This window comes from Phoenix dactylifera, unplaced genomic scaffold (genome assembly GCF_009389715.1).
Source record: "Phoenix dactylifera cultivar Barhee BC4 unplaced genomic scaffold, palm_55x_up_171113_PBpolish2nd_filt_p 000314F, whole genome shotgun sequence".
Classification (NCBI taxonomy): Eukaryota; Viridiplantae; Streptophyta; class Magnoliopsida; order Arecales; family Arecaceae; genus Phoenix; species Phoenix dactylifera.
The window spans coordinates 216,637-288,725 of record NW_024067784.1 but is presented as its reverse complement, the minus strand read 5'-3'; positions in this window follow the sequence as shown (position 1 = coordinate 288,725).

Below are 72,089 nucleotides of genomic sequence, written 5' to 3'. Positions count from 1 at the left end.
GATAAGCTCAGGTTCTGTTTTGCTGTACCAGGAGATCTGGTGAAGATGAGTTAGCTGGGAGCTTATCCATCGAGAAGAACTGTGATTCACCGATCCGTGAAGCTTGGGATGCACGCGATGGTGCGGAGAATGGGGAGGATCTTGGCTGGGAGGAGCTGGATGGGATAATGTCTGAGATGAAGATGCGTGAAATAGGGGTTGTTTGGATGCCGTGATGCTCGGGAGAATAGCTGAGACGTTGTTGAGAGCTTATCCGGAAGATGCTGGGATGAATCCGGATGGGAAATCTAGGAGGTGGGTCGAACGGCTGGGAGTATGAATAGAGGAGTTTGTTCGTGGACGTGGGATTCAACACGGAGCAAGGAGAAAATGCATGAATTCGGGACAAGATGAGAGCTGGGAAGGAGTGGTTTTGAAACAGGGGAAGAGGATGAGAAGATAAACACGGGTGTGAGAGAGAATCTAGGAAGGATTTGGAAGAGGAAATGATAAACCGTGAGCTACTCTGTTCTTTTTCTGTGAAGGCTGAAACTTGGAATTTGGTTGGCAGTTTAGATGAAGCTTGCTTGGAAGCTTGGGACCGGCTGACCATGGGATAAGGATGCATTTGTTGGCTTGACCCGTGATGAAGGGATGATGGACTTGGTTCATGGTTGAAAAGATGAACTCGGAACAGGGGAACTGGGAGCTGATCCTTGGATCGCGGACGGAACGGCATTAGCTTCGTTTGTGGGACACGGGAGGAAGCTCGGAGAGCTTGGGACGATGGGATCAATCAGGAAGAAGCTGGAATTTGAGTTTATCCCACGGGCGAAGAGGAGGGGAGATGAGCTGTGACAAGGTGATATGAGCTGGGAGCAGGGTTGGATTGGGATGAAGATAGATCACAAACATGGTGAGCTGGGTTGGTTCGGAAGATGCTGGGAAGGATGAGGATGAATACGGAGACGTGGGAGAAGGAAGATGATGAGAGGATCCCAGCTGGCTTGGTTTGGTTTGTGGAAGACTTGAGAGGATAAACGTGGGAAGTTTGCTGGGATTAAACTGGAAGGCGTTATGGCTATCCTCTCCTATCTCCCACGGTTGGAACGGAAGATCTAATGCAGTCGGCCGAACGTGGGATATGGGAGGATAGGATGATAGGAGAGGATAAGAAAAATGTGGAAGGGAAGGTCATGCACGAGATGTAAAGCAGGGGAATTAATTCGTGGATGATGGAATGACTGGAATGGCTGGTTTCAATCAGGATAAAGTCTAATGAATGTGTTACGGGTTTAAACAGTGCAACGTGGGAAGTTTTGGGACAAAATGTTAGAACATGAAAAGTCGAGTTCAGTTAGATGTGAAAGAAACAATAGAGTTGGGATGAACGGCTGAATCGAAAATCTGAGAGGATTTGAATCGCAGGGTGCATGCGATTTGGGTTCAGGGATCATCCCAAATGAGTTTGACTCGACCTGCATACATTAGACTCAATCAGTAAATAAATAAGTATAACTCGAATTACCTTTAATAATTTATTAAAATGCAATGATGAAGGTAACACATTTTTTTTTAGTTAAATTCACAAAATATATGAATTAAAATAATGATAAGTGCTATGAATAAGATATTAATTTTTGCATTATTTAGCACTTATCACACCCCCTAACCTATATTCTGCTAGTCCTCGAGTAAAATAAAAACTAACTCACTTTCGCAGGAATCGTGATTGCATTTACCGTATGCAATAAGGCTTTAAACCCCTAGGTGGCCCTAGTGGACGAGTTTTGTCTCGTGAGGATTTCCGGCGCAGATACCCACAAACTGTTGTCTCTACTCAAAGAGTTTATTATTTTATAAAATCTAATTTTAAATGCATAAATACCAAGAATTTCAAAAGCACACAAAGTTTTAATTACTAAGTCAGCCCAAATCCCAAGTCAAGATGCAATTTAAGTTGAGGTCATTAAATTTCCGTTAGGGAGTTGTAAGGCTCATTTATACTTGGGTGCTCGGTGATATCTGGACCATACACAAGCTAAGACTTTAGATCCCCCAAAATACTGCTAAAGCTAGTAGTTTCCAAGAATTGGTCAGATAAGACCTAATCACTGATTCAAAATCATTCTATTTTTGCAGGATTTCGAGAGTTGTGGATGTTTACTTTAATACCTCATGGGCTTTATCTGTAATATTCCAGTTTACTCGAATTTTTACAACGACGGCTTTCACACTATCGTCTTTTTCAAAGTCAATAATATTTTCTCTTTCTTTTTTCTTTTTTTTTATTCATAAATAAATTATGCACTTTTACTCTTGTAATGATTCCTCCGTGTAGCGAGCATTCAGTCCACACTCCCACACCAGATGGCATAAGATGTTGGGCATTAAGACTCCCCTACGGACCTATGCTCGGGTTCCTCATCACAAGCCCGCTGACCTTTGACAATAGGTAGCCCTTTTCGATGTACCTGACTAAATTTATTTTTTTTTAAACATGGGATAATAGTGAATTAGATAGGAATGATTCATCAGGACTCAAGGTTGCTACCAGACTTAACAACATAATGTTGAACCTAACACTCAGAAGTGCAGGCCATGTATGTTGTGAAATTTCAAAGTAAAAATTATCTTACAACTTGCTAAAAGAACTTTTAATAAAAAGAATTCAAATTGTCTTGCTCCTGACTAGTCATTGGGCTTTTTAGATTTTATATACTTTGTGTGTTTATCATTTCAGCACTAAAGCATAGAAATTAGGTTTTTTTTTCTTTTTTTTTGAGATAAACTTATTTAAAAATACGAAAATTTTCTTCAAAAATTCGAATCCTATACCCCACAACCTAGATCAGACATTGTCCTCAATGTTTTTATTTTTTATTTTTTTTATTTTTTTATTTTTTAATAATATTATATTATTATATTTTTATTTTTATTTATTTTTATTTTTATTTTTATTTTGGACGAAAATATGATGCTTATGGAGGATAGAAGCATTGTACCTTAATTGCGTCAGTATATGTGGACTTCTAAAAAAAAATATGATAAAAAAATGTGCAAAAATAATATATGGAAATTGGGTTGCCTCCCAACAAGCGCTAAGTTTAACGTCTTCAGCCAGACGCAGCGCATCCTTATCAAATCATACCGGGTTCATGCCGAGTTCTCCAAGGAAGAAAATTTGTGGGAGACTGATTGTTGGGCAGAAAGTTGACTGCTTCTATGGCCTTATCTATATCAAAGTCAAAATGGGCCAAGCATATTTTCAGAAGGTCATCTGCCAAAATATAGGGAAGGTTTTCTTCTACAAGATCGTTCATTTTATCTATTAGGAAGCACTGAACTTTCTTTGTGGGTTGATCAAAGGCACGAAATATATTTAACTTGACCTTCATATTCCCAAAGGATATATTCATCACCCCAGTTCTACAATTTATACTCGCATTGGCTGTAGCTAAAAAGGGGCGCCCAAGGATCATGGGAATTTGTTTCTTAGGATTAGGCTCATGTTCCATATCAAAGACGATAAAATCTACTGAAAAATAGAATTTGTCTACCTTGACAAGAATATCTTCAATTATCCCACGTGGTGTTTTTACAGATTGATCAGCCAATTGAAGGGATACCGAGGTTGGTTTTAACTCACCTAACCCAAGTTTCTCATAAATTGAGTAAGGTAAAAGGTTGACACTTGCCCCTAGATCTAAGAGTGCTCGATCAATGAAATTATTTCCTAAGATACAGGAGATGGTGGGGGCACCAGGATCTTTGAATTTTGGAGGGGTGTTGTGTTGGAGAATAGAACTCACTTGCTCAGTTAGGAAGACCTTTTTAGGTACATCTGTCCTAGATTTTTGCTTTTGGGTACAAAGGTCTTTGAGAAATTTGGCATAGGAGGGAACTTGTCTAATAACATAAAGGAGTGGGAGGTTGATTTTAACTTGTTTGAAAACCTCCATCATCTCCTCTAGTGAAGTTTCCTTTTTGCCAAAGGGAGAGGGTGAATTAAGAGCTTCAGGAAATGGAACTTTTGGAATGTGAGTTTTGGCAGAAGGTGGACTAGCTGAAGAAGAAGAGGGTTTTGAATTTTTATGTGATACATTTCTATTCTCTTCTTCACCTTCCTTATTGTTATCCTCCCCAATCTTATTGTCTAACACGTCCACTCCTTAGGGTAGTCAAAGCATTGGCTTGTTCAGGATGAATTGTATTCAGTTGATTTTCTTGAGCCATGTATTGTCCCCTAGGATTACTCACTGGTTGGCTTGGAAGTTTTCCTTCCTCTCGTTTGTTCAGTGCATTAGCTAGTTGCCCCATTTGGGATTCTAGCTTGGCGATGGATTGCGTGTGAGAGTGCACCAATTGTGTAATGGTTTCCAAACCTTGAAGGGAAGTCAACACTTTCTCCTCAAAGGCTGTGTTTCTATAGGGTGGAGGAGGAGTGTGTTGAAAATGAGTCGAAGGACGGTAGGGATGAATATTTTGTGGAGTTTGAAAATTCTGAGGGTTTTGAAAATTTTGAGAGTAGGGTTGGGCAGTATTCGAAGCTTGCTGCTTCCAAGAAAAATTTGGATGGTTCCGCCATCTCGAGTTATATGTATTGGAAAATGGGTCATTACCCGATCTAGGCTGTGTTTGAGCAGCATTAACTTGTTCTTGCACAAATTCAGAAAATTGAGCTGCCAAAGGGCACTCAAAAACAGGATGAGACTGGCTAGAACAGAGAGCACACACTTGTGCTTGGGGAAAGTTTGGGAGATGGTCTCTAGACATTAGCTGGTCCAACTTGCGGGATAGTGCATCTACTTTGTCAGATAGACCTATAGACCGGCTAACTTCATATATGGTTCCTTTTCTTTGAGAACTCGGGGGTGCTTGACGAGCGGAGGAGGCATGGTGGAGGAAATTTTCATGAAGATTCTCAAACAATTGCCATGCCTCATGTTCATGTTAGGTTTCCCAATGCCCTAGGGCGCAGCGAAAGATACGGGATTATAAAATTTTCTTATAAAACCCATTATATGAAACCCTAATAAGCCAAGATCACCTTAATAGTATAACTAAATAATGTAGAAAATATAATCTTGGTATAGAAGAATACCTATCACGCTATATCCAATATGTCTGAAGATGTCCTAAGGTGCCCAAATGTTCACCCTCCGATGTTGATCCACACAGGAATGGGTTCAAGGCTCTAGCTCCACCAAAACTTGATTCTAATTGTTCAATCCTTCCAAAGGATTTAATTGGCTGATTTTCCTTCACTTTCTTCTTCCTTTCCACCTCTAAAACACTCACTAGCCTTTTTGTCCTAAAGAAGACCCTCTTGTCTTGGGTTAGGACAAAAGAGAGAGGCTTGTAAGAAAGAAGGGATAAGGGAGAGAGAAGGAGAGACTTTTTCTTTGATGATCTTTAGAACCCTAGGGCACCTCCTTATTTATAAGAGATGGAGGGATGCATCATAAAGGGATGCATCCCATCCACACACCTCATCATGATGAGGCATGTGCCAAGAGAGGCATCCCATCATGATGGGGTGCTAAGGAGAAGGGTGTATCAACTTCTTTCTCATGTCTCCCTCTTAAATCCTGATGATCCAAGGGCCCAAATGCAGTGAACCAAAGCCAATGGTCCAGATCTAGGCGCCATCTAATGGTCCAAATCAAGGCATCATCATCCAGGGTGCCATCCAATGGTCCAGAAGCAAGGTGCCATCATCGATGGTCCAGATTCAGGTGCTGAGCAACAGTCCAGATCTTTCATCCAGAGTGCCATCCAGTGGTCCAGATTCAGGCGCTGACCAATGGTCCAGATCCTTCATCCAGGAATCCATCCAGTGGTCCAGATGAAGGCGCCAACTAGTGGACCAGATCCTTCATCCAGGAAGCCATCCAATGGTCCAGATGAAGGCGCCAACCAGTGGATCAGATCCTTCATCCAGGGAGCGATCCAATGGTCCAGAAGTGAAGGCCCTATCAAACCCAATCCAATTGGGTTTAACCAACTTAAAGAAAACATTAAACCTAATCAAATCAGGTCTAATTAAAGCCAAATGGGTTCCAACTCTTGGCTAACCCATATTAGGTCATGATCTAATCATATTAGCTCAACCTAACCTAAGAATCAGATTCGAATTTAATTTGAATCAGGAGCTATGGTTTGCAACACGTGCTAGCATGTTCATCTTGCAAACATGATCTAATCCAATTAGACCCTTGATCAATTTTCTTGTGTGTGACCCATTGGGTTCCTTATCTTAGCCAGCAGTAGGTGCAGGTGCAAGTTGACCTAACCTGATTAGAATACCTCTAATCCAATTTAGGTTCAATTTAGTGCTAAACCTGACTTAGCAATCAGAATTTTTCTGATGCTTTGATCTAATCAAACTCTTTGATCCGATCAACCCACAAGACATGATTGACGTCTAGCAACGTATCATGTCTACTCGAAAGATGAGGAATTTATTAGACAAATCCAAACATACCCTTCGGTGGCAAGTTACCGTGCAATTCAATCCCTCAGTCATACTACATCCTGAATAAGTGCATGAGTATGCATCAATATCAAACTCAATCACTTATTCATGTCTCTCACAATCTTTTATATGATAATTCAAACAATGAAACATTAGAAACTCTTTCTAATATTTATTTTGCTTTGATCAAAGGCTTCTTGAATCATCATAAGATTAGAGTAAGTAGGATGTTACCTTCTCTTACTAGAAGTGATTGATTCCTTGTTGACCTACTCACAACCTTCGTACAAAATCCACCATATCCAGAATACCCCGTACACAACGCAATGTCGTGAATGAGGGTAAACCAAAACATAGCTTCAAGTGCACAAGGTACCATGGTGATCTCAGGTCTAAGGATCACTTGCACAACTCCCATTATGAGAACCATCTTTTGATAATTAAGTAAGAATCCATAAGATGTTCTCATGGCTGGTCATTTCAGTGAACTCATTCCTCTAATGAGCACCCACATCTTTGTATTAGTGTCTTACACAAGTGATTGTGAGATCAATCACCCTCTACATCGAGCATACATAAGATGTGCCAGTCTTTCCGGTAATATTGATCCCCGACTCAATATACTAATTTGACTGGGAATATTCTAAATTAGGATTTTAGAATTTTTGGTCTCACTGGTATGATCTCATCATAACCCTAAAACCAATGTCCTAATTTATGAGGTTCATCATCCAATAATAAAATAGATAAGCAGCAAATGATGAAACACAATGCCTTTATTGATATATATCGAGTGTCATAGTACATGATTTGGAGGATTACAAAGAGAAACCCATCAAATGATTGGCTTATAGGGCATCTACTCTTTCAATCTCCCACTTGCACTAAAGCCAATCGCCCTTATATTTTAACCCCATACAATCGAGGTGATGATTGAATTGCTGCTGTGGTAGAGCTTTAGTAAATGGGTCTGCTATATTGTTCTTTGTGTCTACTCGTTCAATCTTGACGTCTTGTCTTTCGATTATCTCTCGAACAAGGTGGAAGCGTCTCAAAATGTGCTTGGATCTATGATGAGACTTTGGTTCCTTAGCCTGTGCAACAGCTCTAGTGTTATCGCAATAAACTGGGACTGGTCCGGCAATCTCAAGAACTACACCCAGCTCTGTGATGAACTTCTTCATCCAGACTGCTTCCTTAGCAGCTTCACTAACAGCTATGTATTCTGCCTTAGTAGTTGAGTCAGCTACAGTTTGCTGTTTGGAACTCTTCCAACTCACAGCTCCACCATTCAAAGTGAAGATATATCCAGAGATTGACTTGCTATCATCTGGATCAGATTGAAAGCTAGAATCTGAATAGCCTTCTAGTTTCAATTCTGATCCTCCATAAATCAGAAAAACATCTCTAGTCCTTCTCAAGTATTTGAGAATGCTTTTCACAATTTTCTAATGATCCTTCCCAGGATCTGCCTGAAATCTACTTACCATACCCAAGGCATAAGCTACATCAGGCCTCGTACATAACATAGCATACATGATCGACCCTACTGCCGAAGTATAGGGAATAGAACTCATTCTATTCCTCTCTTCAGATGTCTTAGGAGACATCTTCCTAGAGAGTTGTATGCCATGTCCTATGGGTAAGAAACCTTTCTTACTTCCATCCATGCTGAACCTCTTCAGCACATTATCAATGTACCTAGACTGGGACAAACCTAGCATCCTTTTAGATCTATCTCTATAGATCCTTATACCAAGTATATAGGATGCTTCACCCAAATCTTTCATGGAAAATTTCTTTGATAACCAAGTCTTGACCGATTGCATCATTGGAACATCATTTCCAATGACCAATATATCGTCCACATATAATATCAAGAAGACAATAGCACTCCCACTAGTCTTCTTGTACACACAAGGTTCATCTATATTTTTAATGAAGCCAAACTCTTTGACTATCATATCAAAATGGATGTTCCAACTCCTAGATGCCTGCTTTAATCCATAAATGGATTTTTTAAGCCTACATACTTGATTTGCTCTCCCTCTTGAGACAAATCCCTCTGGCTGTGTCATATAAACCTCTTCCTCAAGGTGACCATTAAGGAGGCGATTTTTGAAGGAAAAATATCCCGCAAAATCCGATAAAATCGGATGTCAGGTCAGAAAATCAGTTTTAAAATTTTATCTATTTATTTATAACAGGTATAAATAAATAACATAACTATATTATGTTTACCATACCTCGATCCCGCAGCAGAAGATGGTCAAGGTACTCAGGAACAGAATCTGGTACAGGGCCAAGTGCTGGATCAGATACTGGATCAGATGCTAGATCTGGTACTGGATCGGGAACTGGATCTGGAACTGGATCTGGTGCCGGATCTGGTATTGATGGATCTGGTGCTATGCGAGGCCCGGATGTACGGACCCTCTACTTCACACGCACGCCAAGAAATGCAGAAAGGTAGGATGATGTCTGTATAGTGCAAAAACCCTTTTGCAAATAAACCCCTGGAAGAAAAGAATTTCAAAAATTCTTTCTTCCCTTTTTTTTTTCTTTCTTTTCCTCTTTCTTCCCATTTCCTTTTTCTCTCTTTTACAGGCTACTCAAAAGATCATGAATCTCCCCTCTCCCGAGATAAAATCTCTAGCTCTGAATGAAGAGAAAGCTAGCCTATTTATAGGCAAAGACAAGGCTGAACCAGGGAAGAGAAAACGCCAAAAGGGAAGAGTGAACGCCAAACGTTTCATGATTTTATTGAATTTTTTTGAACTGTTTGATTTCAATTAAATCAGTCCTATATTAAAGAGGTTTCAAAACCGAAGAGACACGTCTCTTCGGATCTTCAAATGGTTGCAAGATGAGGAAGATCAAGCGGTCAATTTATGTGTTCGGAAGAAGGGAAAAAACGTGGTTCACGGGAGAATGTTTCAGCAGAAAAAGTGGTTCACAGGCTTATGTGGACCGAAGAAGAAACACAGAAACGGGTCAATTAATTCAGGAGGGCATCTAAGTAAATTCCCAATTCAAAATGACTTTTCTTAAATGGGTTAATTCAAATGGGCTGAATTAAAATGGGCTTGGGTCCATTATTGGTTCTAAACCAAATTGAAGACCAATTTGAAAGATTTTGGATCCGAAAAAATTCCACATGAATCTGATTCATGTTAACTCCAATTAGTTCAATTTTCAGATCAATCCGAGTCACACTTGGACTAGAATAAATATGGAATAAATTCTAATAAAATCATCATTAAGCCCAATTACATTTATTTGAATCCAATTCAAAACCATACTCAACAAATGAGCCCAAATCAATTTCAATTACATTAATTGAAACTTGATTAAGCCAGAATACAGACATAATCAAATACACATCCATGAAATTCAGTATGTACCTCATGTTCAGTGCTAGCTGAACATAGACAAAACCAAATCTCACATGACCCACAATTTAATTCTCAATTAAATTGGATCAAGTCCTTCCTACTTAACTTGACTTATGTGCGTGACTCCGATAGGTTCGAACACTAAGCCGGTAGTACATGAACCACTTCATGCACTAATCGAGGTAACCATCTAGCAATGATACCCGACGTCCGGATAGGTCGAATATGCAAAGCAACATTCAAGAACCCATTCATATGGTTACCGCATAATTCATCCTTTTGACCAACGATGCTCAAGATGACCTAAAGTGAACTGTCACACTTTGGTCCGGTCATCCATATTGTATTTCAATTAATTAAATTCAAGTGACCAATCACTTGGTTTACCCTGGCCAAGGTTTTACTAAATTGAAACACAGCGAAACATCAACTCCTATAATTTGGAGCGGTCAATCCCTTCTTGATTCATACACAGACTTCGCGAGTACTTGACTGCACCCAGCAACTTTTCAATATCTGAATTAGAAATTCAGATCGTTCAGTGCCAAAGTACAGTGAGTTGCTTGCAAGTCACCGTGATAGTCTCAGGTCTAATGGATACTTATGCCCATATGCTTTGTGAGCTAACTCCTGACAGTGGAGTGCTCAACAGGTGAGTCACTGTTCAGCGACGATGTACTCCTACATCTCACCTATATGCCATACCAGTGTCTCCACACTCCTTGGTTAAGAGGACAACCAACTAAATGGCATACAACGACCTATACTTGACATAGCTATTGTCCAATTAATAGCTTGTCAATCGGTCGCGAACCAATTTAAGGACTAAATGATAAAACCTCCTTTATCCACTAAATTAGTCCTAAGGACTTCATCACAATACACAGGAGTTCCTATTTGAAGATGCAACACTTGTGATGAAAAGAATGCCAGAATAGATTTTATTATTCATTAAATAAAACATATACATTATTCTTACAATAAAAATTGGCTTTGGGACACAATTCCCAATAACTTCCACTTGAACTAAAGCCAATTTGTACAGTATCTAATACCCATCTTCGATTTGTGATAATCGAACTCCTTTACAGAAAGGGCTTTAGTGAATGGGTCAGCTAGGTTCTTCTTTCCATCGATCTTTTGAAGATTGACGTCACCTCGTTCCACGATTTCTCGTACAAGGTGGTAGCGACGCAGAATGTGCTTGGTTCTATGGTGGGACTTTGGCTCCTTTGCTTGTGCAATGGCTCCAGTATTGTCACAATACAAAAGAACTGGACCGTTGATTGAGGGAGCAACACCAAGTTGATTTACAAACTTCTTGATCCAAACAGCTTCTTTTGCCGCATCTGATGCAGCAACATACTCTGCTTCGCATACAGAATCGGCTACTGAATGCTGCTTGGAACTTTTCCAGCAGACTGCTCCTCCATTCAGGATAAACACAAATCCTGACATACTCTTACTGTCATCATGGTCTGACTGAAAACTAGAGTCTGTAAACCCCACAAGTTTTAAGTCAGATTCTCCATAGATTAACCATGGGTCCTTAGTATTTCTTAAATACTTAAGGATGGTTTTCACCACCTTCCAATGGTTCTCACCCGGATCAGACTGATACCTACTCGCTACTGCTAGTGAGTAAGCAACATCCGGTCTTGTACATGTCATGGCGTACATAATAGAACCTACTGCAGAAGCATATGGGATTCTACTCATACGCTCTCTTTCTTTGGAAGTTATCGGACAATCTTTCTTAGAGAGAGAAATTCCTTGGCCTATCGGAAGATAGCCCTTCTTGGAATGCTCCATGTTGAACCGCTTCAACATAGTGTCGATGTACGTGGATTGGGACAATCCAAGCAACCTCTTAGATCTATCTCTATAGATTTTCATCCCTAGGATGTAGGATGCTTCTCCCAGATCCTTCATGGAGAACTGTGATGACAGCCAGAGTTTCACATTTTGTAATGCAGGAATGTCATTCCCAATTAAGAGAATGTCATCCACATATAACACAAGAAATGTGATCACTGAACCGTTAACCCACTTGTAGACACAAGGTTCTTCTTCGTTCTTAACGAAGCCATATGTTTTGATAGTTTTATCGAAACGTATGTTCCAACTTCGAGAAGCTTGCTTAAGTCCATAAATGGACTTTTGTAGCTTGCATACTTTGGACTCGTCTATGGATGTGAAACCCTCAGGTTGTATCATATACACCTCTTCTTCCAGCTCTCCATTTAGAAAAGCTGTTTTCACATCCATTTGCCAGATTTCATAATCCATATATGCTGCTATAGCTAGCATGATCCGAATAGATTTTAGCATTGCCACAGGGGAAAAAGTTTCGTCATAATCGATACCATAACGTTGACGATATCCCTTGGCAACCAGACGGGCTTTATAGGTCTCCACCTTTTCGTCTGCGCCTCTCTTTCTTTTGAAGATCCATTTGCACCCTATGGGTTTTATCCCTTCGGGTGGATCAACTAGTGTCCATACACTATTGATTTCCATGGACTCCATTTCGGATTTCATGGCATTAAGCCACAACTCAGAGTCGGACCTCTGCATAGCATCCATATAGGTGATCGGATCCTCATTGTTCTCATCGAGCTCAATAGGATCCGCGTCATGGACCAAGAAACCGTAGTATCTATCCACTTGATGCGGTACTCTACCGGATCGCCTTAATGGTGCTTCTACATTGGGCTCCGGGTTTTATCTAATCAAAACCGATTCTGTGGGTTCAGTAGATTGTATTAAATCTTCCACCTGCTGAACTTCACTAAGTTCAACCTTAGAGGCAACAATTCCTTCACCAAGGAATTCCTTTTCCAAAAATGTTGCCTTAAGTCCTACGAACACCTTTTGTTCATTAGGAAGGTAAAAGTAATAACCCCTAGTTTGCTTGGGGTACCCTACAAAATAACACTTATCGGACCTAGGACCCAGTTTGTCAGTTTGAGAACGTTTAACATAAGCCGGACATCCCCAAACCCTAAGGTATGAAAGTGTCGGCTTACGCCCAGTCCATATCTCATATGGAGTCTTCTCAACAGACTTACTTGGAACCTTATTTAGTATTATACACGCAGACTCTAAAGCATAACCCCAAAAAGATAGAGGCAGACTAATTAACCCCATCATGGATCGAACCATGTCTAACAGAGTTCGATTCCTCCTTTCAGATACACCATTGTGCTGAGGTGTTCCTGGAGGGGTCCATTGTGAGAGAATCCCATTCTCCTCTAGATAAGTCAAGAAATCACCGGAAAGGTATTCTCCTCCTCGGTCTGACCGAAGGATCTTAATACTCTTTCCAGTCTGTTTTTCTACTTCATTACGAAATCGTTTGAACATTTCAAATGATTCCGACTTATGCTTCATCAGATAGACATACCCAAACCTGGATAGGTCATCTGTGAAGGTTATGAAGTAGGCATAACCACCTTTGGCACTTACGTTCATAGGTCCACATACATCAGTATGTATGAGGCCAAGAACATCGCTGGCTCGTTCACCCTTTCCTGAAAAAGGTGACTTGGTCATTTTACCCAGAAGACAGGATTCACAAGTTGGCAATGATTCACAATCATTGATTTCTAAAATGCCTTGTTGGGCTAACCTGTTTATCCTGTTTTTGTTTATATGACCAAGCCGGCAATGCCATAAATAGGTTTCATTGACTTTATCTAATTTAGGGTGTTTATTAGATGTGTACATTACATTCACAGGCAATGATAGAGTATAAATGCCATATTTCATTTGTCCACTGAAAATTTTAGTATCATTCAAAATGATATCACAAAATCTTTCATTTATATAAAAGGTATAACCATTCTTGGCCAAAAAGCCTACAGAGATGACATTCATCAAGAATGCTGGACAAAAGTGACAATCATCTAACATAACTACTCTAGACTCAAAAAACAACTCAATGACTCCTAAAGCTAGGACTGGAACAGATCTTCCATCACCAACATTTAGGAATCGATCGCCGTTCTTGAATCTTCTACTTACTTGAAGTCCCTGCAAAGAATTGCAAATATTAATTGGACTTCCGGTATCCAATACCCAGGTAGTAGAATCATAAACAGAAAAATTACAAGGTGTTATCATATAATTACCTTGTGCAGCAACTGTTTGCTGCATTTTCTTCTTTGGCCTATTTGGATCAAGGGACGCTAAATAAGCCGGACAGTTCCGCTTCCAGTGACCCTGCTTCTTGCAGAAGAAGCATTCTGCCTTACTCTGATCAGATTTCTGCTTCATAGTCTGTTTGGGCTTAGAAGCCCCAGCACGAACTTTATTTACCTTCTTTTTCTTTCCTTTCTTAAAGGAAGAACGACCTGCAGAAGTTCCACCCACCACATTCACCGACCCCTTAAAGAGTTGGTGATCCTTCTCATAGGTCTGCAGTAAACCTAGCAATCCATGATAGGATACTGCAGGTTTAGTCATTCTATAATGACTAAGGAAGGTCAGGTAGGATTTGGGAAGTGAGTTCAAAATAGCATCCTTGCCCAATTGCTCGTGCAAAGGAAAACCAAGTTTACTCAGGAGATCAATTTTCTCGACCATGTACAATACATGTTCTGTGATTGATTCCCCTTCCCTCATGCGGGCATTGAAAATCGCACAGGAGGTCTTATGTCGTTCGACATCATCAGGTGTCCCGAAAGACTCTTTCAACATTTGAAATATTTCCACAGGCTGTGCTTCTTCGAATTTACGACTAAATTCGTCATTCATCGAAGCCCTCATGATGCAGCGTACGGTAGTGCGATCATTAAGCCACTTCTGATAAGCGTCTCTGATTGCACGTGGTGCATTTGCTGCAGGTTCCTCAGGTGCTGGATCCAATATCACATATAGGATCCGCTCGTGCTCTAATACAATTTTCAACTTCCGATACCAGCTATCGAAGTTAGGTCCATTAAGTTTATCATTGTCTAAGAGTGTTCGGAGGGACAAAGAGTTAGCCATATCTGAAAGGAAAAAACCAGAGCTAATTAGTATATGATTTATTTTAATTCTAAAGACTTGGACTTCAATCTAAAGATTTCTCCCACTATTTTAGTCAAATTTTTAGCCTCTACCTTTAATTCGAGGAATTACTTTAATTCCTTAGCGGGTACTAGAATCCACATGGACTGTATACAGGCCCGAGGAAAGCTCGGCCAACCCATATGCATCTAAGGGTAGGTACATTACCAATTATTTCTCTAAATAATTTCTAGTATTTTATTTTGCCCCAGGTGGTAATTAGTAGGCGGAGGCCTCCACTGAAAATCCTGGTCAGATCCAACCATTAATGAACTAACTCGATGACACTACCTAATGTACGATCAGGCCCGAGGAAAGCTCGGCCAACCTAATCACAATCAGATAGCTCAAAGAGCTATCATATAATGAAGGATAATTCCAATATTCAGATGAATACCAGACGGAAGCGTCCTGCATGTCGAACTGAAATACTGGACCAATTATCATCCATTTTAATGGGAGGCTATGACCTAGTTATCTATATAACTATATCATTTTAAGGACCTAATAATTTAGAGGATTTTAGAGAGACCGATAATTCTATATCCTCCCACTGACTGCACTGAGTCATATAGAGGACATAGAATTTCATTGGTCTATGGACATCTAAATCAGTCATACTGATTTCCTTATTGACATGGGTGAGTACCAAGTCTCAAGATATCTAAATCAAAACTTGAACGACCACATTGGCCAGGTAAGAGAGATCACGGGAGGGTTCCGCCATTAACCGTCTTTCCTAGACACCAACAGAGTTGGCCAGGAAAGAGGTAGCCCCAATTAATAACCGTAGATCCAACTTGCCTTAGACACCAAATGGTATGTCAAGTTGATTTAGATAGTCATTGAGAACTCAGGCTCGACCACTGAGCCACAATCAGATCCAATTGAAGTGTTTGGACATGATCAACTAAACTATTGAGTTTGATCAAATTAGAAAAATGAATTTAGTCTAATACAACTATTGATTCCAATTCAATTCTAACATTAGGTCTAACCTAATCAACTAATCTGATTGTGCTAACCCATGCCCCAAAACCCATGTTCAAATTTAAATTTTAATTCGAATTTCAAATTTTGAATTTTAAATCTTTATTTGAAATTCAAATTTCAAATTTTAAATTCAACATTTAATTCTTTATTAAATGTATTATGATCATGGATTCAAGGTGTCAATTTATTCCAAATATAAACAATTTATATTTAAACTTTGTGGTCATAATAAATTTAAAACTAAAATTTCATAAACATCAATTATGCATAATTTCACAAAAATAAACTATTTATTTTATGATACAAATTAATCTCAATTTTGTGCTAGGACAACCTTTTCACTATAAGGGGTTAACCTTATAGCAGGACAACCTTATAATTCAGCACAAGATTGATATTTTATCAATAAATCTAGATCTAATCAAAATTTAAAAATTAAATCATGCATAATTCTAGATATTATAGGCCAATTCCATCGGCCAACCTGGCTCTGATACCAATTAAAGGAAAAATATCCCGCAAAATCCGATAAAATCGGATGTCAGGTCAGAAAATCAGTTTTAAAATTTTATCTATTTATTTATAACAGGTATAAATAAATAATATAACTATATTATGTTTACCATACCTCGATCCCGCAGCAGAAGATGGTCAAGGTACTCAGGAACAGAATCTGGTACAGGGCCAAGTGCTGGATCAGATACTGGATCAGATGCTAGATCTGGTACTGGATCGGGAACTGGATCTGGAACTGGATCTAGTGCCGGATCTGGTACTGATGGATCTGGTGCTATGCGAGGTCCGGATGTACAGACCCTCTACTTCACACGCACGCCAAGAAATGCAGGAAGGTAGGATGATGTCTGTATAGTGCAAAAACCCTTTTGCAAATAAACCCCTGGAAGAAAAGAAGTTCAAAAATTCTTTCTTCCCTTTTTTTTTTCTTTCTTTTCCTCTTTCTTCCCGTTTCCTTTTTCTCTCTTTTATAGGCTACTCAAAAGATCATGAATCTCCCCTCTCCCCAGATAAAATCTCTAGCTCTGAATGAAGAGAAAGCTAGCCTATTTATAGGCAAAGACAAGGCTGAACCAGGGAAGAGAAAACGCCAAAAGGGAACAGTGAACGCCAAACGTTTCATGATTTTATTGAATTTTTTTGAACCGTTTGATTTCAATTAAATCAGTCCTATATTAAAGAGGTTTCAAAACCGAAGAGACACGTCTCTTCGGATCTTCAAATGGTTGCAAGATGAGGAAGATCAAGCGGTCAATTTATGTGCTCGGAAGAAGGGAAAAAACGTGGTTCACGGGAGAATGTTTCAGCAGAAAAAGTGGTTCACAGGCTTATGTGGACCGAAGAAGAAACACAGAAACGGGTCAATTAATTCAGGAGGGCATCTAAGTAAATTCCCAATTCAAAATGACTTTTCTTAAATGGGTTAATTCAAATGGGCTGAATTAAAATGGGCTTGGGTCCATTATTGGTTCTAAACCAAATTGAAGACCAATTTGAAAGATTTTGGATCCGAAAAAATTCCACATGAATCTGATTCATGTTAACTCCAATTAGTTCAATTTTCAGATCAATCCGAGTCACACTTGGACTAGAATAAATATGGAATAAATTCTAATAAAATCATCATTAAGCCCAATTACATTTATTTGAATCCAATTCAAAACCATACTCAACAAATGAGCCCAAATCAATTTCAATTACATTAATTGAAACTTGATTAAGCCAGAATACAGACATAATCAAATACACATCCATGAAATTCAGTATGTACCTCATGTTCAGTGCTAGCTGAACATAGACAAAACCAAATCTCACATGACCCACAATTTAATTCTCAATTAAATTGGATCAAGTCCTTCCTACTTAACTTGACTTATGTGCGTGACTTCGATAGGTTCGAACACTAAGCCGGTAGTACATGAACCACTTCATGCACTAATCGAGGTAACCATCTAGCAATGATACCCGACGTCCGGATAGGTCGAATATGCAAAGCAACATTCAAGAACCCATTCATATGGTTACCGCATAATTCATCCTTTTGACCAACGATGCTCAAGATGACCTAAAGTGAACTGTCACACTTTGGTCCGGTCATCCATATTGTATTTCAATTAATTAAATTCAAGTGACCAATCACTTGGTTTACCCTGGCCAAGGTTTTACTAAATTGAAACACAGCGAAATATCAACTCCTATAATCTGGAGCGGTCAATCCCTTCTTGACTCATACACAGACTTCGCGAGTACTTGACTGCACCCAGCAACTTTTCAATATCTGAATTAGAAATTCAGATCGTTCAGTGCCAAAGTACAGTGAGTTGCTTGCAAGTCACCGTGATAGTCTCAGGTCTAATGGATACTTATGCCCATATGCTTTGTGAGCTAACTCCTGACAGTGGAGTGCTCAACAGGTGAGTCACTGTTCAGCGACGATGTACTCCTACATCTCACCTATATGCCATACCAGTGTCTCCACACTCCTTGGTTAAGAGGACAACCAACTAAATGGCATACAACGACCTATACTTGACATAGCTATTGTCCAATTAATAGCTTGTCAATCGGTCGCGAACCAATTTAAGGACTAAATGATAAAACCTCCTTTATCCACTAAATTAGTCCTAAGGACTTCATCACAATACACAGGAGTTCCTATTTGAAGATGCAACACTTGTGATGAAAAGAATGCCAGAATAGATTTTATTATTCATTAAATAAAACATATACATTATTCTTACAATAAAAATTGGCTTTGGGACACAATTTCCAACAATTTTGACATTCATCTGCCAGATCTCATAATCATAATATGCAGCTATAGCAAGCATAATCCAAATAGATTTGAGCATAGCTACTGGCGAAAAAGTTTCATCATAATCAATACCTTGTTTTTGCCTGAAACCTTTTGCCACTAGCCTGGCCTTGTAGGTTTCTACTTGGCCATCAGCTCCTATCTTCTTCTTGTATACCCATTTGCACCCTATTGGAATCACTCCCTCAGGTGCATCAACCAAAGTCCACACTTGGTTTGTATACATAGAATCTATCTCAGATTTCATGGCGTCCAGCCATCTGTCAGAGTCCCTACTTTTGACAGCTTCCGAATAGATCAGAGGGTCATCGTTATCAATGATGTGGGCTTCATCATTCTCAATGATAAATCCATACCTCTCAGGTGCATTTCGCACTCTTTCTGACCTTCGGAGAGGAGTAGTGTGTAGTGGCTGTACCTCTTCTATGGGTACATCTGGTTGAGGATTATTATATGTCTCACCTTGTAGGTCTTGAACTTCATCAAGTTCAATTATTCTATCCTTGCCCTTTTTTAAGAAAAACTCTTTTTCCAAGAAAGTGGCATGCCTAGCAACAAATACCTTTTGTTCGGTAGGATCGTAGAAGATATATCTTAAACTGTTTTTAGGATAACCTACAAATATACATTTGTCCGATCTAGCACTTAGCTTATGTCCAAAATTTCTTTTGATATAAGCATGACAACCCCATATCTTAAGATACCTAAGATTAGGTTTCTTTCCTTTCCATATCTCATATGGAGTGTTAGATACAGACTTAGATGGTACTCTATTTAATACTAATACAGCAGTTTCTAGGGCATGTCCCTAGAAGAAAATTGAAAGATTTGTGAAGCACATCATGGACCGTACCATATCTAATAAGGTATGATTTCTTCTTTCAGCTACATCATTTAATTGTGGCATATATGGAGGTGTCCATTCAGAGAGTATACCCTTTAATTTAAGATAGTCTAAAAATTCACTAGAAAGGTATTCTCCTCCTCGATCAGATCGAAGGATTTTAATACACTTCCCAGTTTGTTTTTCGACCATACTTTGATACTCTTTAAATTTATCAAAGGCTTCGGATTTATGTTTCATTAGATGCACAAAACCGAACCTTGATAAGTCATCAGTAAATGTGATGAAGTAAGAGTATCCACCTCTAGCTGGAGTTGACATAGGACCGCACACATCAGTGTGTACGAGTTCTAACAACTCACTTGCCCTTTCTCCATGTTCCGAGAATGGAGACTTGGTCATTTTACCCATAAGATAAGATTCACAAGTTCCTAATGATTCAAAATCATAAGGGTCAAAGAATTTATCTTTATACAACTTGTGTAACCTTGTCTCACTAATATGACCTAATCGGTAATACCAGAGGAGGGTATTATTAATATTCTCTCTTTTTCTTTTATTATCTTTGCCAATATGAAACATAACATTATTAAGACATAATACTAAAAGACCATTTTTCATAGTACCATGACAATAATACTCATTAGATAAAGAAATGGAGCAACCATTGCTCTTTCCATTTATTTCGAATCCTTTCTTAAGCAACAAAGAAATTGAAATTACATTTCTAATGATTTTTGACATAAAATAACAGTCTTCTAGCTTCAAGAACTTCCCGGAGGGTAGCTCTAATATGTAGGTGCCAATAGCTTCAGCTTGGATGGATTCTCCTCCAGCACCATATAGCTCGAAGTCACCATTCTTCAGACTTCTAATTTTATGAAGTCCATGCAAAGATTTGCATATGTGAGAATCACAACCGGTATCCAATACCCATGAATTAGAATCAGAAGAACTTAATGAAATATTGGCATGTAATAAAAACATACCTTTTGATGCAACACTTGCATCAGGCTTCACACTTGCAAGAAAGCTCTTGCAATTCCTTTTCCAATGCTCCGTCTTGCCGCAGTGGAAACAGGTACCGGGTCCAGAGATTTTCTTTTCCTTCTTCTTTTTGATGCGACTCTTAGGATTTAATTTTTTCTTTGAACCTTTGTTGCCCGATTTCTTCTTTGAGCTCTCACCAACAAGAAGGATCGGACCCTTGTCCTTCTTGATGTGAGACTCTACTGTTTTCAGCATATTTAGAAGCTCAAGCAGGGAGGAATTCAGTTTGTTCATGTGATAATTCACAACAAACTGCGAGAATGAGTCGGGTAGTGATTGCAGGATCAAATCCTGACTGAGCTCACTGTCCATAGCAAAGCCAAGTTGACTCCATCGAGTGATCAAGTCTATAACTTTTAAACAGTGGTCTTGCACAGACGATCCCTCGATCATTCTTGCACGGAACAATTGCTTAGATATCTTATATCTAGCAGTTCTACTCTGCTCACCATATAACTCCTTCAAGTTAAGGAGTATGGAGTGAGTATCCATGCTATCGTGCTGCCTCTGCAATTCATTATTCATAGAAGCAAGCATGATACATTTGACAGTCAAACTGTCATTTTTCCACATACGATATGTGGCCAATTCTTCCTCAGTTGCATCTTCCCCTGCTGACCCTAGGTCAGGGGTTTCAAGAATGTAGGAAAGTTTTTCTTGTGTGAGAACAATCTTTAAATTCCTCAACCAGTCCACATAGTTGGGACCAGTCAATTTGTTTGTATCTAAGATACCTTTAAGTGAGAGTGAAGATGCCATTTTTGCAGAATTAATCTATAATTACAAAGAACACTAATATAAGTAGACCAATCATGATGACATGTATTCAATCAGACAAGAACTTTTATCTAATTGTTACTCCCACTATTTTTATCGAATATCATAACCCTCAAGTATGATGAACGAGAAAATACTAATTTTCTTAGTAGGGTTGAGATCCAAATTTCTTATAAAGGACCTTGTGGGAATCACAACAAGCCCTTATAAGTTCAAAGGTAGGAAACTCTTTCCAATTGCATCCCATGCAATTTCCAACTTTATTCTGTCCTCTAGCACACATATAGTCTTGTGGGAATCACAACAAATTATTGTGTCTAGTTAAGTCAAACCCTTCATTTTTATACGGTCATATTTGAATAATGCTGCCCTTGTGGGAATCATAACAAGGCAACATATTAAAATATGCCATATGCATCATATGCACCAAGATATTACAATATCAATCCCTAATACTAGCCTTGTGGGAATCACAACAAGCTAGCGTAGATATTGACATAATAATATCTAAGCATGAAGGAAGGACCTTTATAGTGTTATATCAGCAATTAGCTTTTCCATGGAGGTCAATCAAATAGTTAGCCAGGTAAGCAGATGGGAGGCTCTCCTTACTTAGTAAGGTCCTAATTAAATAACCACCTGTAGCCTCTTTCCTAGACACCAACTTAGTCAATTGATTCAGAATGGCTCAGCTTAAATCAATTAACACTACGACTTAATTATGAATTTAGTGAGAGCTTTCAATAGTAGTATCTTACTAACATTAAGCTCAACCATAAAGGACAATCAAGTAATTAGCTAGAAAAGCAGGTGGGAGGCACCCCTCACTCAGAGAGTGAGGTCCTAATTAAGTAACCACCTGTGGCTTCCTTTCTAGACACCAACTGAGTCGATTGTTCCAGAATGGGTCAGCCCAAAATTTTCATACTACTATATTGGTCTCATTGCACATTCTATAATTTAGCACTAGCAATTATACTGTGCTACAACATGAATATAATACTATCTCATGGCATAAACTAATCATGCATACAAACAACCTAGCTATCTCATAGCATCAAGATAATAGCATGTATTATCATTTGGTTAAAAGGATTAAGGGTGGCTCTGATACCACTGTTGGGTTTCCCAGTGCCCTAGGGCACAGCGGAAGATACGGAATTATAAAATTTTCTTATAAAACCCATTATATGAAATCCTAATAAGCCAAGATCATCTTAATAGTATAACCAAATAATGTAGAAAATATAATCTTGGTATAGAAGAATACCTATCACGCTATATCCAATATGTCTGAAGATGTCCTAAGGTGCCCAAATGTTCACCCTCCGATGTTGATCCACACAGGAATGGGTTCAAGACTCTAGCTCCACCAAAACTTGATTCTAATTGTTCAATCCTTCCAAAGAATTTAATTGGCTGATTTTCCTTCACTTTCTTCTTCCTTTCAACCTCTAAAACATTCACTAGCCTTTTTGTCCTAAAGAAGACCCTCTTGTCTTGGGTTAGGACAAAAGAGAGAGGCTTGTAAGAAAGAAGAGATAAGGGAGAGAGAATGAGAGACTTTCTCTTTGATGATCTTTAGAACCCCAAGGCACCTCCTTATTTATAAGAGATGGAGGGATGCATTATAAAGGGATGCATCCCATCCACACACCTCATCATGATGAGGCATGTGCTAAGAGAGGCATCCTATCATGATGGGGTGCTAAGGAGAAGGGTGTATCAACTTCTTTCTCATGTCTCCCACTTAAATCCTGATGATCCAAGGGCCCAAATGCTGTGAACCAAAGCCAATGGTCCAGATCTAGGCATCATCTAATGGTCCAGATCAAGGCATCATCATCCAGGATGGCATCCAATGGTCCAGAAGCAAGATGCCATCACCGATGGTCCAGATTCAGGCGCTGAGCAACGGTCCAGATCTTTCATCCAGAGAGCCATCTAGTGGTCCAGATTCAGGCGCTGACCAATGGTCCGGATCCTTCATCCAAGAATCCATCCAATGGTCCAGATGAAGGCGCCAACCAGTGGACCAGATACTTCATCCAGGAAGCCATCTAATGGTCCAGATGAAGGCGCCAACCAGTGGACCAGATCCTTCATCCAGGGAGTGATCTAAAGGTCCAGAAGTGAAGGCCCTATCAAACCCAATCCAATTGGGTTTAACCAACTTAAAGAAAATATTAAAACTAATCAAATCAGGTCTAATTAAAGCCAAATGGGTTCCAACTCTTGGCTAACCCATATTAGGTCATGATCTAATCATATTAGATCAACCTAACCTAAGAATCAGATTCGAATTTAATTTGAATAAGGAGCTATGGTTTGCAACACGTGCTAGCATGTTCATCTTGCAAACATGATCTAATCCAATTAGATCCTTAATCAATTCCCTTGTGTGTGACCCATTGGGTTCCTTATCTTAGCCAGCAGTAGGTGCAAGTGCAAGTTGACCTAACCTGATTAGAATACCTCTAATCCAATTTAGGTTCAATTTAGTGCTAAACCTGACTTAGCAATCAGAACTTTTCTGATGCTTTGATCTAATCAAACTCTTTGATCCGATCAACCCACAAGACATGATTGACGTCTAGCAACGTATCATGTCTACCCGAAAGATGAGGAATGTATTGGACAAATCCAAACATACCCTTCAGTGGCAAGTTACCGTGCAATTCAATCCCTCAGTCATATTACATCCTGAATAAGTGCATGAGTATGGATCAATATCAAACTCAATCACTTATTCATGTCTCTTTCAATCTTTTATATGATAATTCAAACAATGAAACATTAGAAACTCTTTCTAATATTCATTTTGCTTTGATCAAAGGCTTCTTGAATCATCATAAGATTAGAGTAAGTAGGATGTTACCTTCTCTTACTAGAAGTGACTGATTCCTTGTTGACCTACTCACAACCTTCGTACAAAATCCACCATATCCAGAATACCCCGTACACAACGCAATGTCGTGAATGAGGGTAAACCAAAACATAGCTTCAAGTGCACAAGGTACCATGGTGATCTCAGGTCTAAGGATCACTTGCACAACTCCCACTATGAGAACCATCTTTTGATAATTAAGTAAGAATCCATAAGATGTTCTCATGACTGGTCATTTCAGTGAACTCATTCCTCTAATGAGCACCCACATCTTTGTATTAGTGTCTCACACAAGTGATTGTGAGATCAATCACCCTCTACATCGAGCATACATAAGATGTGCCAGTCTTTCCGGTAATATTGATCTCCGACTCAATATACCAATTTGACTGGGAATATTCGAAATTAGGATTTTAGGATTTTAGGTCTCACTGGTATGATCTCATCATAACTCTAAAACCAATGTCCTAATTTATGAGGTTCATCATCCAATAGTTCACTTTTAAGCATGAAAGTACCCCCACAAGAAGCATCAACCATCTGACGGTTTCGTTCATACAATCCGTCATAAAAACATTGCACTAATTGCCATTTGGGTATTTGGTGATGCGGGCATTTTCGGAGTAAATCTCTAAATCTCTTCCAAGTTTCATGAAATTCTTCCCCGTCAGATTGGGAGAAGCTCGTGATAGCACGCCAAAATTGGTTTGTTCTTCCTATGAAAAAATATTTCTTTAGAAATTCATGTTGCATTTGGGCCCATGAAAGAATGGAATTGGCTTCTAATGAATAGAGCCACTGCTTAGCTCTATCTTTAAGAGAAAAAGGAAATAGACTAAGTTTCAGAGCATCGTCAGTGAAGTTCTGAATTTTGACAGTGGTGCAGATCTCAAGGAACTCTTCTAAATGTTTGTATGGGTCTTCATTGTTGAGTCCATAAAAAGAGGGAAGCATTTGGATGATACTAGACTTAATTTCAAACTGCACAGCAGCAGTGGTATCAGGTAGTCGAATACAAGATGGAGAGGTATAAATGGAAGGAGTGAAGTACTCCTTTAACAGTTTGGGTTGCTCTTCAGCCATCTCGACAAGTGGTGTAGATCCTATGGTTCTATAGGTGCGGATTTCAGCTCGAAGGATCCTAATAGAACGCTCTATTTCAGAATCGATAGGTACTAATTCAGGAGATCTGGAACGACACCCTAGCATACACTAATACTCTTCTGATCAGTCAAGTACAGTCAAGCATGCATTAAAAAGAAAAACACATAAAATCCTAGTATTTTTTCTAAAATCACTAGACAGCTCCTAACTGGTTTGAAGAGGGCACCTAAGCCTCCAATCCGGTCTAATGAACTGAGTTGACCAGGTAAGCTCCCAGGTAAGTGGGGAGGTCACGATGTGTTGCAAAGGTCCCACTTAAAAATCACTTGTCTTGAACAGATGAACTGTCTCCCTTGGGACAAAGCTTGCCTAGACATCAACTGAGCCACAGAGCGAAATTGGTGCAACTTTCGGTGATCTTCATCCTATTGAGCTCGAATGTCCCTAGGGACCAACGTCTAATTGATTTTAATTAAAGTGATAGCTATGTGAGAATTGATTCACCTAATTTGGGCAAGAATCTGGTGATAAAATCCAGTTCTTATCTTGTTGGGGTGATTGCCCTTACTATGTGCGGATTAATTGGTTGATAGTCAACTTTAAAGACCACGCAATAGCACGTATCTAGTAGGATAGTGATTACGGGTATCGATCCACAGGGATTGGGGTATAATTGTTTTTCTTTAAAAATAAAAATATTTGAAAAAGAGAATTTGTGAAGACTATTAAACTAAACAATTCAATAAAAGAAAATGCAATTAAAGGGATATCAGTTTAGGAGAATCTAGGGCAAGGAATTCACCACTAACACCGAAACAAGGATTATTTATATTTTAATTTATTCTTGGATTATCATGCAAATTGGCTACAAGCCTAATAAGCATTTAAATAAAAATTCACAAAAGTAATTTGGGCATAATCCATCTTCAGTAGGCATGAAATGTCTACCCTAATCTAAGGTGGCAGCACATCGCATCTTTCCTAAGCATGGACTATCTTATATTTACTTAGTGATCATGAAAAACAGTTGTATAAACTTCACATTTAAAATCACAGAAATTAAACATGAAATAAAAGAAGATATTCATTAAAAACAATAAGTTCATACAACTCCAAGAATAGAAATAAAAAATACAAAACCCTTAGCCCTTTGCTAGGGCTACATCCAGCCCTAGAGAGAAGATCAGCCTTCCGTGGAGCGGTAGACGGCAGCAGCAGCACAGCAGCAGGCTCCCATTTCTATCACGATCGGCTTCCTCTGCCTCAGCACTTCATTTTTTTTCTTTCTTTTGAGAAGACATTCCCAAAAAGACCCAAACTCTTCTCTCTCAACCTATTTCATCTTCTTCCGTGGGAACTTCACCTGTGAACCCGAGCTCTTCTTCTCCCGGTGGGAACTTGGCCTGTGAGGAGATTTGGGAGAAGCCTCCCCCCCAGTGGGGGAAGAGGGATGCCCCCCCGGTGGGGAAGGAGGAATGCCTTGGTCTTCACGTCCGACTCCTTTAAATAGACTTCCCATCTCCCTGTTCCAGGATCAATGGCTGCGGGATAAGGATGGAGGCTGAGAAGATTTCGGACGCTGGGAGGAAGGCTTTGTTTGGATGCCGTGAAGCTCGGGAGTTTGGCTTGATTTGCGAACGGGTTTGAACGTGAAACAGGGGAAAGAAGTTGGGATCTCGGCTGAGAGGATGTTATTCCGAAACAGGGGAAAATGCAGGACGTGGCAGACTCGGGATGTTCCATGAGATCACGCAGGAAGATGGGATTTGAGTTTATCCCATGAAGATGGAACCAATCCGAACGGGATAAACGTGGGATCTAGCGGAAGAATTGGAAGATGATCAACGTGGATGTGATTCCGAGGGACATTGGGAGATTCGGTGGACGCTGCCGTTGGCTGAGATGAAGCTAGGAGGAAGCTGGATGAGGTTGATTCGGAACAGGGGATACGGAATAAGTATGAAGTCAGAACAGGGGAGCTGGGACGCAATCCGTGGAGATGGAAATGCTAGAGATGAAGTTGCTGGGAACAAACACAAACGGATCCTGATGGGAACAGGGGATTCGGATAAGGAAGATCTTGGAAGAGAGCTCCTTCATGATGCTTGGGGAGAGGGTTCTGTTTCCGTGGGTGGTTGATGGCTATCACGAATGGTAGAAAATCTGGAACGAATCCAGATCGGTGAGCTTGTTCTTTAGATGCGGAAGGGCTCTTGTTCGTGGACGTGGAGGGAGTAACGGAGAAACAGGGAATTCGGTTTGGATGAAGAAGAGGAGTTGGGATGAAGTTTGGTAACGAACATGATCCGGAGGGAGGCTGGGACGGGAGAATCAACGTGGAGGAGATGAGCTGGACTTTGCTCTGTTCCGTGGATAATGGAAGGTTAGATTCGGGAGCTGGGAGTTTAGATCATGGATGAGTGCTGGTTTGGTTCTAAAGAGGAGAACGTGGCTGGGGGTTTGGATTCGGTTGAGAGGAAAATATGGGAAGGCGTTGGTCGAACGGCTGGAAGTGTGAACAGAGGAGTTTGTTCGTGGACGTGGGGATCTCGTGTGGTTGCTTCGGCTGGGAAGGAGTGAAGAGAAGACTCGGATTGGCACTCACGGCTGAGAGGATCTCGAAACAGGGGAATCGGTTTGGGAATAGAGAACAATGCAGTTGGGTCTTGGTTCCGAACGGGAGAAAGAAGAGGATCCAGCTTGGGAACTAGCGGTTGCTGGTAACAAACGCTGGGAGATGATCTAGAATGGGGAGTTCTAATCCGTGAATGCTAGAGATCAAGATCCCTTGCTCTGTTTGTTTCCATGAAATCTAGGAATATGGATCGGAAGCTATGACACGGGAAGATGGAATGAATGGAGGAGGTAGGTTAAGCTTTGGGATTCGTGCGACGATAGATGGTGTGCTTTGAGATCTATGAGACAAATGATCGAAGGAATTTTATTAAAATAGGATCATGTGGGAAAAGAGTTGGGTGACTGAATCAGAGGGTCTTGATTTGCGGGGTGCATGTCTTTTAGGTCCAGGAATAATCCCTAATGAACTTGACTGAACCTGCATATATTAGACTCAATCAATAAATAATCAAATCAAACTTGAATTACCTTTAATAATTTATTAAAATGCAATGATGAAGGTAACACAATTTTTTAATAGAATTTACAAAATATGTGGATTAAAATAATGATAAGTGCTATGAATAAGATATTAATTTATGCATTATTTAGCACTTATCACACCCCCCAACCTACATTTTGCTAGTCCTCAAGCAAAATAAAAACTAACTCACTTTCGCAGGAATCGCGATTGCATTTACCGTATGCAATAAGGCTTTAAACCCCTAGGTGGCCCTAGTGGACGAGTTTTGTCTCGTGAGGGTTTCCGGCTCAGATACCCACAAACTGCTGTCGAAAGAATTTATTGTTTTATAAAATCTAATTTCAAATGCATTAATGCCAAGAATTTCAAAAGCACACAAAGTTTTAATTACTAAGTCAGCCCAAATCCTAGATCAAGATGCAACTTAAGTTGAAGTCATTAAGTTTCCGTTAGAGAGTTGTAAGGCTAATTTATACTTGGGTGCTCGGTGATGTCTGGACCATACACAAGCTAAGGCTTTAGATCCCCAAAATACTGCTAAAGCTAGTAGTTTCCAAGAATTGGTCAGATAAGACCTAATCACTGATTCAAAATCATCATATCTTGCAGGATTTCGAGAGTTGTGGATGTTTACTTTAATACCTCATGGGCTTTATCTGTAATATTCCAGTTTACTCGAATTTTTACAACGACGGCTTTCACACTATCGTCTTTTTCAAGGTCAATATTATTTTCTCTTTTTTTTCTTTTTTTTTCTTTTTCTTCTTTTTTATTATTATTATTTATTATTTTTTTTTGTATTTATAAATAAATTATGCACTTTTACTCTTGTAATGATTCCTCCGTGTAACGAGCATTCAGTCAACACTCCCACACCAGATGGCATAAGGTGTTGGGCATCAAGACTCCCCTACGGACCTATGCTCGGGTTTCTCATACAAGCCCGCTGACCTTTGACAATAGGTAGCCCTTTTCGATGTACCTGACTAAATTCACTTTTTTTTTTTTTTTGAGATAAAAGTGAATTAGATGAGTATGATTCATCAGGACTCAAGGTTGCTACCAGACTTAACAACATAATGTTGAACCTAACCCTTAGAAGTGTAGGCCATGTGTGTTGTGAAATTCCAAAGTAAAAACTATCTTACAACTCGTTAAAAGAACTTTTAATAAAAAGAACTCAAATTGTCTTACTCCTGACTAGTCATTGGGCTTTTTAGATTTTATATACTTTGTATGCTTATCATTTCAGCACTAAAGCATAGAAATTAGGTTTTTTTTTTTTTTTTGAAAAAGCTTATTCAAAAATGCGAAAAATATCTTCAAAAATTTCAAAAATTCGAATCCTATACCCCCCAACCTAGATCAGACATTGTCCTCAATGTTTTCTTTTTTTTCATTTTTTTTTGAATATTATTATTTTATTTTATTTTATTTTATTTTATTTTGGACGAAAATATGATGCATATGGAGGATAGAAGCATTTTACCGTAGTTGCATCAGTAATATGAGGGCTCCTATTAATGCAATAAAAAAAATGCAAAAATAACCTACGAAAATTGGGTTGCCTCCCAACAAGCGCTAAGTTTAACGTCTTCAGCCAGACGGAGTGCATCTTTATCAAATCATACCGGATATAGTTGATTCTAATGTTCTGATCTCAGCTCGAATATTCCTAAGGGTCCGTTCTATTTCAGGGTCAAAAGATAATAGTTCAGGAGATTTGGAACGACACCCTAGCATGCACCAATACTTTTCGGATCAATCACGTACAGTCAAGCATGCACTAAAAGAAAAATACATCAAATCCTTGTATTTGCCCTAAAATTACTAGACAGCTCCTAACTAGTTTGAAGAGGGCACCTAAGCCTCCAATCCGGTCTAATGAACTTAGTTGACCAGGTAAGCTCCCAGGTAAGTGGGGGGGTCACGATGCGTTGCAAAGGTCCCACTTAAAAACCACTTGCCTCGAACAGATGAACTGTCTCCCTTAAAGGGACAAAGCTTGCCTAGACATCAACTAAGCCACAGAGCGAAATTGGTGCAACTTTCGGTGATCTTCATCCTATTGAGCGCGAATGTCCCTAGGGGCCAACGTCTAATTAATTTTAATTAGGGTGATAGCTATGTGAGAATTGATTCACCTAATTTGGGCAAGAATCTGGTGATGAAATCCAGTTCTTATCTTGTTGGGGTGATTGCCCATACTATGTGCAGATTAATTGGTGTATGTGTATCAAGCATGCATTCACACTTTTGCTGAAATTAAAATCAAACAATCACCACAAAATTTCAGGCTAATTGGGAATCAATTTAAATAAGAAAGGTTCAGATGTTACCAAGAGGAATTTCCCCAGCAATTTTTAAAGCAAACCTTTACAGTATTTCTTTTTCAGCCGTTTCCTTTCTGATTGTTCCAAACTTCCCCTTTGGTTCCTGATCAAATGATACCAGGAAAAATCAAAAATTAGTAAGAGAGAAGAAGGGGATAAAGAAAGTAAAAATAGAAACTATTTTTATTTTATTTTTTTTTATTTTTCGAAATTTTTTTTTTTTGAAAATTTTTTTTTTAATAAAAAGAAAAACAACTATGCTACCAATCCCCGGCAACGGCGCCAAAAATTGATAGTCAACTTTAAAGACCACGCAATAGCACGTATCTAGTAGGATAGTGATTACGGGTATCGATCCACAGGGATTGGGGTATAATTGTTTTTCTTTAAAAATAAAAATATTTGAAAAAGAGAATTTGTGAAGACTATTAAACTAAACAATTCAATAAAAGAAAATGCAATTAAAGGGATATCAGTTTAGGAGAATCTAGGGCAAGGAATTCACCACTAACACCGAAACAAGGATTATTTATATTTTAATTTATTCTTGGATTATCATGCAAATTGGCTACAAGCCTAATAAGCATTTAAATAAAAATTCACAAAAGTAATTTGGGCATAATCCATCTTCAGTAGGCATGAAATGTCTACCCTAATCTAAGGTGGCAGCACATCGCATCTTTTCTAAGCATGGACTATCTTATATTTACTTAGTGATCATGAAGAACAGTTGTATAAACTTCACATTTAAAATCACAGAAATTAAACATGAAATAAAAGAAGATATTCATTAAAAATAATAAGTTCATACAACTCCAAGAATAGAAATAAAAAATACAAAACCCTTAGCCCTTTGCTAGGGCTACATCCAGCCCTAGAGAGAAGATCAGCCTTCCGTGGAGCGGTAGACGGCAGCAGCAGCACAGCAGCAGGCTCCCATTTCTATCACGATCGGCTTCCTCTGCCTCAGCACTTCATTTTTTTTCTTTCTTTTGAGAAGACATTCCCAAAAAGACCCAAACTCTTCTCTCTCAACCTATTTCATCTTCTTCCGTGGGAACTTCACCTGTGAACCCGAGCTCTTCTTCTCCCGGTGGGAACTTGGCCTGTGAGGAGATTTGGGAGAAGCCTCCCCCCCAGTGGGGGAAGAGGGATGCCCCCCCGGTGGGGAAGGAGGAATGCCTTGGTCTTCACGTCCGACTCCTTTAAATAGACTTCCCATCTCCCTGTTCCAGGATCAATGGCTGCGGGATAAGGATGGAGGCTGAGAAGATTTCGGACGCTGGGAGGAAGGCTTTGTTTGGATGCCGTGAAGCTCGGGAGTTTGGCTTGATTTGCGAACGGGTTTGAACGTGAAACAGGGGAAAGAAGTTGGGATCTCGGCTGAGAGGATGTTATTCCGAAACAGGGGAAAATGCAGGACGTGGCAGACTCGGGATGTTCCATGAGATCACGCAGGAAGATGGGATTTGAGTTTATCCCATGAAGATGGAACCAATCCGAACGGGATAAACGTGGGATCTAGCGGAAGAATTGGAAGATGATCAACGTGGATGTGATTCCGAGGGACATTGGGAGATTCGGTGGACGCTGCCGTTGGCTGAGATGAAGCTAGGAGGAAGCTAGATGAGGTTGATTCGGAACAGGGGATACGAAATAAGTATGAAGTCAGAACAGGGGAGCTGGGACGCAATCCGTGGAGATGGAAATGCTAGAGATGAAGTTGCTGGGAACAAACACAAACGGATCCTGATGGGAACAGGGGATTCGGATAAGGAAGATCTTGGAAGAGAGCTCCTTCATGATGCTTGGGGAGAGGGTTCTGTTTCCGTGGGTGGTTGATGGCTATCACGAATGGTAGAAAATCTGGAACGAATCCAGATCGGTGAGCTTGTTCTTTAGATGCGGAAGGGCTCTTGTTCGTGGACGTGGAGGGAGTAACGGAGAAACAGGGAATTCGGTTTGGATGAAGAAGAGGAGTTGGGATGAAGTTTGGTAACGAACATGATCCGGAGGGAGGCTGGGACGGGAGAATCAACGTGGAGGAGATGAGCTGGACTTTGCTCTGTTCCGTGGATAATGGAAGGTTAGATTCGGGAGCTGGGAGTTTAGATCATGGATGAGTGCTGGTTTGGTTCTAAAGAGGAGAACGTGGCTGGGGGTTTGGATTCGGTTGAGAGGAAAATATGGGAAGGCGTTGGTCGAACGGCTGGAAGTGTGAACAGAGGAGTTTGTTCGTGGACGTGGGGATCTCGTGTGGTTGCTTCGGCTGGGAAGGAGTGAAGAGAAGACTCGGATTGGCACTCACGGCTGAGAGGATCTCGAAACAGGGGAATCGGTTTGGGAATAGAGAACAATGCAGTTGGGTCTTGGTTCCGAACGGGAGAAAGAAGAGGATCCAGCTTGGGAACTAGCGGTTGCTGGTAACAAACGCTGGGAGATGATCTAGAATGGGGAGTTCTAATCCGTGAATGCTAGAGATCAAGCTCCCTTGCTCTGTTTGTTTCCATGAAATCTAGGAATATGGATCGGAAGCTATGACACGGGAAGATGGAATGAATGGAGGAGGTAGGTTAAGCTTTGGGATTCGTGCGACGATAGATGGTGTGCTTTGAGATCTATGAGACAAATGATCGAAGGAATTTTATTAAAATAGGATCATGTGGGAAAAGAGTTGGGTGACTGAATCAGAGGGTCTTGATTTGCGGGGTGCATGTCTTTTAGGTCCAGGAATAATCCCTAATGAACTTGACTGAACCTGCATATATTAGACTCAATCAATAAATAATCAAATCAAACTTGAATTACCTTTAATAATTTATTAAGATGCAATGATGAAGGTAACACAATTTTTTAATAGAATTTACAAAATATGTGGATTAAAATAATGATAAGTGCTATGAATAAGATATTAATTTATGCATTATTTAGCACTTATCATTGGTGTATGTTTATCAAGTATGCATTCACACTATTGCTAAAATTAAAATCAAACAATCACCACAAAATTTTAGGCTAGTTGGAAATCAATTTAAATAGGAAAGGTTCAGATGTTACCAAGAGGAATTTCTCCAACAATTTTTCTTTATTTTTAGGCAAACCTCTACAACATTCCTTCTCCAGCAGTTCCTTTTTTTTATCGTCCCAGATTTTCTCTTCGATTCCTGATCAAATAATGCAAAGAGGGAAACCAAAAATTAGTAAGAGGAAAAAAAGAGATAAGAAAAGTAACAAAAATAAAAAAGATATTTTTATTTTATTTTAGATATATTTTTTTTTGAAAGTTTTTTTTTATGAAAAGAAAAACAACTATGCTAGCAATCCCCGACAACAGTGCCAAAAATTGATAGTCAATTTTAAAGACCACGCAAAAGCACGTATCTAGTAGGATAGTAATTACGGGTATCGATCCACAGGGATTGGGGTACAGTTATTTTTCTTAAAAATAAAAATATTTAAAAGGAAGAGTTTGTGAAGAAAACTTAACTAAAAAATTTTAATAAAAAATGCAATTAAAATGTTATCAGTTTGGGAAAACCTAGGCCAAGGAATTCACCACTAACAAAGCAACAAGGATTAATTGTATTTTAATTTATTCTTGGATTAACATGCACATTGGCTACAAGCCTAATAAGCATTTAAATAGAAATTCACAAAAGCAATTTGGAAATAATCCATCTTCAGTTGGCATGAAATGTCTACCCTAATCTAAGGTGGTAGCACACCACATCTTCCTTAAGCATGGAATATCTTATATTTACTTAGTGATCATGAAAAAAAATAGGTGTATAAACTCCACATTTAAAATCACAGAAATTAAACGTGAGATAAAAGAATATTGAATAAGATCAATTAGGTTCATACAATCCAAGAATATAAAATTAAATACATAAAACCCGTGTCCCTTTGTTAGGGCTGCATCCAGCCCTAGTGAAGAGCTTAGGCTTCCATGCAGTGGTGGACGGCAGCAGCAGCACAGCAGCGGGCTCCCATCTCTTCCTTCATTATTTCTTCCTTTGAAATATTCCCAAAATACCCCAACTCTTCTCTCTCCTTTTATTTCTTCTTCTTCCCGTGGGATCTTGTGGGATTCGGCTACTCCAGAGTTGAGATGGGATCAGCCCCCTGATGGGCAAGAAGGAGGAATGGGAGCAGTCCCCGGTGGGGAAGAGGGAATACTTTCCCAAGGAAAAACTCTCCTCCTTTTATAGGCTCGGCATCCTCTCTCTCTCTTCCCTGTTTCACGTCGTGATAAGGATGGATGGCTGCAGGATGAGGCTGAGAGCTTTCTGCTTAACGTTGAAGATGCTAGCTTTGTCCCGATGGCTTGAACAACCTGTGAGGATAAGCTCAGGTTCTGTTTTGCTGTACCAGGAGATCCGGCGAAGATGAGTTAGCGGGGAGCTTATCCATCGAGAAGAACTGTGATTCACCGATCCATGAAGCTTGGGATGCACGCAATGGTGCGTAGAATGGGGAGGATCTTGGCTGGGAGGAGCTGGATGGGATAATGTCTGAGATGAAGATGCGTGAAACAGGGGTTGTTTGGATGCCGTGATGCTCGGGAGAATAGCTGAGACGTTGTTGAGAGCTTATCCGGAAGATGCTGGGATGAATCCGGATGGGAAATCTAGGAGGTGGGTCGAACGGCTGGGAGTATGAACAGAGGAGTTTGTTCGTGGATGTGGGATTCCACACGGAGCAAGGAGAAAATGCATGAATTCGGGACAAGATGAGAGCTGGGAAGGAGTGGTTCCGAAACAGGGGAAGAGGATGAGAAGATAAACACGGGTGTGAGAGAGAATCTAGGAAGGATTTGGAAGAGGAAATGATAAACCGTGAGCTACTCTGTTCTTTTTCTGTGAAGGCTGAAACTTGGAATTCGGTTGACAGTTTAGATGAAGCTTGCTTGGAAGCTTGGGACCGGCTGACCATGGGATAAGGATGCATTTGTTGGCTTGACCCGTGATGAAGGGATGATGGATTTGGTTCATGGTTGAAAAGATGAACTCGGAACAGGGGAACTGGGAGCTGATCCTTGGATCGCGGACGGAACGGCATTAGCTTCGTTCGTGGGACACGGGAGGAAGCTCGGAGAGCTTGGGATGTTGGGATCAATCAGGAAGAAGCTGGGATTTGAGTTTATCCCACGGGCGAAGAGGAGGGGAGATGAGCTGTGACAAGGTGATATGAGCTGGGAGCAGGGTTGGATTAGGATGAAGATAGATCACAAACATGGTGAGCTGGATTGGTTTGGAAGATGCTGGGAAGGATGAGGATGAATACGGAGACGTGGGAGAAGGAAGATGATGAGAGGATCCCGGCTGGCTTGGTTTGGTTTGTGGAAGACTTGAGAGGATAAATGTGGGAAGTTTGCTGGGATTAAATTGGAAGGCGTTATGGCTATGGTCTTTAAACGGAAGATCTAATGCAGTCGGCCGAACATGGTGTTAGATGTATGCCCTAGAAGCCAATCTGGCGGACACATTATTAATTCTAGGACATAAATTTGTACTTGACTTTATTATTATTGAATAATAAATGGGCATCTTTTCATTCATATTGTTTATGTGTCTATGAATCGTCCAAGGAATTAATAAGATGATAATACATATTCTCAAGAGTTGAGAATTTGAGCCATGTATCATTGGTGATTAATTTCTAAATGCTTCTGATCAATGGATCATCACGAGGACGGTGATTGATCCGATCAGTGCACAGATCACTTTTCTTCTGGATGGACGAGACTCGAGTCCACAGTGTAGGGACACTGAAGTGATAGTGCAGATGCTTGTTAGAGAACAAGGGTACTGAGCATGACCAAGACAAGAAGTCACTTGGATGTCTATCTATTCGTCAGTGACTTACTTGATATTGCAGTAGTTTGACTGGTTCTTTGACTTATGGTGCTTCGGCTACTCACAGTGAGGTTATTGTAGTTTGACTACACGTATACATGGTCTCTAGCCATATGGGTCCTTGTAGTGTAGATTGGCTACAGTAAGTTCATTGTAGGAGTAGGGTATGCACTTACATGGAATCTATCGACCTTGATAGAAGAGGAGTGATCCTATGTGATTTATTAGACTGAGTTCTAAGACCTAAGCCAGGGCAGTAATATAAAGTGGAGAAAGAGTTTTCCACTATCGAACTCAAGTCGAATAAATCTAGGCATATGATAGACGACGGGGTTTGACGAGTTATCCATGACCTCCGGTCTGTAGGGATCCACGATAGAAGGACTATATCATACGATAACTGCACCTAGAGGTTCATCATTCTATTCTGCTGGGTAGCCACTACATACTGCTAGGTGTCACTGGTGGATGGTGAGACTCACAGGGATCATCTCGATGGTCGATAATCCCTGATGAGTTGATTTGAAATTGTTTCAACCCATTGAAAGGAGTTTTCAATGATATTGTGATAGAGATCGCAATATATCTCACTACCAGTCAGAATAGAACCTATGGGGTCACACACATTAGAAGTATTGACCGATCCGATGGTTGAATGTGATTAGGAATCACAAATAATCAATTAGATTGATAAATGGATAACCCGCTAAGAGTTAGTGGTTAGAAGAAGGAATAATTGCAAACGGATTGCAATTTAATTTAATTAATTGGATTTAATTAATTGGACTTGATCATGAGTCCTACTTGGAGTGGGATTCATAAAGTCTTAATTGGATTAGGATTTCAAATTAAATTAGAGTCCTACTTGGAATAGGATTTCTAAAGTCCTAATTGTCTTAGGGCTGAAATTTGAATAAGTCCTAATTAGATTAGAATTTTCTTAAGTCCTAATTAATTTTAATTTTAATCTAATTAATTAAATGACTCCTAATTAGATTAGGATTGAAGAGTTCACTTGAGTCATGGTTCAATTAAATTCTAATTGGATTAGGATTTGGAGGAATTAAATTGGGTGCACTTAGTCCTATTTTGAAGAGGATTGGACCTAGAATTAGTCCTAACCCAATCCCCACTTAATTTGATTAAGTGGGGCTAACCAAATGGGAGAAGAGGGAGGGGCCTACACCCCTCCCTTGGCTGGTGGCGTGAAGGAAAAAGGAGGGGCCACCCCCTCCTAATTTGAATTCACAAAGGGATAAAGATGAGTTCCTAAAATTTAGGTGCTCATCTCTATCCACACACCATAAAAGAGGGGTTCAAAGGGGCTACGAATTTTTCATGGTTTTTCTTGAAATTTTTGGCAGCAAGGAACCATCTCCCATTCCTCCATTCAGCCACAAGAGCAAGGGAAGAAAATAAAGGTGGCATCATCTCCTTTCTCTTCTTCTTTTGGTTCTAGCGCAAGGGAAAGTAAAAGGCTGCGAAGAGCCTTTGTTTCTTCTTCCTTGGCATTTCCTTCTTCTTCCTCCTCTCAAGCCAATCAAAGGTTGATTCAAAGGAAAGGACTTCAGCCATCAATAGCCTTCTCTGCAAGGGAGCTAGCACCCTGGGGAGATCCAAAGGCTTCGATCGAATCATTACTTCGTGTGGATACCTATAGAGGCCGAATGCGTGTGTGGCTTCCACTGAGCCTTGATCAAATACCACGTAAATCAGATTTGTGGAGAACATCTACCCGCACAAGGTGAAGATCTGATCTTCTTAATGATTTTAAATGGTTTAAAATAATTGAATTCTAATCTATCTACAAACGAAAGGTTTTAAAACACGTTCATACGATGAATGGATCCCGCATATGTTTTTCCGCTGCAATCTGAAAATTATTTCGAAATTTTCATGGCATATGAGGGATGCTAACATTGGTATCAGAGCCAGGTTCAAGAGTTGTGACCGATCTCCAGAAACTCTCACGCGTGATCGTGTGACGAAGCGTGGCTTTCCGTCCGGAGGCATATAGAGATGCGTGCTCTGATAGGTATACATGGGTGTCACCCTATTTTTAATAGGACCGAACCTATGTAGGAGTGGAGACTCCCCCTAACAGTGGTATCAAAGCCATGGTTATGTAGATTAAGATTTGAATTAAATTTTTCAAGGTATTTTAGATCTGAAATTTAAGGGATTATGCTTGCTGAAATTTATGTATGCAGAATTTTCAGCTTGCTGATTTTTCTGCATACTAATTTTTAGATGCTTAGATTAATGATTCTAATGCTTTGATAATGTGATTACAAATATTTAGAGTCAAATCTAGCATGATCAGCAAGTCATGAGATGGAATAATCAATTAAATTACAGATCTGAAAATAATTTTTAGGCATGTGATGCGTATGGTGATGATCATGGATGATCCCTTTGAATGTGCTGAAATGTTCTGCAATGTTCTGTGATGCATGTAATTTTAATTTTTCAGATGCCTGCGTGCATCTTAAATTCATGTATTAGAGATCTGCGTGTCTCATGAAAAGGGTTGTATTTTATTCTTTACTTTTATGTTAATTTTTAAAGCAATCTGGGATGTAATCTGTGATGTATGTTGCACGTCGATGGTTGATCGATATGTACATCAATAAGCTCAACATGCGCGGATCGAGATCAAGGGTTGATTGAAGATGGATCAAGGAGTTGATCACAATTGGACCTAGGGGATCAAGATCGAGTCATGAGTTGAAGACGATCAAACCAATTGACGTGCATGTGCTTGTAAAATGACTGCATCCTGGATCCATGATCATCACCATTTAATTTTATTTTTGATAAATGCCTGGATGTTTAATCTTATGTTTATGTGGGTAGATTTATATTTGCATGAGATGTGAATACGCGATCGAGTGAGACCTAAATCGAAACCTCCCTAATCAGTCAAGAGTGAACCAACATGAGTTAGTCATATTGGATTAATTGATCTAATTGGTGTCTAGGCAAGCCTAAAAGGTGGTTACTTAATTAGGACCTTACTCTTTGAGTAAGGGGAGCCTCCCACCTGCTTACCTGGCCAATTGTTCAATTACCTCTTATAAAGAACTCAAGTTGCAAACACTAAGACTTGATTATGCAATATTAAGTCCATAGGTCTTCCACCGTAGTAGAGCTGCTAAGGTCTTTTCGGTGTTGATTTGTCTCGGCTGGACACAGTGGGCAAGTTGCATCGGAGGACTGGATCTCTCTATTAGACATGAGATATTGCGGGGTAAAGGTGGGGTTGGGCACCAATAACTGTTAGGTAAGAACTCAATGACGACTTTATTTCTGCGGTTATACGGTGGGTCTGACTTAACTAAGTAATGAGGCCAATAACTGTTAGGTGAGGTCTTCATGACTTAGAGACCAAGTACCACTGCAATTTGCTTAAGAAGCATTGTACAAGAGTTGTACACTCATCCATTTATATATCACCAATAACTGTTAGGTGAGGCGGCATGTAAATCGGTGAGACCGCAGTACTCACTAGAAATCCTAGTTGCGTAGGATTTTTGTTTCTCCATCAGGGGAGTATGAGGTATTCAAGAAAATAGTGGAAGCACATTTATTCTAAAAGACCCTAGAATAAATTAAGATCAAGTACAAAGTCTAACTAAAATCTTTACTCTCTACAGATCACAATGTCAGCTTCAAACCCTTTGACCCGTATTCTTGAGACCAATCGACTGACCGGAATCAACTATAAAGACTGGCTTAGAAACCTGAAAATTGTTCTAAATTGTGAGAAACTAGGGTATGTACTCGAGAACGATATCCTTAGTTTACCAGCACGTCCTACTGATGATTAGCGTGAGACGCATCAAAAGTGGACAGATGACGACATTAGGGTCAAGTGCTACATCATGGCATCCATGACTAATGAACTTCAAAGCCCGTATGAGAACATGAAGACTGCTAGGGAAATACTGGCTCACCTGCAAGAGTTGTATGGTGAGCAGAGCCGCACTGCACGTTTCAAAGTGTCCAAGAGACTCTTCAAGGCAAAGATGCGCGAGGGGCAGTCTGCCCACGATCACTATTTGACTATGATCAAGGACCTCGAGGAGCTTGAGAAGCTCGGTATGTCCATGCATAAGGAACTGTAGATAGATCTGATCCTGCAATCCCTTCCTGATTTATTTGGTCAGTTTATAGTAAACTACCATATGAATAAAATTGAATGCACTAAGACCGAATTGTTGAACATGTTGGTAACTGCTGAGGGAGCCTTGAAAAGTTCAAGGGGCTCTGTTCTAGCTGCTGAGCTGACTTCTGGTTCCAAGAGAAAGTCTACTTGGAAAAAAAAGAAGCCTGCTAAGAAGCAGAAGAAAGATAAGAAGCCTAAGAAGGAAGTTCACAAGAAAAAGGCTAATGAGAAGGGAAAATATTTCCACTACAATGTCGACGGCCACTGGAAAAGGAACTGCCCTTCATACCTCGAGAGCCTAAAGAACAAAAAGGCAGACACACCTTCTGAAGGTATGTTAGACTTGCTCGTAATTGAAACTAACCTTACGGTTTCTTCTACTTCTAGTTGGGTTTCGGATTCTGGTTCTAGTGCTCATTTGTGCACTACTATGCAGGGTCTAAAGAAAAGTAGGAGGCTGGCGGAAGGTGCAGTGACCCTTCGAGTAGGCAACGGGGCAAGAGTTGTTGCTGTAGCTGTGGGCACCTATCCTCTACGATTACCATCTGGATTTAGTTTACTACTTAGAGACTGTTATTATGTCCCTGTTATTAGCAGGAATTTGATTTCTGTTTCATGTTTAGCACAGGATGGTCATATTTTGACCTTTGACAAAGACTGCTGTTCTATTTATTTCAAAAATAAATTAGTTGTACGTGGTTTTATGATTGACAGTCTCTATCACTTGCATGCTGATGTGTCAGTGAATGTGTCTGAGCAAGTAGCGAGTGCCATAGGATCTAAAAGATTCAGAGATGAGATAAACCAGAAGTATTTGTGGCACCTCAAGCTTGGCCATATTGGAGAGGACAGAATGAACAAAATGGAGAAAGATGGGCTTCTCGGCCCATTAACTTCCGAGTCATATCCAGTTTGTGAGTCTTGTCTTCAAGAAAAAATGGCTAGACTACCTTTTGTAGGACATGGGAAGAGGACCACTGAAATACTTACCCTGGTACACACTGATGTGTGTGGCCCATTTGATGTGTCAGCCAGAGGTCGTTATTCGTACTTCATTACCTTTACCGATGACTATTCACGATATGGGTATGTGTATCTTATGAGATACAAATCTGAGTCTTTTGAAAAGTTCAAAGAATTCAGAAATGAAGTAGAAAAACAGACCGGAAAAATCCTTAAGGTTCTTCGATTAGATCGAGAAGGAGAATACCTTAGTGGAGAATTTCGGGACTATCTCAAGGAGAATGGCATAGTCTCACAATGGACGCCTCCAGGAACACCTCAACTCAACGGGGTGTCAGAAAGGAGAAATCGGACTCTATTGAATATGGTCCAATCCATGATGAGCTTAACTGATCTACCTATGTTTCTTTGGGGAGATGCCTTATTATCCGCAATTTACTTATTAAATAGAGTTCCCTCTAAATCCGTTCCTACCACACCGTATGAGATATGGCATGGTAAGAAGCTGAGTCTTGGTCATCTCAAGATTTGGGGATGTCCGGCCCACGTCAAGCGACTACAGGCGGACAAGTTAAAGCCTAGGACCATAAGTGCTCGTTTCATTGGATATCCTAAAGAGTCATTAGGATACAATTTTTTCGTCTCAGAGGATCACAATGTGTTTGTGAGCCGACATACCGTCTTCCTGGAAAAACAGTTTATCCTTGATAGAGGCAGTGGGAGGAAAATTGAACTTGAAAAGAAAGTCTCTGAAAAGCAACGAGTAATGGATCCTATAGAACCTATTCACATAGAGCCAGTACACATAGTACCTCCTCCACCTCGTAGATCTAGTAGGGTCTCTCATCCTCCCGATAGATACTTAGGTATACTAGTAGAGGACACCGAGGAAATGTTCCTCATGGGAGATAGGGAACATGTACAGGATCCCAATACCTACAACGAGGCGATATCTGATATCGATTCTGAGAAATGGCTGGAAGCTATGAAGTCAGAGATAGACTCCATGTATTCCAACCAAATCTGGACCTTAGTAGATCCACCAGAAGGTATAGTACCTATTGGATGCAAATGGATCTACAGAAGGAAAATAGGTTCGGATGGAAAGGTAGAGACCTATAAAGCAAGGCTAGTGGCAAAAGGGTATAGTCAGCGCGAAGGCATTGACTATCTGGAGACCTTTTCACCTGTAACCATACTAAAATTCATTCGAACATTGCTTGCCATTGCAGCATTTCATGATTATGAAATATGGCAGATGGATGCGAAAACTGCTTTCCTGAATGGATATCTTGATGAAGATATCTATATGGAGCAGCCTTTGGATTTTTCTTCCAGTGATGGAGATCACAAGGTCTGCAAGCTGCAAAGGTCCATCTATGGACTAAAGCAAGCATCTCAGAGTTGGAACACTTGTTTCAATGATGCGATCAAATCGTTTGATTTCATCAAGAACGAAGAGGAACCGTGTGTTTACAAGAAGGTTAGTGGGAGGGCTGTCGTGTTCCTCGTACTGTACGTAGATGACATCCTCCTGATAGGGAATGATATTCCCATGCTAACCTCGGTCAAGGTCTGGTTGTCAAAAGAGTTCTCCATGAAAGACCTTGGGGAAACATCCTATATTTTGGAGATTAAGGTCTATAGAGATAGATCTAAAAGGATGCTTGGCCTATCACAGAAGATGTACATAGAGGAGGTACTGAAGAGGTTCAGTATGGAAAACTCCAAGAGGGGTCTATTACCCCTAAGGCATGGGATTCATCTCTCCAAGAAGATATGCCCCAACACATCTGAAGAGATACAACGCATAAGCAAGATCCCTTATGCTTCGGCAATAGGGAGCCTCATGTATGCCATGCTATGTACACGACCTGATATAGCCCTTGCTGTGAGTGTCACTAGCAGATATCAGTCGAATCCAGGTAAAGAGCACTGGACTGCTGTGAAGAACATTCTTAAGTACTTAAGAAGAACTAAAGATTTGTTCTTGGTTTTTGAAGGATCATCAGAGTTAAAGGTAGAAGGATACACAGATTCAGACTTCATGACTGATATTGATGATAGAAAGTCTACATCTGGATATGTGTACTTGTGCAATGGTGGTACGGTAAATTAGAAGAGTTCCAAACAACCTATCATTGCTGATTCTACCATGGAAGCTGAGTTTATCGCCGCCTCTGAAGCTGCAAAGGAAGCCTTCTGGTTCAGGAAATTTATTGCAGAGTTAGATGTAATACCATCAGATGCCATCACACTCTACTGCGATAATAATGGCACCATAGCTCTTGCTAAGGAGCCAAGGTCTCATTAGAAGTCCAAGCATATAGAGCGGCGCTTTCAACTCATACGCGATTACCTCGAGAAGAAATATGTCGAGGTGCAGAGAGTAGACTCCGCGGACAACGTTGCGGACCCATTCACTAAGCAGTTAAATCAGCAGAAGACTGAAGCCCACCTTGAGAAGATGAGACTTAGATATATGACTGATTGGCTTTAGTGCAAGTGGGAGATTGTTAGATGTATGCCCTAGACGCCAATCTGGCAGACACATTATTAATTCTGGGACATAAATTTGTACTTGACTTTATTATTATTGAATAATAAATGGGTATCTTTTTATTCATATTGTTTATGTGTCTATGAATCGTCCAAGGAATTAATAAGATGATGATACATATTCTTAAGAGTTGAGAATTTGAGCCATGTATCATTGGTGATTAATTTCTAAATGCTCCTGATCAATAGATCATCACGATCAGTGCACAGATCACTTTCCTTCTGGATGGACGAGACTCGAGTCCACAGTGTAGGGATACTGAAGTGATAGTGCAGGTTCTTGTTAGAGAACAAGGGTACTGAGCGTGACCAAGACAAGAAGTCACTTGGATGTCTATCCACTCGTCAGTGACTTACTTGATGTTGCAGTAGTATGACTGGTCCTTTGACCTATGGTGCTTCGGCTACTCATAGTGAGGTTATTGTAGTTTGACTACACGTATACATAGTCTCTAGCCATATGGGTCCTTGTAGTGTAGATTGGCTGCAGTAAGTTCACTGTAGGAATAGGGTATGCACTTACATGGAATCTATCGACCTTGATAGAAGAGGAGTGATCCTATGTGATTTATTAGACTGAGTTCTAAGACCTTGGCCAGGGCAGTAATATAAAGTGGAAAAAGAGTTTTCCACTATCGAACTCAAGTCGAATAAATCTAGACATATGATAGACGACGGAGTTTGACGAGTTATCCATGACCTCCGGTCTGTAGGGATCCACGATAGAAGGACTGTATCATACGATAACTACACCTAGAGGTTCATCATTCTATTCTGCTGGATAGCCACTACATACTGCTAGGTGTCACTAGTGGATGGTGAGACTCACAGGGATCATCTCGATGGTCGATAATCCCTGGTGAGTTGAGTTGAAATTGTTTCAACCCATTGAAAGGAGTTTTCAATGATATTGTGATAGAAATCGCAATATATCTCACTACCAGTCAGAATAAAACCTATGGGGTCACACACATTAGAGGTATTGACCGATCCGATGGTTGAATGTGATTAGGAATCACAAATAATCAATTAGATTGATAAATGGATAACCCGCTAAGAGTTAGTGGTTAGAAGAAGGAATAATTGCAATCGGATTGCAATTTAATTTAATTAATTGGACTTGATCATGAGTCCTACTTGGAGTGGGATTCATGAAGTCCTAATTGGATTAGGATTTCAAATTAAATTAGAGTCCTACTTGGAATAGGATTTCTAAAGTCCTAATTGTCTTAGGGCTGAAATTTGAATAAGTCCTAATTAGATTAGGATTTTCTTAAGTCCTAATTAATTTTAATTTTAATCTAATTAATTAAATGACTCCTAATTGGATTAGGATTGAAGAGTTCAATTGAGTCATTGTTCAATTAAATTCTAATTGGATTAAGATTTGGAGGAATTAAATTGGGTGCACTTAGTCCTATTTTGAATAGGATTGGACCTAGAACTAGTCCTAACCCAATCCTCACTTAATTTGATTAAGTGGGGCTAACCAAATGGGAGAAGAGGGAGGGGCCTACACCCCTCCCTTGGCTGGTGGCGTGAAGGAAAAAGGAGGGGCCACCCCCCTCCTAATTTGAATTCACAAAGGGATAAAGATGAGCCCCTAAAATTTAGAAGCTCATCTCTATCCACACACCATAAAAGAGGGGTTCAAAGGGGCTACGAATTTTTCATGCTTTTTCTTGAGATTTTTGGCAGCAAGGAACCATCTCCCATTCCTCCATTCAGCCACAAGAGCAAGGGAAGAAAATAAAGGTGGCATCATCTCCTTTCTCTTCTTCTTTTGGTTCTAGCGCAAGGGAAAATAAAAGGCTGCGAAGAGCCTTTGTTTCTTCTTCCTTGGCATTTCTTTCTTCTTCCTCCTCTCAAGCCAATCAAAGGTTGATTCAAAGGAGAGGACTTCAGCCATCAATAGCCTTCTCTGCAAGGGAGCTAGCATCCTAGGGAGATCCAAAGGCTTCGATCGAATCATTACTTCGTGTGGATACCTGTAGAGGCCGGACGCGTGTGCGGCTTCCACTGAGCCTTGATCAAATACCACGTAAATCAGATTTGCGGAGACCATCTACCCGCACAAGGTGAAGATCTGATCTTCTTAATGATTTTAAAATGGTTTAAAATAATTGAATTCTAATCTATCTACAAACGAAAGGTTTTAAAATACGTTCATGCGATGAACGGATCCCGCATATATTTTTTCGTTGCAATCTGAAAATTATTTCGAAATTTTCATGGCATATGAGGGATGCTAACACGTGGGATATGGGAGGATAGGATGATACGGTTGGAACATGTGGGAGATAGAAGAGGATAAGAAAAATGTGGAAGGGAAGGTCACGCACGAGATGTAAAGCAGGGGAATTAATTCGTGGATGATGGAATGACTGGAATGGCTGGTTTCAATCGGGATAAAGTCTAATGAATGTGATACGAGTTTAAACAGTGCAACGTGGGAAGTTTTGGGACAAAATGTTAGAACATGAAAAGTCGAGCTCAGTTAGATGTGAAAGAAACAATAGAGTTGGGATGAACGGCTGAATCGAAAATCTGAGAGGATTTGAATCACAGGGTGCATGCGATTTGGGTTCAGGGATCATCCCAAATGAGTTTCACTCGACCTGCATACATTAGACTCAATCAGTAAATAAATAAGTAAAACTCGAATTACCTTTAATAATTTATTAAAATGCAATGATGAAGGTAACACATTTTTTTTAGTTAAATTCACAAAATATATGAATTAAAATAATGATAAGTGCTACGAATAAGATTTTAATTTATGCATTATTTAGCATTTATCACCTACTCCTACAGTGAACCTACTGCAGACAATCTACACTGCATGAACCCATATTTCTAGAGACCATATATACGTGCAGTCAAACTACAATAACCTCACTGTGAGTAGCCGAAGCACCGCAGGTCAAAGGACCAAGCAAGTCACTGACGAGTGGATAGACATCCAAGTAACTTTTTGTCTTGGTCACGCTCAGTATCCTTGTTCTCTAGCAAGCACCTGCTCTATTACTTTAGTGTCCCCACACTGTAGACTCGAGTCTCGTCTATCCATAAGGAAAGCAATGTGTCACTGATCTCATTGGATTGTTCACCATCCTCATGATGATCCATCAATCAGGAGCATTTAGAAATTAATCACCGATGATACATGGCTCAAATTCTCAACTCTTGAGAATATGCATCATCATCTTATTAATTCCTTGGACGATTATAGACACATAAACAATATGAATAAAATATGCCTTTTATTTATTCAATAAAAATAAAATCAAGTACAAAACTATGTTCCAGAATTAATAATGTGTCAGTCATATTGGCTTCTAGGGCATATATCTTACACTAATTAGATTAGATCATGTTTGCAAGATGAACATGCTAGCACATGTTGCAAACCTTAGCTCCTGATTCGAACTGAATTCGAATCTGATTCTTGATTGATCTAATTTGATTAGATCATATCCTAATATAGTGCTGGAAACCTGCCCATGCCACAGAAAATTAAAAAAAATTCAGATGCAGCGGAAGTGGCATGCGCGGGATCGACGTTCATCTCATGAACGTTGTTCAAAAACCCTTCATAGTTAGATTAGGATTAAAACTTTTAATAACATTAGAAATATCAGATCTTCACCTTGTGCGGGTAGATGATCACCACAAACTGAAGTTCGCGGTTTTGGAAGAAGGTTCGCTTGAAGCCGCACACGCGTCCGGCCTCTACGGGTATCCATACGAAGTAGAGAACCGATCAAGGCTCTCTTGTCTCCCCGGGGTGCTAGCTCCCTTGCAGAGACAACTCTTGATGACTGAAATACTTCCTTGGAATCAACCTTTGATTTCCTTAGGAAGGAGGAGAAGAAGAAGGGATGAAGGATGAAGAACACGAGGCTCTTCGCAGCCTTTTCTTTTTCCCACGCTAGAACCAGGGAAGAAGATGGAATAGGTGATGCACGCCTCCTCCTTTCTCTTCCTTGCTGATGACAGCTGTGTTGGGATTTGTATCCTAAATGTCAATCATCAGCATATTGATGATTGAATTTTGTAAATGAATTGACAAATTAATAAAATGTTATTTGGCATTATTCATTATTTCATCTTCAAATGAACTCTTATATAATGAAGTCCTTAGGACTTATGTTATGATAAAGGAGAATTTATCTTTGAGTCCTTAAACTTGTTCGCGACCAAATGATATGTTGTTACTAGGACGACAGCATTATCGAGATTAGGTCGTTGTGTGACATATACGTTGGTTGTCCTCTTAACCAAGGAGTATGGAGACACTGGTATGTCACACAGGTAAAGTGTAGGAGTACATTTCACTGAACGTGACCAATTCCAGAACGCTCTACTGTCGAGAGATGTTCCGAGTGGATATGGGTATAAGTTTGGCCCTCTGACCTGAGACCACAACCTGTAACTAGCAAGCAACTCACTGTACTTTGGTACCGGACTACCTGAATTTCTAATTCAGTGATGGAAGGTCACTGGGTGCAGTCAAGTACTTGCGTAGTCAGTTGTGAGTCAAGATGGAATTGACCCTTCCTGAAAACAGAAGATAATGTCTTGTGATTAATTTAGCAAAACCTTGGCCAGGGTAATTCCAGTGAGGAGTCACGGGACATCTAAAGTTAATCACATAATGGATGTACTAATTATAGGGTTGACAGTGAGCTCTAAGTCATCCTGGTATTAGGAGTCAAAGGAATTGAATTATACTGTAACCATAGTTCAGGGTTTCAGAATATTTGCTTCGCATATATTCGACCTATCCGGACGTCGGGTACCATTGCTAGATGGTCACATCGATTAGTGTAGGAAATTGTTCCTATACTACCGGCTTAGTTTCGAACCTATGAGGTCACACGCATAGAAGATTCCTGATTGATCAAGAAAGCTGATGAATGATTAAGAATCATTCAGGGATAATTTGGTCAATTTGATTGGCAAATTATCTTATAAAATAATTAAAGTAATTATTGAAGGATTAATTAGTAATTAAATTACTAATAAACTCAATTTGATTGAGTAATTGTGCTAAGGATGAGCCAAATTGAATTGGATTCAAGTTTGGGCTCAATCAGGATTTTGACCTGATTGGATTAGGTCAGAACCAAAAAGGACTTAAGCTGATCAAATTAATTTTAAATTAATTTGTTCTTAATTGGAGATTGACTTAATTGGATTAGGTCCAACACAAAGTAATTAATTCAATTTGATTGAGTTTGGATGAGCCAAAAATTGAATTGGATTCAATTTGAGCTCAACCAGGGTCTGACCTGATTAGATTGGGTTCAACCTGTTAGGGTTTTCCAGTGCCCTAGGGCGCAGCGGAAGATACGGGATTATAAAATTTTCTTATAAAACCCATTATATGAAACCCTAATAAGCCAAGATCGCCTCAATAGTATAACCAAATAATGTAGAAAATATAATCTTGGTAGAGAAGAATACCTATCACGCTATATCCAATATATCTGAAGATGTCCTAAGGTGCCCAAATGTTCACCCTCCGATGTTGATCCACACAGGAATGGGTTCAAGACTCTAGCTCCACCAAAACTTGATTCTAATTGTTCAATCCTTCCAAAGAATTTAATTGGCTGATTTTCCTTCACTTCCTTCTTCCTTTCTACCTCTAAAACATTCACTAGCCTTTTTGTCCTAAAGAAGACCCTCTTGTCTTGGGTTAGGACAAAAGAGAGAGGCTTGTAAGAAAGAAGGGATAAGGGAGAGAGAAGGAGAGGCTTTTTCTTGGATGATCTTTAGAACCCCAAGGCACCTCCTTATTTATAAGAGATGGACGGATGCATCATAAAGGGATGCATCCCATCCACACACCTCATCATGATGAGGCATGTGCCAAGAGATGCATCCTATCATGATGGGGTGCTAAGGAGAAGGGTGTATCAACTTCTTTCTCACATCTCCCTCTTAAATCCTGATGATCCAAGGGCCCAAATGCAGTGAACCAAAGCCAATGGTCCAGATCTAGGTGCCATCTAATGGTCCAGATCAAGACATCATCATCCATGGTACCATCCAATGGTCCAGAAGTAAGATGCCATCACCGATGGTCCAGATTCAGGCGCTGAGCAACGGTCCAGATCTTTCATCCAGAGAGCCATCCAGTGGTCCAGATTCAGGCGCTGAGCAACGGTCCAGATCTTTCATCCAGAGAGCCATCCAGTGGTCCAGATTCAGGCGCTAACCAGTGGACCAGATCCTTCATCCAGGAAGCCATCCAATGGTCCAGATTCAGGCGCCAATCAGTGGACCAGATCCTTCATCCAGGAAGCCATCCAATGGTCTAGAAGTGAAGGCCCTATCAAACCCAATCCAATTGGGTTTAACCAACTTAAAGAAAACATTAAACCTAATCAAATCAGGTCTAATTAAAGCCAAATGGGTTTCAACTCTTGGCTAACCCATATTAGGTTATGATCTAATCATATTAGATCAACCTAATCTAAGAATCATATTCGAATTTAATTTGAATCAGGAGCTAGGATTTGCAACACGTGCTAGCATGTTCATCTTGCAAACATGATCTAATCCAATTAGACCCTTGATCAATTTCCTTGTGTGTGACCCATTGGGTTCCTTATCTTAGCCAGCAGTAGGTGCAGGTGCAAGTTGACCTAACCTGATTAGAATACCTCTAATCCAATTTAGGTTCAATTTAGTGCTAAACCTGACTTAGCAATCAGAACCTTTCTGATGCTTTGATCTAATCAAACTCTTTGATCCGATCAACCCACAAGACATGATTGACGTCTAGCAACGTATCATGTCTACCCGGAAGATGAGGAATGTATTGGACAAATCCAAACATACCCTTCAGTGAAAAGTTACTGTGCAATTCAATCCCTCAGTCATACTACATCCTGAATAAGTGCATAAGTATGGATCAATATCAAACTCAATCACTTATTCATGTCTCTCTCAATCTTTTATATGATAATTCAAACAATGAAACATTAGAAACTCTTTCTAATATTCATTTTGCTTTGATCAAAGGCTTCTTGAATCATCATAAGATTAGAGTAAGTAGGATGTTACATTCTCTTACTAGAAGTGACTGATTCCTTGTTGACCTACTCACAACCTTCGTACAAAATCCACCATATCCAGAATACCCCGTACACAACGCAATGTCGTGAATGAGGGTAAACCAAAACATAGCTTCAAGTGCACAAGGTACCATGGTGATCTCAGGTCTAAGGATCACTTCCACAACTCCCACTATGAGAACCATCTTTTGATAATTAAGTAAGCATCCATAAGATGTTCTCATGGCTGGTCATTTCAGTGAACTCATTCCTCTAATGAGCACCCACATCTTTGTATTAGTGTCTCACACAAGTGATTGTGAGATCAATCACCCTCTACATTGAGCATACATAAGCTGTGCCAGTCTTTCCGGTAATATTGATCCCCAACTCAATATACCAATTTGACTGGGAATATTCTAAATTAGGATTTTAGGATTTTAGGTCTCACTGGTATGATCTCATCATAACACTAAAACCAATGTCCTAATTTATGGGGTTCATCATCCAATAATAAAATAGATAAGCAGCAAATGATGAAACACAATGCCTTTATTGATATATATCGAGTGTCAAAGTACATGATTTGGAGGATTACAAAGAGAAACCCATCAAATGATTGGCTTATAGGGCATCTACTCTTTCAATCTCCCACTTGCACTAAAGCCAATCGCCCTTATATTTTAACCCCATACAATCGAGGTGACGATTGAATTGCTGCTGTGGTAGAGCTTTAGTAAATGGGTCTGCTATATTGTTCTTTGTGTCTACTCGTTCAATCTTGACGTCTTGTCTTTCGATTATTTCTCGAACAAGGTGGAAGCGTCTCAAAATGTGCTTGGATCTATGATGAGACCTTGGTTCCTTAGCCTGTGCAACAGCTCCAGTGTTATCGCAATAAACTGGGACTGGTCCAACAATCTCAGAAACTACACCCAGCTCTGTGATGAACTTCTTCATCCAGACTGCTTCCTTAGCAGCTTCACTAACAGCTATGTATTCTGCCTCAGTAGTTGAGTCAGCTACAGTTTGCTGTTTGGAACTTTTCCAACTCACAGCCCCACCATTCAAAGTAAAGATATATCCAGAGATTGACTTGCTATCATCTGGATCAGATTGAAAGCTAGAATCTGAATAGCCTTCTAGTTTCAATTCTGATCCTCCATAAATCAGAAAAACATCTCTAGTCCTTCTCAAGTATTTGAGAATGCTTTTCACAATTTTCCAATGATCCTCCCCGGGATCTGCCTGAAATCTACTTACCATACCTAAGGCATAAGCTACATCAGGCCTGGTACATAACATAGCATACATGATCGACCCTACTGCTGAAGCATAGGGAATAGAACTCATTCTATTCCTCTCTTCAGATGTCTTAGGAGACATCTTCCTAGAGAGTTGTATGCCATGTCCTATGGGTAAGAAACCTTTCTTACTTCCATCCATGCTGAACCTCTTCAGCACATTATCTATGTACCTAGACTGGGACAAACCTAGCATCCTTTTAGATCTATCTCTATAGATCCTTATACCAAGTATATAGGATGCTTCACCCAAGTCTTTCATGGAAAATTTCTTTGATAGCCAAGTCTTGACCGATTGCATCATTGGAACATCATTTCCAATGACCAATATATCGTCCACATATAATATCAAGAAGACAATAGCACTCCCACTAGTCTTCTTGTACACACAAGGTTCATCTATATTTTTAATGAAGCCAAACTCTTTGACTATCATGTCAAAATGGATGTTCCAACTTCTAGATGCCTGCTTTAATCCATAAATGGATTTCTTAAGCCTACATACTTTATTTGCTCTCCCTTTTGAGACAAATCCCTCTGGCTGTGTCATATAGACCTCTTCCTTAAGGTGACCATTAAGGAAGGCGGTTTTGACATCCATCTGCCAGATCTCATAATCATAGTATGCAGCTATAGCAAGTATAATCCGAATAGATTTGAGCATAGCTACTGGCGAAAAAGTTTCATCATAATCAATGCCTTGTTTTTGCCTGAAACCTTTTGCCACTAGCCTCGCCTTGTAGGTTTCTACTTGGCCATCAGCTCCTATCTTCTTCTTGTATACCCATTTGCACCCTATTGGAATCACTCCCTCAAGTGTATCAACCAAAGTCCACACTTGGTTTGTATACATAGAATCTATCTCGGATTTCATGGCGTCCAACCATCTGTCAGAGTCCCTACTCTTGACAGCTTCCGAATAGGTCAGAGGGTCATCGTTATCAACGATGTGGGCTTCATCATTCTCAATGATAAATCCATACCTCTCAGGTGCATTTCGCACTCTTTCTGACCTTCGAAAAGGAGTAGTGTGTAGTGGCTGTACCTCTTCCATGGGTACATCTGGTTGAGGATTATTATGTGTCTCACCTTATAGGTCTTGAACTTCATCAAGTTCAATTCTTCTATCCTTGCCTTTTTCTAAAAAAAATTCTTTTTCCAAGAAAGTGGCATGCCTAGCAACAAATACCTTTTGTTCGGTAGGATTATAGAAGATATATCCTAAACTGTCTTTAGGATAACCTACAAATATACATTTGTCCGATCTAGCACTTAGCTTATGTCCAAAATTTCTTTTGACATAAGCATGACAATCCTATATCTTAAGATACTTAAGATTAGGTTTCTTTCCTTTCCATATCTCATATGGAGTGCAAGATACAGACTTAGATGGTACTCTATTTAATACTAATGCAGCAGTTTCTAGGGCATGTCCCCAGAAGAAAATTGTAAGATTTGTGAAGCACATCATGGACCGTACCATATCTAATAAGGTACGATTCCTTCTTTCAGCTACACCATTTAATTGTGGCGTATATGGAGGTGTCCATTCAGAGAGTATACCCTTTAATTTAAGATAGTCTAAAAATTCACTAGAAAGGTATTCTCCTCCTCGATCAGATCGAAGGATTTTAATACACTTTTCAGTTTGTTTTTCGACCATACTTTGATACTCTTTAAATTTATCAAAGGCTTCGGATTTATGTTTCATTAGATACACAAAACCGAACCTTGATAAGTCATCAGTAAATGTGATGAAGTAAGAGTATCCATCTCTAGCTTGAGTTGACATAGGACCGCACACATCAGTGTGTATGAGTTCTAACAACTCACTTGCCCTTTCTCCATGTCCCGAGAATGGAGACTTGGTCATTTTACCCATAAGACAAGATTCACAAGTTCCTAATGATTCAAAATCATAAGGGTCAAAGAATTTATCTTTATACAACTTATGTAACCTTCTCTCACTAATATGACCTAATCGGTAATGCCAGAGGAGGGTATTATTAATATTTTTTCGTTTTCTTTTATTATCTTTGCCAATATGAAACATAACATTATTAAGACATAATACTAAAAGACCATTTTCCATAGTGCCATGACAATAATACTCATTAGATAAAGAAATAGAGCAACCATTGCTCTTTCCATTTATTTCGAATCCTTTCTTAAGCAACAAAGGAATTAAAATTACATTTCTAATAATTTTTGGCATAAAATAACAGTCTTCTAGCTTCAAGAACTTTCCGAAGGGTAGCTCCAGTATGTAGGTGCCAACAGCTTCAGCCTGAATGGATTCTCCTCCAGCGCCATATAGCTCGAAGTCACCTTTCTTCAGTCTTCTAATTTTCTGCAGTCCATGCAAAGATTTGCATATGTGAGAACCACAACCGGTATCCAATACCCATGAATTAGAATCAGAAGAACTTAATGTCATATTGGCATGTAATAAAAACATACCTTTTGATGCAACACTTGCATCAGGCTTCACACTTGCAAGAAAGCTCTTGCAGTTCCTTTTCCAATGCCCCATCTTGCCACAGTGGAAACAGGTACCGGGTCCAGAGATTTTCTTTCCCTTCTTCTTTTTGATGCGACTCTTAGGGTTTAGTTTTTTCTTTGAACCCTTGTTGCCCGACTTCTTCTTTGAGCTCTCACCAACAAGAAGGATCGGACCCTTGTCCTTCTTGATGTGAGACTCTGCTATTTTCAGCATATTTAGAAGCTCGGGCAGGAAGGAATTCAGTTTGTTCATGTGATAATTCACGACAAACTGCGAGAATGAGTCGGGTAGTGATTGCAGGATCAAATCCTGACTGAGCTCACTGTCCATAGCAAAACCAAGTTGACTTAATCGAGTGATTAGGTCTATAACCTTTAAACATTGGTCTTGCACAGACGATCCCTCGATCATTCTAGCACGGAACAACTGTTTAGATATCTCATATCTAGCAGTTCTGCTCTGCTCACCATATAACTCCTTTAAGTTAAGGAGTATGGAGTGAGTATCCATGCTATCATGCTGCCTCTGCAATTCATTATTCATAGAAGCAAGCATGATACATTTGACAGTCAAACTGTCATTTTTCCACATACGATATGTGGCCAATTCCTCCTCAGTTGCATCTTCCCCTGCTGACCCTAGGTCAGGGGTTTCAAGAATGTAGGAAAGTTTTTCTTGTGTGAGAACAATCTTTAAATTTCTCAACCAATCCACATAGTTGGGACCAGTCAATTTGTTTGTATCTAAGATACCTCTAAGTGAGAGTGAAGATGTCATTTTTGCAGAATTAATCTATAATTACAAAGAACACTAATATAAGCAGACCAATCATGATGACATGTATTCAATCAGACAAGGACTTTTATCTAATTGTTACTCCCACTATTTTTATCGAATATCATAACCCTCAAGTATGATGAACGAGAAAATACTAATTTTCTTAGTGGGGTTGAGATCCAAATTCCTTATAAAAGACCTTGTGGGAATCACAACAAGCCCTTATAAGTTCAAAGGTAGGAAACTCTTTCCAATTGCATCCCATGCAATTCCCAACTTTATTCTGTCCTCTAGCACACATATAGTCTTGTGGGAATCACAACAAACTATTGTGTCTAGTTAAGTCAAACCCTTCATTTTTATACAGTCATATTTGAATAATGCTGCCCTTGTGGGAATCACAACAAGGCAACATATTAAAATATGCTATATGCATCATATGCACGAAGATATTACAATATCAATCCCTAATACTAGCCTTGTGGGAATCACAACAAGCTAGCGTAGATATTGACATAATAATATCTAAGCATGAAGGAAGGACCTTTATAGTGTTATATCAGCAATTAGCTTTTCCATGGAGGTCAATCAAATAGTTGGCCAGGTAAGCAGATGGGAAGCTCTCCTTACTTAGTAAGGTCCTAATTAAATAACCACCTGCAGCCTCTTTCCTAGACACCAACTTAGTCAATTGATTCAGAATGGCTCAGCTTAAAGCAATTAACACTACGACTTAATTATGAATTTAGTGAGGGCTTTCAAATAGTAGTATCTTACTAACATTAAGCTCAACCATAAAGGACAATCGATACGTCCACCTACGATACTCACCTTTGGCTTTCGTCTCGGTAGGTGTATTATTCTACATTTTTCCAAAAGGACATTTTCATAGCGGCCAAAGCAGTAAGCAGTAGTTTTCGCTTCGTTTTGAGTTGAGTTCCTTTCTACAGGGACGCCCAAGCAGCGGGGAAGTTTGAGTAAGGCCAGTTATGGGAAGCAGGCCATGGAGAAAGAAAGGAATCAATCGTCCAACGCTATGTTAACAAATAGGAAAAGCAGGTGGGAGGCACCCCTCACTCAGAGAGTGAGGTCCTAATTAAGTAACCACCTGTGGCTTCCTTCCTAGACACCAACTGAGTCGATTGTTCCAGAATGGGTCAGCCCAAAGTTTTCATACTACTATATTGGTCTCATTGCACATTCTATAATTTAGTACTAGCAATTATACTGTGCTACAACATGAATATAACACTATTTCATAGCATAAACTAATCATGCATACAAACAACCTAGCTATCTCATAGCATCAAGATAATAGCATGTATTATCATTTGGTTAAACTGATTAAGGGTGGCTCTGATACCACTGTTAGGGTTTCCCAGTGCCCTAGGGCGCAGCGGAAGATACGGGATTATAAAATTTTCTTATAAAACCCATTATATGAAACCCTAATAAGCCAAGATCGCCTTAATAGTATAACCAAATAATGTAGAAAATATAATCTTGGTATAGAAGAATACCTATCACGCTATATCCAATATATCTGAAGATGTCCTAAGGTGCCCAAATGTTCACCCTCTTATGTTGATCCACACAGGAATGGGTTCAAGACTCTAGCTCCACCAAAATTTGATTCTAATTGTTCAATCCTTCCAAAGGATTTAATTGGCTGATTTTCCTTCACTTCCTTCTTCCTTTCTACCTCTAAAACATTCACTAGCCCTTTTGTCCTAAAGAAGACCCTCTTGTCTTGGGTTAGGACAAAAGAGAGAGGCTTGTAAGAAAGAAGGGATAAGGGAGAGAGAAGGAGAGGCTTTTTCTTGGATGATCTTTAGAACCCCAAGGCACCTCCTTATTTATAAGAGATGGAGGGATGCATCATAAAGGGATGCATCCCATCCACACACCTCATCATGATGAGGCATGTGCCAAGAGATGCATCCCATCATGATGGGGTGCTAAGGAGAAGAGTGTATCAACTTCTTTCTCACATCTCCCTCTTAAATCATGATGATCCAAGGGCCCAAATGCAGTGAACCAAAGCCAATGGTCCAGATCTAGGTGCCATCTAATGGTCCAGATCAAGACATCATCATCCAGGGTGCCATCCAATGGTCCAGAAGTAAGATGCCATCACCGATGGTCCAGATTCAGGCGCTGAGCAACGGTCCAGATCTTTCATCCAGAGAGCCATCCAGTGGTCCAGATTCAGGCGCTGAGCAACGGTCCAGATCTTTCATCCAGAGAGCCATCCAGTGGTCCAGATTCAGGCGCTAACCAGTGGACCAGATCCTTCATCCAGAAAGCCATCCAATGGTCCAGATGAAGGCGCCAACTAGTGGACTAGATCCTTCATCCAGGAAGCGATCCAATGGTCCAGAAGTGAAGGCCCTATCAAACCCAATCCAATTGGGTTTAACCAACTTAAAGAAAACATTAAACCTAATCAAATCAGGTCTAATTAAAGCCAAATGGGTTTCAACTCTTGGCTAACCCATATTAGGTTATGATCTAATCATATTAGATCCACCTAATTGTTGCCCAAGGTGACAATCCAAGAGGGGGGGGGGGTGAATTGGTTTCTTCTCAATTTTGGTGTTTTAAAAGCTTTCTTAATTAAGTGCGGTGGTTGCTTTCTTAGATTATTTGAATGAGTTAAACTAGAACAAAGATGGAAGATAATGCAAGAATAAATGTAAACACAAGCACAACACAAACACAACAATATATAGTGGTTCGGTGCTCTCCTTAGCACCTACGTCCACTCCCCAAGCGACCCCTTGGGAATTCACTATAATCTCGCGGATTACAGTTGGATTGTTTTCTGGGCTCACAATTCAAAAACCTTTGTTGGTTTTACGGGCTCACCAACGAACCTATACACTTTGGTTTTCCGGGTTCACCAAAAACCTTTGTTGGTTTTGCGGGCTCACCAACGAACCTTTACCCTTTGGTTTTCCGGGTTCACCAAAAACTTTTGTTGGTTTTACGGGTTCACCAACGAACCTTTACCCTTTGGTTTTCCGGGTTCACCAAAAACCTTTGTTGGTTTTACGGGCTCACCAACGAACCTTTACAAATAGTTCGACAAACAAAAAGAAAGATTCAAACTCCTAAATGAGTAAATGAAACAATATTAACCACAAAGAAGAGTTAGAAAATATTTATCGCTTTGAAGTGGCTTCTCTCTTCTTTGTCAAGGATGCTTCACTCTTCAAGGGAGGATGGAGCTCTTGATGACTCTTTGAATCTGCTCAATCCCTTTCTTTGATTCTTGAATGAAGCTCTTGATGAAGAAGATTAGGGCACTTTTGTTTTCTTGTGTACTCTTTGATATTCCTTGCAAAAGTTGTTCTATCTGATGAATAGTGCCCCTTTAAATAGCTTCCCACATCCTTTGGACAAGCCCCAATGGTTAGATTTGAAAAACTAGCCGTTACTGACCTTGGGAAGGACAAAAAGTACATCTGCAGAACTAGCCGTTATGCTTCAGCCCGTGTTTGGGTCGGCTCAACCTGTCCTTGGGTCGACCCAACTTTCACTTGGGTCGACTCAAACATTCCTTGGGTCGACCCTCTCAGTAATTCCAGAGAACCATTTTCTGTCTGCCTTTCTGTCTTGCCTTTGGGTCGACCCTCTCAGGGTTTGGGTCGACTCAAGCTTGGGTCGACTCAACCACTGTGTGGGTCGACCCTCTCAGTAAATCCAGAGAACATATTTCTTTCATGTTTTGAGGTTTTTGAAGTTTGGGTCGACTCATGCTTACCTTGGGTCGACCCAACTCACTGTTCATCTGTGCCAATTTTGCAGAAGTGTGCCAAATGACTTCTTGATGTGCCGGGGTCGACCCAATCATCCTTTGGGTCGACTCAATCTACACTTTGCTGCATCTCAAGGTTAGATTCATTCAAATGAACAAAGACATGTATCTATATCAATTCATACAAATATACTGAGAGTAATGAACTTTTAAATGAAGTATCAATTTAACTTATAATATACTCTAGATAATTGCTTGTTAATCATCAAAATAACACTATCATCCTCAATCTCCCCCTTTTTGATGATTACAAAATAAAGAGTATAAGCCTATTGATACTTGTCTTTAAAAACAGTTTATAAAAAGAGTTTAAATTGCTGAATTTCAGCTTTTCATATATAAGAATGAAATCTCTCCCTATATTATTTAAATGTTGCCAATTTGACTCTTTGAATTGCTCCCCCTTTCATTTATAATTCATTAGCGATGAAACTCCAAAAATTTGAGATAAAATATGAGTTTCAGGTTATGTATCGGGGTGCGAGAGGTGCGTGCCAAATTCTGAATTTATATGTGCCAAATTCTGAAATTTGATAGAAATTTTTGATTTAATCAATTTCATTGTTACAAATTGCTCCCCCTTAGATGTATATGCTTTCTTATATGATTTTCAATTTGTTTTACAAGTTATTTCTCTTTCTTTCTTTACTTCTCCTTTCTTTAACTTTCTTTACTTCTCCTTTCTTTAACTTTCTTTACTTCTCCTTTCTTTAACTTTCTTTACTTCTCCTTTCTCTACTTTTCCTCTTATCAATCTTTCTTTACTTACTCTAAAGATATCTTTACTTCTCCCCTTTTTGTTACTTTATCTAATCTACAAAATCTTTACTTCTCCCCTAAGATCTTTACTTCTCCTAAAATAAATACTCTTACTTTACTTCTCCCCCTTTTTGTTATCATCAAAAAGATACATGGGAAAGATGCAATAAATAGCAAACATCAAACTTCATTGATCAAAATAGGAATATTTTAATACAGTCATGCCCAAAATGAAAACAAATACAATGTTCCTCAATCAAAGTTTAAAGATACATGATAAAAGCAAAATACACATGAGAACTAGATACATATCCTAGGCTCTAAACAAGATCGTGAGACTCTCCCGGATCGCTTGGCTACGGCTCTCTTGGGTCCCATTTCTCTAAGATCTTAAGGTAATCTACTGTTTGGAGATGTTTGGAGGAGTTTGGAGAGTGGGGAATAGAGTATTCAGAAGAGGACAAGGGCAAACAGTGCCCTAACAATGCTCTCGGGTCCCCCTTTTTAACAGTGGGGTCCCGACGTTGGGTCGACTCAAGAATTTTCTTGGGTCGACTCAACGTTGGGTCGACTCTATTCTGGGTTGGGTCGACCCAAGTTCAGAAATTTTTCTTTCTCTTCCTTTTCGCTTCTAAAATTTTTTTCTTGGTTCCAATCCTTACAAATTCTTTCTGGGACAATGTTACATGAGTAAGAAATCTATAGATTACAAGTTTGACTCATGTTTCATGGGTTTTTAGAAATGGGAGGAATGTATCATGAGACTGCTTGCTCCCTTTTATATCTCTTCAATAAAAAGGATCACATATGCCTAATTCCCTCCTTAGCGTGCAGAATCTATCTTCACTCAAGGGTTTTTTGAATATGTCGGCTAATTGTTTTTCAGTGCATATATGCTCAATACATATGTTTCCATTTTGCACATGATCCCTAATAAAATGATATCTTATTTCTATGTGTTTGGCTTTAGGAATGAGATATTTAGGATGTAAGCCAGAAGTGATCTCTAAATGTAGATTCTAAAGATAGTTTTGAAATCAAGTGTAGATGGAATCCTTTTCAAGTTATTTCAAGGAGTATCAAGAATAATATTCAAAGAAAGCACGAATGAAAATCCAATACCTTTTTTTTTAATATATTAAGTATATAGCCACATGAGAGCAATCTAATTAATTTTTAGAGTATAGTATAAGAGCAGATAAAGATCAAAACTTATATACTCGAAAAACATAAGATTATGTTGAATCCTTAGTTCTTAATGACTTCAAAGTTCTTTCATGATATAAAAGTATTGGAGCATAGATACCAAGATATGAATTTATGCAATGTAGGATACATAAAATTCAGGGCTTTGAAAGTTCTTTTAGAGCTCTCTTAAAAACGTTCTTTTACTCCTTTAAAGATCATAGCATCAAAATCAATTAAAATGAATTGGCTCAGGATTGAAACACTAAAGTGCAAGCCAATAAGAACTCATAAGTAGATTCCAAGATAAATTTTCGAAACTAAGACAGATGGAATCCTTTTCAATTAAATTTTCAGAAATAAATGATTTACCGATGAATACAGATGGTGACGCAATCGGGGTGGGCTGCAGAATTTTTTCTTCTTGAGGATGGCTGAATCTTTCTTCTCTTTTTTTTTTTTTTTTTCAAGCAATGGCAATGGAGGCTAGGGTTCTTTGTGGTGGAAGGAAGGAGGAAGAAGATGGGTTGCTGGTTGGTGAGATTGGGTTCAAGGAGGGTCAGCCAATGGACCAAAATTAGGCACCAATTTTGTGGGGGCTGAAATTGGCTAGACCAATTTTTTTAGGCTGAATTGGGTTGTGTGGAGTCCTAATGGCAATAGGACTTAGAGGAGGACGTGGGAAAGGAGTCTTGGGCGTGAGGGAGGTGCTGAAATGCTGATGTGGCACTCAAGGAGGGTGCACACAAGGGGTGGAGGCGTGAGAACAAAAGAAGGGATAAGGATAAACTTGAGTTTGTTAGGGAAATCTCATCCAAAACCAACCCAATTTCAAATGGCATGAAGGGGAGGCGTCCCACCTTCCCTCAGCCCCTTTGGCATCGCACCAGCAAGAGGAGTAGCCTCTCTTCATGCAAACAAACCATAATTTCGAAATCCAAAAGAAAACTAACTTCATTCATCATACCCTTCTTTATATAGAAAGAAAGGTTGGCACAGAATTTTAAATTGAACTCCTAATTACATGAGGACACAATTCAAAATTTAAATTTTCTAATTGACCAATTAAAGGCCTTGACACCTAAGCCTAGACACCTAGGAATCCATTCCTTATGGCGTGTGGATTGAAACCCATCAAAAGAAATTCAGCCGCATGCCACGAGTTGGAATCTAGGTGGAACTCCTTCTCGGGTACCAACATCAGCATGAACTTCGGAAGACTCCTCAAATTTCATCTGATCTCCAAATTTCATGTTCTTATAGTCATTGGAAAGCTACGGATGTCTACTTTCCAACAAAATTTGAATCAACTTAATCAGACTTCTATAGTTTCCAAAATCTTCAAAATACCATATGGTGTTCAATCTGTCACGGATTTCAACTGGATTTGAACTCTGAATTTCTTCCACATGTGAGAGGTCTTCATGGTTGAACTTCTCTTTCTTTTGACATGTGACCACTTCTAATTAGCCATGGACCCATTCACGCCTTGGACTCAATTTAATTCATTGTGAAGAGGCTAACCCATTGTGAATCAAATCACTAATTGCATGGACTCAATCTAATTTCAGCTTGGACTCAAATTCTTTTCACCCCTCACCCAATGTCCCACGCCATTAGAATGAGGAAGGTGCTCCTGCATCAACTCTCCCCGGCTGGAAAAAGACTCGACTCTATCGAGTTCTGTGACTGATAGAGCTCGTAGAGATCCGGGTTCAGCCGTTGGACTTCTTCCGTCTTCAACCAAGAGCAATCTGAAATTGGTCTGCCCTTCCATTTAACCAAAAATTTCTGATATCCCCCTCGACGTGTGGACACAATCTGATCATCCAAGATGTCTTCAATGGTGTCTTTAGGGGCTGATCGACGTGGTAATGATGGGGGTACGGCTGGAGGGTCTTCATCTTCAGCAAAGTGACCTTCGTAGAGCTGCAGGTCTTCAACATTGAAAATTGGGCTAACCTGCAAGTCTTCAGGCAAATCAAGCACATATGCATTAGGTCCCATTCGTTTCACTACCTTGAAGGGGCCGGCGCGACGAGGATGTAGCTTCTGAAAATTTCTGCGAGGGAAGCGTTCAGCACTCAACCGCATCATCACAAGGTCTCCTTCTTTGAATTCCCGGGGACGTCGCTTCAAGTCTGCTTGTTGCTTGTAAATCTCGGTGTTGGTGACCAAACGACGTCGAACTTCAGCATGGATATCTTGTATGTGCCTAGCGAAGTCTTCACCACCTTCGCTGGTCCTTGTGTTGATGGAAAGTGGTACAAGATCAATAGGCCGCCGCGGTTTCAACCCGAGAACAATCTCGAAAGGTGACAATCCTGTGGTACGGTTGACACTGCTGTTGTAGGCAAACTCGGCATGGGGTAAAATCAGATCCCATGACTTCACATGATCTCGGACTAAGCATCGAAGAAGGTTCCCAAGACTGCGGTTGACCACCTCGGTCTGCCCATCGGTTTGGGGGTGATAGGCGCTGGAGAAGGAAAGACGGGTGCCAAGCTTCGCCCAAAGTGTCTTCCAAAAATAGCTAACGAACTTGACATCACGATCAGATACAATAGTCTTCGGGAGCCCATGTAGACGAACCACTTCTTTTAAGAACAAATCAGCAACTCGTGATGCATCATAAGTCTTCGCACAGGGCACAAAGTGCGACATCTTTGAAAACCTGTCAACAATGACAAAAATAGAATCATGTCCTCGTACCGTCTTGGGCAACCCAAGCACGAAGTCCATGCTGAGGTCCTCCCATGGTGAGCTCGGCAATGGCAGTGGAGAGTAGAGGCCGGCATTGGATTTTGTTCCCTTGGCTAGTTGACAAGTTCGGCAATGTTTGATGATTCTGTGGACATCCTTGCGCAAGGTCGGCCAATAGAACCTATCCTCCATCATAACGACGGTCTTGTCACGCCCGAAGTGACCAGCAAGACCTCCCCCATGAACCTCCTGGATGATGTGGTCGCGAAGAGAGGTTTCTGGAATACATAGGCGTGTGCCATGGAAGAGAAAGCCGTCATGGATTGAAAAATCAAAATGCTGCCGGTGACTTCCTGCTGAAATTTCGGTGTAGATAGACTGAAAATATGCATCAGTAGAATATAGATTTTTCAGATCATTGAAGCCCGTTACTTCTGCATTCAAGAGGGTGAGAATATGTGTCTTCCGGCTAAGGGCATCAGCGACTCTATTTTCTGCACCAGGCCTATGCTTCAATACAAAAGTAAATTGCTGCAGTACATCCACCCATCTCGCATGTCGCGCACTTAGCTTCTTTTGTGAATTGATGTACTTTAAAGAGTCATGGTCGGTATACATGACAAACTCTCGATGTAGAAGATAATGCTTCCAATGTTTAAGAGTTTGAACCACAGCATAAAACTCAATATCATAAGTGGAATACCTTTGCTTGGCGTCGTTGAGCTTTTCGCTGTAGAAGGCGACGGGATGACCTTCTTGGCTCAGAACTCCACCAATCCCAATATGAGAAGCATCACAAGCGACCTCGAAGAGCTGATCAAAGTCTGGAAGTCGAAGAATTGGGGCTTGGGTTAGACGTTCCTTGATGTCTTCAAAGGCTCTAGTGGCGGCCGGCGTCCAACGGAAATTTTCAGCCTTCATACAATTGGTGATTGGTGCTACTATGCTGCTGAAATTTCTTATGAACCGGCGGTAGAAGGAAGCCAAGCCATGGAAGCTCCTCACCTCATGAATGTTACTTGGCATCGGCCACTCCCGAATGGCACGAACTTTCTCCGGATCCGCTGCAACACCTTGATCTGAAATTATGAAACCAAGGAATGGTACTTGTGATTCAGCAAAGAAGCACTTCTTCAGGTTAACATAAAGTTTTTCTGATCGGAGTGTAAGAAGCACTCGGCGAAGATGTTGCTGATGCTCCACACGGCTACGACTGAAAATCAAAATGTCATCAAAATAAACAACCACAAAGCGCCCAATATACGGTTTCAGCACTTGATTCATAACCCGCATGAAAGTACTTGGCGCATTGGAGAGACCAAACGGCATAACCATCCATTCATAGAGGCCATCCTTGGTCTTAAATGCCGTCTTCCACTCATCCCCAAGTCTGATTCTGATCTGGTGGTAGCCACTTCGAAGGTCCAACTTGGAGAAGATGGTGGCTCCATGCAACAAATCCAGCATGTCCTCAAGCCGCGGGATCGGGAAGCGGTACTTCACTGTAATCTTGTTGATTGCTCTGCTGTCCACGCACATCCTCCATGAACCATCCTTCTTGGGAGTAAGTAGAGCCGGAACGGCACATGGACTGAGGCTCTCTCGGATGAATCCCTTGTCCAAAAGTTCTTGGACTTGGCGGTGAAGCTCCTCATGTTCTCTAGGATTCAGCCGGTATGCAGGAAGATTCGGTAAACTTGAACCCGGCACCAAATCTATGGCATGTTGGATGTCCCTCATCGGTGGAAGCTCCTTGGGAAGGTCCTCAGGGGTTACATCAGAGAAATCATCCAATATAGACTTAAAATCAGGAGGAACAACTTCTGAAATTTCAGCCCCAACTTCCCTAGCCATTAGTGCATACATGACCCCCATCTCTCGGCTACAAGCTTCAAACTTTCTCATGGTTAAAACCCGTTGGATTATCAGATTTTCAGAGGTAAAATCAGTGATCCTAAGGGGCTTTAACACAACTCTTTTGTTGGCACAATATAGAGAATAACAATTGGATCGACCATCATACTCGACACTACGATCATACAACCAAGGTCTTCCTAGAAGAAGATGGCACGCTTTCATGGGCAGAACATCGCACCATACTTCATCTCGGAGGTCCTTACCAAGTGAAAAACTGATCAAGCATCTTTGTTTAACAGGGATGGAGGAGTCTTCGATCCAACTTACCCGATACGGCTTTGGATGCGGTACCGGTTTCAGATTCAGCTTTTTCAGCACTTCTTCGGAAATGATATTCATGCAGCTTCCATTGTCAATGATGAGGTTTAGAGACTTGTTGGCATGCTCGACGCGAGTGTGGAAGATATTGGTGCGCCTCCAATCTTCCTCCACGTTCTCCTCCAGCTTGCAACCCGTAAGAACCCGCCGCACGACGCACACAGGTTGATCTGAAGCTTCTAACTCCACCGCAGGGGCTTCTTCATCATGTTCTTTGTTTTCTTCATTTCCCTCTTCATCAGCGGGCTGAGAGGGAGGAGTGACTTCAGAGGGTCCTATGATCTCATCCTCCTCGCATACCAATGCAAATCGTTGGTCTCGGGTAGGACAAACAACGGCGAAATGGCCTCGCCCGCCGCACTTGTAGCATTCAACAGGATTCTTCCCTTGCGGTGTGGATTGTGGCATAGGACCTTTACCCTTTTCATTAGCCCTTAGAGCACCCCTTTCCTGATATGTGCTTCTATTTACAGAGGTTTCAGATCTGAAAGCAGGGGCGTTACCTCGAGGAAATGGAACTCCTCGGTTGGTGCTGCGCTCGGGAAATCGTCGTACAACTGGTGCTTGCGCACGGCGTCTTTGTCGTAGCTGCGATTCAACTCGAATGGCGAGTTGGTATGCCTCCTCTAGGCTGAAGATGCGCGTTGTCATTAGCTCCCTCTTGATGTCATCCCTCAGCCCGGATCGGTACCGAGTTAGGGACTGTCGATCCGTCTCCGTGAGGTTGCTGCGGATCATCAACTCATGGAATCGGGCCGTATACTCCTCTACGGAAGAGCTTCCTTGACGAAGTTTCAGAAGTTCTTCGAAGAGTGTCTCCTCATAATCAAGGGGAAGATACTTTTCCTTCAAACGAAGTTTCATCTCCTCCCAATCATTGATAGGGGGCTGTCGGAGTCGATGAAGCTTCTCTTCAACGCTATGCCACCATATGCGTGCTTGGCCCTTGAGCTTCATCTTCACGAATCGCACCTTGGTTTCATTGGGCATGCTGAACCATTCGAAGTAGTCTTCGAGAGACATCAACCAATCCTGGAAGTAGGTTGGGTCCATGCTTCCGCTGTAATCAGCAACTTCTACACGAACCCGCTTCATGACATCGTCGAGATCATGGCGCTCCCGCTGATTTTGATGAACATAGGGGTTCCTGAAATTATTCCCCATACGAGGAATGTTTGGAGGGGGCATCCGCTGATCCCTAGGTGGCCTTTGGGGTGATAGACCCCTGGGGGAGAATGCTTCAACATCGGGGTCTCCTCCAAATGGCACTTCTGAATTTTCAGGTTGCGCGGGGACAGCATGTTCATCTTCAAGATTGTTTGGCTCGGGGAAGAGACGATCCCAAACAACTTCCACCTTCTGATTCAAGGCCGCCACTTGCCGGATGAGCTCGGCCATCATCTCAGCATGTTGTCGTTCATTGTTGTAGGGGCGACCACTTCTGGTACTCATGGCGACAAGGATTCGCTCTGATACCAATTGACGCAATCGGGGTGGGCTGCAGAATTTTTTCTTCTTGAGGATGGCTGAATCTTTCTTCTCTTTTTTTTTTTTTTCAAGCAATGGCAATGGAGGCTAGGGTTCTTTGTGGTGGAAGGAAGGAGGAAGAAGATGGGTTGCTGGTTGGTGAGATTGGGTTCAAGGAGGGTCAGCCAATGGACCAAAATTAGGCACCAATTTTGTGGGGGCTGAAATTGGCTAGACCAATTTTTTTAGGCTGAATTGGGTTGTGTGGAGTCCTAATGGCAATAGGACTTAGAGGAGGACGTGGGAAAGGAGTCTTGGGCGTGAGGGAGGTGCTGAAATGCTGATGTGGCACTCAAGGAGGGTGCACACAAGGGGTGGAGGCGTGAGAACAAAAGAAGGGATAAGGATAAACTTGAGTTTGTTAGGGAAATCTCATCCAAAACCAACCCAATTTCAAATGGCGTGAAGGGGAGGCGTCCCACCTTCCCTCAGCCCCTTTGGCATCGCACCAGCAAGAGGAGTAGCCTCTCTTCACACAAACAAACCATAATTTCGAAATCCAAAAGAAAACTAACTTCATTCATCATACCCTTCTTTATATAGAAAGAAAGGTTGGCACAGAATTTTAAATTGGACTCCTAATTACATGAGGACTCATTTCAAAATTTAAATTTTCTAATTGACCAATCAAAGGCCTTGACACCTAAGCCTAGACACCTAGAAATCCATTCCTTATGGCGTGTGGATTGAAACCCATCAAAAGAAATTCAGCCGCATGCCACGAGTTGGAATCTAGGTGGAACTCCTTCTCGGGTACCAACATCAGCATGAAGTTCGGGAGACTCCTCAAATTTCATCTGATCTCCAAATTTCATGTTCTTATAGTAATTGGAAAGCTACGGATGTCTACTTTCCAACAAAATTTGAATCAACTTAATCAGACTTCTGTAGCTTCCAAAATCTTCAAAATACCATATGGTGTTCAATCTGTCACGGATTTCAACTGGATTTGAACTCTGAATTTCTTCCACATGTGAGAGGTCTTCATGGTTGAACTTCTCTTTCTTTTGACATGTGACCACTTCTAATTAGCCATGGACCCATTCACGCCTTGGACTCAATTTAATTCATTGTAAAGAGGCTAACCCATTGTGAATCAAATCACTTATTGCATGGACTCAATCTAATTTCAGCTTGGACTCAAATTCTTTTCACCCCTCACCCAATGTCCCACGCCATTAGAATGAGGAAGGTGCTCCTGCATCAGATGGAAATCCAACTTTCAAAAGATATTCAATGAAGCACAAAGTTTAATACCACTTTACATTTAGTATTCTTTGTCTCATCTTTAGATGCAAATTTATACGATTAAGTTCTATATGATCTCTCACTCTGAAATTTTCTTTCAAAAGTAATTACATTTTCTTTCCTATAAGAATTATTGAAGTAAGTTGAAATATTCTAAGCTGTAGGATCATTAACTCTCTTCTTAAAAATAGCTTTTCTTTTTAATGATAGAAGCATTTAATTATGTAGGAGTGTATATTCAAAATATTAATTTCTTAGTCATAGTTTTTCAGCAATGTATATATGAAGCACCATAGATCTTTTTAATATCAAAATAATATCATATGTTTAGAACCATTTATTTGCAATCAAGATCATTGAAAGACACATCATTCAGACCAATATTAGTACACTTTGAAGATAAGAAATGATATGTTTCAGATGCATATCGGGGCAAGCAATCAAGGCATCAGAATTATTCTATTTTTCTTAAGCTGTAGTTTTATCTAGAAATTCATATTGAGTTTAAGCTTTTATACAAAATCAGATTATGAATTTCATAAAGATTCTCAAGGAGGCTTTCAAAGTTGTAATTTAAGATATGTATCTTCACATTGTAGCTCATCTTAAATCATTACGATTGAAAACACATATTTCAAACATATAAGAGCATATTCAGAATATTTGTATTTATGTTGAGTTTTGGTATGAATTTGAACATTATATACCAAAGTTAGGCAAGTTGAAGGATAAAACAAAATCAATTCATTTTGCCTAAATAGAGATATCCTTCTCTTCTCCTTTTTACAAATTTATTCAACTTTCAGATTTTAGAGATGATTGTGAACGACAATTCTGAAATTTCTTTTCAATAATACCAAATAAAAATTTTATGTAGTATTTCAAACATTCAATCAAATTGTCCAAGCATGGAGCATTACAAAATATTGAGAACCCATAATTCAAGACATCATGCCATATGCAAAATATATTATGTGTTAAGTCATGCATTAAAATATTAAGAGCAAGCATGTCAATGATCAAAATCAATTCTTTTCAAATAAACTCCTCCTATTTAAATATAATCTTGCACTGATTTCATCCTTAAAGTGTGTTTTCAAGTGATTAAAAAATTTGACTTGATTCTTCTTATATACTTTCATTTTTACCTTCTTATGCTCTATACTCTATTTGCTCCCTATCCGGTGGAGTTGGAAGGGGCACGAGGTACTACCACTAGCCTCCCTCTTGTGCCGTCCCTAATATACCCTACACCGAATAGTTGGGTCAAATAGTGCCGGGTACTACCACTAGCCTTCCCATTGGCACCATCCCTATGATGAGCAATATAGAAATGTTAAAATGTTCACTTCAAACTCTTCCTGTTTAAGTGTATTTTATTACGGATTTTATCTCTTCCAAAGGAATGTTCATATTAGTCTCACAAATGTGCCAAATATATTATGCTTGTTTTGCTTTTCCTAAAGATTGGAGTATTTGCCTTTACTTAGATTTTACTTCCCTTGAATAATTGTTCATTTTCTTTTCCTTATCTCCCTCTTTTTGTTATTCTCAAGTAATTTACATGAAAGAGCAGAATAAAGAATTAATCTAATATGCTGCATATAAATGTATATCATGCAAACAGCATTTTCATTATGCCCAATGATTCATAGCTCATCACAAGTTATTTTGAATTAGAGATTTGAGGCATAAACTTGTGTATTTCATGGTTATGCATTATATAGGAAAAAGTAAACTTCAATTTAATCACACCATGAAACAATCATCACTAGCATGAGAATGAAGCATGATATCAAGATGATCAGCAATTAAAGGTTTAATCATGCTACCATATAATTTCAGACTATTGATTTTGCTCAACTAACTCACAAGAGAAGAGTTTAGATTACCAGTGCATTTAGCATTCTTCAAGCCAAATACCTTTTAGATTCTTTACACCCTTGGCTGAAGAAAATCTTCCTTTTTTTTTTGTTTCCAAGGGAATGTTTATTGTATCTTTCATCGAGGTGTCCTTCAAGTTGAAATTTCTTGCTCACAAATCCTGTATCATTAGCAAAATCTCTTTCTTTTCTTGAAGGCAATTCATTAGGTTCTCTAGGATACAAAAACATTCATACAACATATCTCTTAACTAGATGACTCAACATGAGATATGACAATAATTGAATTTGAGTTACTTTACTCAAGAGATTGCCTAAATATAAGCAAGCACAAGTCACTTGAACTGAAGAGATAACTTTATTAAATAATATGGTTCAAGGACACCCATGTGAGGCAATAAGAAGATTTATCAAAGTCAAACCAATTTCTTATTTTCAAAAGCAATTTAGCTTAGATTCTATTTGCTTAAGATAATTATCAATAAGATATACCAGTTAAGTTTTAATCAAATTATCTTAAATAGTTGTTTCTATCAAAATTCAGATTGTTACATAGAATCAAAGTGATAAACTATATTCTCAATAAAAGATCTAGTTTTAATAAGAATAATATAAATTGATCTTTCTACAACTAGTATCTTTTCATTGAATATTCTATATGCATTGCTTAAAGAGTAATATCCAAAGAAATACTTGTTTTATCAGATT